Source organism: Amblyomma maculatum, chromosome 9 (assembly GCF_055883805.1).
Source record: "Amblyomma maculatum isolate TAMU_Amacu chromosome 9, ASM5588380v1, whole genome shotgun sequence".
NCBI classification, from domain to species: Eukaryota; Metazoa; Arthropoda; class Arachnida; order Ixodida; family Ixodidae; genus Amblyomma; species Amblyomma maculatum.
In genome coordinates, this window is record NC_139352.1 from 36,032,318 (window position 1) to 36,104,406 (window position 72,089).

At 44.1% G+C, this 72,089-nt stretch overlaps 1 protein-coding gene across 2 annotated transcripts; it reads right to left on the reverse strand.

Annotated features, from left to right (window-relative positions):
• Positions 1-21,586: 21,586 nt before the first annotated feature.
• On the reverse strand, positions 21,587-45,007 carry LOC146178846 (uncharacterized). Of its 2 annotated transcripts, none has more exons than XM_084578580.1 (2): positions 44,970-45,007; positions 21,587-23,939 (listed from the first exon to the last, which is right to left on the reverse strand). In XM_084578580.1, the coding sequence occupies exon 2, from the start codon at positions 23,816-23,818 to the stop codon at positions 22,766-22,768; it is 1,053 nt and encodes a 350-aa protein (XP_084434706.1). In that variant the 5' UTR covers positions 23,819-23,939; positions 44,970-45,007; the 3' UTR covers positions 21,587-22,765. The 2 variants fall into 2 exon arrangements, with proteins under 2 accessions (XP_084434706.1, XP_084434709.1); XM_084578583.1 differs by lacking the exon at positions 44,970-45,007 and adding an exon at positions 40,641-40,756.
• Positions 45,008-72,089: the final 27,082 nt, after the last annotated feature.

Sequence of the window (72,089 nt, forward strand, 5' to 3'; positions counted from 1 at the left end):
TAACCTATGCAAATATTACTGAAATATTTGACGCATTTTGCCCTCTAGCTGGTATCCTCTATAGGCCCTAATATAGCCCGTAAATTGAAATAAATTTACATCATTTACATTTTTTCATCTAGAACCTTCCTAAGAAACACAGTATGGTGCTAACCTATCATTTTGGTAACACCGTTTTCCGTGGTTCTTAAAAGTTGCACTGTCATGGTTGCCGGCACATCCAGTCACGTGCAAGGATTTGATGTGGTGAGCATCTTACGTGCAAGGACAGAGATGCACCTTATGGTAAGGAAGCGCGCCTTACGGTTTCGGTCTGCTGTTGTCCGCCGCAGGGACATTGTTGTCGAACTCTTGGTCCTCCTGGGGTGCACCTGGGACACGCGGACAGTCACCGACCTGTGGAGTGAAATTCTCATCTCAGCTTCATGCCTGTTTTGTAAGCGAGAAATATTTCGTTCACCAGCAGGTAATCAAATGTTCCTCCAACGAGAATAGAATGTCTTCAGACCATGTCACACAGTTGCTGTGGACTTTGTTTAAAGCGTTTCTTACTAGACATTCGCTGTTTTTGTTCTTTGTGGGAGTCATGATGTTTATTCTGCAGTGAATGACAAACTTGCTGCTCATAAAGTTTTGTTTAATATTAGTTCTTCCTTTCCTGACATACTATTCAAGCGCTTTACAGAAAGACCGAAAAATACTCCAGTGCGTTCTTAAGTCTGCTTAGGTTTAGTATGCGAAAGCATTTCTAGTACTTTCAACCCGTCTGTTTGATACGCCTGACACTAGGCTTGAGGACCTCGGCTGCACTCAGCCAGATGATGTTTCTGCATGGCACATTTACCTTTAAATGAAAGAAGTTTAAATGAAATGAAGTTTAAATGAAAGAGCAGCGCAGATGGCCCTTCATGGAGATGACGAAGTTCACAGCAAGCGCGATTGTGTGCTGCAATTCTACACTTCAAACGATCGGCTGCGACGATAGCATAGTGCTGTCGTGCTAGGACCAGGGAAGCCGATCTATTCGTTCTGGCGCGGCTTCAACACCCAGTGGCAGCAATTATTTTCTTTATTGACAGTTCATGCAAACACACTCTGTCCACAATTCGTGTCCGCGCCAGTCTTAAACCACGAAATGCTTTCATGTTATAATCATCGTTCGCCTTGATCACTGTTCGAAAGTGATTGGCGGTGTATTCTAGACTTAAGGATCCTTTATAACAAAACGTCGCCACTTCAAATATAAAGTGGCGAACGTGGGGACACTAGTAATTTTTTCTCAGTTCACACTTTCTAAGTGTTATTTTACGAGTAACTTAAGTATCCTCATTTTTTATAGGACAAGCTAACCTACCTTTACTTGTCAATTTTTTTGCCTTGTGAGTGGTGATTTATTTCAGCCCACCTGTAGAGGGTGTCTATCGATCCCGGCCTGGTCACAAGGCCCCATGGAAATAAATTTGGTTTTCAAACTTTTAATAAAAGTGAAATTCCAAGTTATCCGTTGAAAAGGTAATGCGACGGGCAGACTCCTATGAGTTATAATAGTGTAAGATAGCCAAAGAAGCACATATTATGTACGCTTCCGCCTATTAAAAGAGGATGAAGAAGGCTGGCTAAAAAGGCTGGTTGAAACGAAGTATCTATTCCTGACACTCAAGGGCTCCCATAAGTCTTCATTGCCTAGCATAATCCTCATCCTTCTCGGGCTGTAAAGTCTAAGCAAGATTTCATCAAATGAAACCACCTTCAATTTTCTAAGGCGAAATCGTTTTTCGCTCCATTGTTTGAAAATTCATCTGCCGGCGTTAACATCAAATGGCATTCATAATGACGGTGTTACAATAGCCGATTTCTAACCCCCAAGCAGCGAGTGAGACGGTGGCACGCAAAACACATATCACTGTGGGAAAGCCCTGCTCATGTTTCGTGTGACCAGAAAACGTCCTTCGCGTCGGCACGTAAGGACAAATTACCCCTACCGAATGATGAGCGAAGTGCAAGAGCGAGAGCTCATGGAGGTTGTTTTAATACAGCATTTGAGATAACATCATTTGAGCCATGACTATGTACGTTGACATTTCTTTATGGATCTTTTCGAAATCAAGTCTTAATCACAAGATTGCACCATTTTCTTGAAACACTACATTCATGACTTTCAAACCTGTGTTGTTCATCTTGAACACTTACACCTAAATCATCAAAGAACATTTCAAATAATGCAAACAGTTTCGGTGGCCACTGAAGGAGTTTGCGATGTAAAAAAAATTGGCTGTGGTTTATCTCTGGTTAATCTTGGAGGATTGCGAAAGCAACAGGGATATGCTTGCTGTTTTGCTATGGCTAAGCCTAATTATTTCGCTATGATTGAAACTTATGGTTTCATTGCAGGGTCTAGACATGGTGATTATAGAACCGTTTTATTCACATTTTATCTTGGTTGTCGCGCACGATCGATACAAACACAGCCCGATGGTCAGTGAAGTAGCATGACGCGGTTTGCATGCTTCCCATACAATGCTTTGAAGCAAGTGTTCGTCTCCGAAAGACGTGGTCGATCGTAGTCTCCACTGTGTTGTTTGTACATGCGGGTCATTTACTTGATCTAGACCTAATGCTTCTCTCATAGGCCCACACAGAGAGTCTGACACACGGCTGAAATCCCCGGCGACGCCTTTAGCTGTCGCTTTACTATTCTTCTCCATGGTAGAATACTTACTGGCTGCTGCGCACCTCTAGGCATACACGTACCCCAAAAACCACAGAGATGGCGATGCGCAATCGCTACTTTGCATCAGAGAGGGCGAGAGAGAGAAGGAGACTGTCGGCGAGGCTAGGGAGAGCGCGCGGCGGCGGCCCCGGCGCGCTAGCTGTGCGCATTGTGCCGTCAACCGCTGCTCGCGCATGCGCAGCTTGGCCTTTCCAGAGCTCCACAAAATAACTCAGCGACTAGCGTAGCTCTGCTTTAGCAACAAAAAATTAGAGGGTCTCTTAGATATCTCTTAAGAAAGGAATGGTGAAAGCCTACCTGTCTTCTCCTATCATATACTATATCGTGTGCCTCTTATCGGCGTTCGTTTAAGTGCTACTTATAGTTATGTTTGGTGTATAGAAAAAGAAATGTACTGTATCAGTCACACTTTCTGCGAAAAGTGTGAGTTTGGACGATACACTATCTGTCCTGTCGCGTGGCGTTCCTTGCCAAGCATTCAAGTGGGGGATTGCAGGTGACAGGAATGCTAGAAAGAAGAACACATCTCGCGGAATCTCATGCGCAGAACTCGGGTACAACTCTCGTGTACTTTTAAGCCTTGCCGACCGGTGTCTAGAAACATCCTGTATAGGACCAGCCTAGCTTCTGCCAATGACAGAGACATCTTCTATAATTCATCCTATTAACACTGCCACTGCCGTATGGCTGGCTCAGCAGCCTTCTACCAGCTAACTTCCTAACTTCCTCTAACCACCTGATTTTCTGTACCGCCACCTACTATGCTTGCCTTCTCTTTTAATACACTCTTTCCACTTTACCGACCCTTAAATATTTTGCCTCAGTATTAAATTTTCTAGCCATATCAACTTCTCAATTTCTGCTAGGAGGTCATCAACTTGTTCTTCTCGCTTGACCCACTGTACTTTATTATTTCGTTTTATTTTTGCACATATTCTTCTATCCACGGTTCCTTGAGGTGCCCTCAATTTAGAATCAGCACTTTGTTTAGACACACTAAAACTTGCGTGTGGGCTAGTTAGTAACACAGCCCTCTGAACCAGTAGTTGTTAGTTTGCGCTGCACCGATGTGGGCGTCCTTTTTGTGTTTTCTATTGTGCATGTGATTAACTATAGAGCACCGGCAGCTTTCGTTATTCTCCAATTTTTGGCCCCTTTTTGTGTACTGGAAAGCTGCAGCTATTATATGTGTTCCTCTTGAGGGTACTGACAATCTGCCACTCACCACGCAAGTATCTTATCCTCGTGATTTGACCAGTTTCGGTCACGACCTGCCATTAGGAGACATGTTCTTTTGCCCCTTCCTGCGCTTTGAAGCCTATTTTAAACAGCTGTTCTATTCCGAGGCTGACTTAGGGTCCACGGTTATGCGTTCTGATAATAGCTCACATGATCACGCTTTCCAATTCGACCATTGACTAAGAAAGCAAAGCTAAGTGACCTTATTGCTAGACGGCTTAGAACTTGTTATCAACCCAAAACTACTTTAACGGGAGGCCTATGAGTTTACTATCAATGCCCTACCCCACGACTCATTTTCTTGCCATTTTCTTTTCATGATCTTTTGGATCATTATCTGAAAGAGTGGCGTATGCCTTTTATCTCGTCTCTAGTGAGGTTTGAACACGTCAGCACCTCAAGTCGGTGTTTACCTGTGCAGCTGACTGTGCACGGGTGCCAGTAGCTACAGCTGCGGATGAGTCTGAGGGTGCAGCAATTGGAATTGGTGGCTCCTGTCTCTCACAAGCGGGAGGTTTTGGCTGCGAAAAAGACGGAACAGGTGCTGCTGTCTCTGTCAGTGGCTCAGAAGTAGGTGCTGAGGATAGCTCCTGATGGCCCCGCAGCGGCGGTGTCAAAACTAGAGGGCCGGTCTTGGATTTCGAATCTCGCTTTGTCTTCTTGTGCTTTGAAAGTGACGACTGGACACCTGCATCAGCGGACCTGCATATAATGCGATCCTTCATAAAGCGGCGGCTATAATACGTTAAATATGTTACGGGCCGCCTAGTTACCTGATTTGTTTTGTTTATTGGGTCTAGCGTACCAAAGCGACTCAGGCACGGGACGCCGTGTGGAGAGCTCCAAAAATTTTGACAATCTTGGATTCTTTAACGTGCACAGACATCGCACAGCACACAGGCGCCTAGCTTTTCGGCTCTATTTAAAAACGGCCGTCAGTGCTGGGGTTCGATTTAACCACAGCAGTCGAGCGCCGTAACAACTGAACCACTGCGACGGGCCCTAATTCTCATAATACAATGTCCTCGCTCTAGCATCACATCTATTTGTTTTTAATTGCTCTCCTAACTTTACTGACAATTTTTAATAGGTGTAGCGTGAACACGACACTGTTAAAGACCTCGTGTTGGAAGAAATTCCGCGTCGGTTTTGGCATTATCAGCAAAAAATCCATTTTGCATCTGATAGGCGACATGACCGGGTACTAATTTGTGCACGGGTGGCGGGATATCACAAAATCACAAGGCAGTGAAGAGCTGCCAGGATGGCAGGTGTCACCAGGAGATGAGTATCGAACCTAGTACCCTCGGATCCAGAGTAACACATGCCACCCTTATGCCACGCCGGCAAGACGGGCTCTGCTTAAAAGCAGGGCCTACGTAAGGTAGTCTTTTACTCGGATATCATTTCTCACGACTGTAACTACAATTATGCGTAACATAATAGACACACAAATTGCGGGATTTTATAACTATGACAGTAAAAAAAGGAGGATGTTTGCCAACACGCGTCCACAAGAGGTACAGGGTCATCCACATCTAGCTATATCATGGTCACTGCTTTCAGAGCAACATTGCGTCCGACGCAGGCGCATTTCGATGCAACGCGATGCGAGCACATAGGGAGCCGGGCGTGCTGATTCACATGGCCTTCCACTTAGCTTTATTGCATGGTCGGGTCGGATGCAATGGCGCTTTGAAAGCAGCGACCATGTTATAGCTAGAAGTGGACGCGGCTGCACAGCAGACAGGCGACTAACATCGCCGCATCATACCCTCAATGTTTAAACTTAAGTTTGCTCCTTTTCCAGTCGAACCTTTTCATTTTTGTGTTTTCATTTCGACAGCCACCATTGCCCTCCTCTTACTCACTTTTATTGCCACCTCCATATGCTTCGTAGCCGCCAAAATATACCTATGTGAAGAAACATCGAAAGGCATGGCGCCTTTTCATCACAATGAGACTTCTGAGCAACGCAAAAAACTTGGGGATGCTGAAGCTCCCTCTCTACTGGGACAGTGAAGCAAAACAAATGACTGTGGTTTAGCTCTGGGAAAACCGGGTGCATCGCGTTAGCAATACATCCATGGCTGCGCTTATGGTTCAGCATGCAGTGTACCTCCATCTCTAGTCATTTTTTTTTTAAGACCATGTCCGTGTTCTGGTCCCCTGGCAGGAGCTGCCAACTTGGGTCTCTCGTTTCACATGGAACGGTTATGTCAGAATCAGCCTGCCAGGCCCTGGCAATCGCGTTACTCCTATAGGCCACCAAGGCACGTTCATACGGCTTGGTGAAAGAGGCGCTTTATATGTGAGCTGGCAGGAGCTGCAACTTGGGTCTCTCAAGGTCAAACGTGGCCCTTCTAAAGGCACTGCAGGCCCCTTGCACCACCTATAGGAGCCCCTCTGAAAGCAGCCTAACAGTCGTTCTCAAAAGTCCTTCCCGGATACGAGTCGCCACTGCCTATGCTTCGCTGCGAGAATTGCCTACGTTCGCGGAAGCAAATTGTATTTTCAGCTCCTGCCGATTTTTTTTTTCTACGATGAGCCGAAGCATAATATTAGGGCACTTCGTTGTGTAGAAGCGAAAACATTGACGATGCTGCTGCCATCTGGGAGAAACTGATGCGTACACGCGCCGGGTGCCCCCTACAAAGAAACGTTAAAGTTTCAGCGGCAATGCTGAGCCTCGCTTTATTATGCGTATGCTGCATCGACTAACCATTTACTTAAAAAGAATATTCAATGTTTTCTTTTTAATTTACCCTGCCTTTATTTTTCAAGCTCTTTCTATATATGCCCGTAATGACACGTCTCAAGCCAATATACGGCACACTCTGCGCCACGTGCCTTTTACGTCGTGCCAGCACCGCTCCCTTATAAGTATATCGCTTCTTTTGCCAAATTTACAATATCTTAATGTGATGCCGCTAATGGTCCCGTGTCGCAGAAAATCCGGCGTAATCGTCGTTGTATTGTCTGTGAACGAACGATCTCGATGGAAAATTCTTCATTAGTTAGAAATGTTCAAATTGACGCGAAGTTTCTCAAGAATGTTCCGTAATGAAAAGCGATAATTGAGCAGAAATGAAAACAAGTCAACTTTGAGTGGGAGTGGATTTTTGAACCCAGGAATTTCGTGTTGCGAGAAAGGCACACTTATATGTGGCGACATCTCGCGGGTTAAAGCTGAATAAAAGTAAACGTACTGGATATTTCCCACGAACGGTTTTCGACAACGTAATCGCGTTTTGATCTTAATTGGCGATGCCTAAGTGCCCCACCTTTTGAAGAATCCCAACGTGATTAACCATGACAGTGGATTCAATAATGGTGACGTCACGTACAGTCTTTGTCAAAAGTATACGGCCCAAGGATTTTTGTTTTAAGCACAGTAACGAGGCTCGAAAAGCAAGTCTAGCGTTCGAAATCTCGTAGTTGATAAATCTCGCCTTCATTCTCCTCTAGCTTACGTCCATATTCTAGTATTGCTGCCAGCAGCCACATTACAGTGCTCAGAAGTGAACCTCTTGGGCCGTATAGTTTTGACAAAGACTGTACATTTTATAGCTTGTACTGTCGGAAATGGGCGAACCGCAGTGAAGACAACGAATACAGCATTCAATAAATTCTACGCTTGCTAAAGATTATGCGCTTAGGTGAAAGGAAAAATTATTTACACACGTGGCTCTTATAAAGCACCAGTTATAGGCCATTAAATGCACGAAATACGCGCAGGAGCACTGTACTTATTCAATAAATTTGTTACCTGACGCTAATCATATCCGTATTTACTTTATACCCAGGGCATATGAAATGATTTGAACAATTAGGCGCCACAAAAGTATGCAGCGCTACACTAAATAAACGATTAATTATAGCCTTACGCAGTAAGCAATATATTTTGTTTCCAGTATCAAGAAGCAAATGGTAACATCGTCACAAATTTCACAATGACGCACCAATATTTTTAAAGTGCTTTTATATGTAAATATAAGATAGGAATTACAATTGTCTTGTAACGCAAAATGAACTAAAACAGTACGCTTTCGGTTGTATTGCCTCCCGAGCTGGGACACGTAAATACAATCCACACACTTTTTTATATCTTACGAACATTTACTCAAAGTAGAATTATTGCAGGAGATGCACTGAAGTTTTTGGCTCAACGGTTTGGCAAAAGCACTGAAAAAAACTAGAAGGCATCTCCAGCAACAATCAGAGAAAGCTGATTATGTAGCGATAACAATGCCGTGGGAAGATAAATTCATGATGCGATGACTGCATAGAAACACGCGGTTAGCCGCCGACGCGGCCGACTCCGCTCTTGGATTCATTTATCAATTTTGCCACCAGAGGTGTGGCTGTCACTTTGCACGGCAGATATACCCTTCTGAAAATAATACTACGTTAGGTTCCACAAGCGCTGTAAAAGAAATAAATGTATTATCACCACAGCTCATCCTCAGAAGCATAAGTGTCATGACGCGCAAAAGATCCCGGAGGCTGACTAATGTGCACTCCAGTTACACGTCTGAATTGTTGAGTTTCTTTGTGAACTGCACGCGCGTTTTTATTAAGTTTGTTTAATTTGTTAGGTTTAATACCCCAAAGCGACTCAAGCTGTGAGACGCCGTAGTAGAAGTCTCTGGAAATTTTAACCCCCCGGATTCTTTATCGTGAACTTTTAACTCCCAGAAAGAGAGAGAGAGCAGAACCTTTAATTTATTCCAGCGGATGAAGAGGCTCCGGCACTCCCAGAACACTGGCGCCTTGCTTTTTACTGAAAAGCAGCAGCCAAGGCCGGGATTCAATCCCGCATCTTTGGGCACAGCAGTTGAGTGCCCTGACCACTGCGCCATCCCGGTGGGGTGCTTTTACTAAGCAAAGCTAGATGACGGAAAAAAGAAGCGGAATGTTGGAATCAAAGAAAGCCTGCGCTTGGTGACGCCGCAGGTAACGAACCTGTTTTCGTTATGTTTCAGTATCGGCACTTAGAATTTCAAATATGCAGTTTGCATGCCTAAGTGGTTTCGTATTTTGACGTGCCTCGGCGCACAAGTACGGGCCAGCATAGGAATCGCATGTTCTCCTCTCTCAAGCGCCACTAAGGCGACTCACTTGTTGCCGTCAGCGGCACTGGTAGTGGAAGCCTTGCTACGTTTCTTGGAGTGCCTCCTGCGCTTGCCAGGCCCCTGCGATGCGGCAGGCTCCAAGCCCGTCTCCTGCGCGGCAACGCTCGCCTCTGCCCCTGTCTCCTCCACAGCCTTATCGGTTGGTTGCTCCATTAGCTAATCCTATGCACAGCTCGATTCCGGTTACGTTTTCTTCTTCTCTCGTACCACGCGCGCAAGCACAAGAGAAAGGTGTTTAGTGTTCATCTTCCTTGAAAAATCTATCTTCGTTGCTGGTTTACCTGGTTTACATGTGTTTTCTTTCCCTTTCCTGCACGCTTAAATCAGTTTATTTATTTTTGATGATATATACCCCAACCATGGAGTCTTCCTTTCGCTATCTTGCTTATTGTTTCGCAAGGCCATTTGTAGCATTGTCTATCTCGCGCTCGGCTTTTCCTTTTTCTTTTTAATGCTGATGCTGCGCAATGTGGTGGAAAAGCTGTCGTAGGTATTTTTTCGTAACCTGATTTAGCTTCCTCTTTTTTTTTTGCGCCTGATTGAAGCCCCGTATATAATGCGAATGTCCTGATTTTGGCACCCGCCGTCCGAAGGCTGTGCTGTCAGTCTTGTAAAGACGTTGTTTTGACAATTATTTCTTTGGTTGGCACCATCTTTCCAATGTCTCTTGAGTTCAGCCTTCGGTGTCAGTTCATTGGCCTTGTGCCTTGTCATATTTGTGAAAATAAAATTAGGCGGGTTCCTAGTTACACTACAATGACGATAAGTGGAGCACAGCCTAGATACAACTGAGGTTGGCGCCTTTCACGCGAATGCAGTTTCCCTGGCAAGTCTTAGGTGCAGGATCCTCCTGTCTCTTTTTATCTCTGTATTCTTAGGTCTTGTACATTAGCCATACTGTGTATGAAGAAGTCCCCAATAAATAATTAACCCCGCCGGGGTGGCGCAGTGGCTACGGCGCTCGACTACTGTTCCCAAGGACGCGGGATCGAATCCCGGCCTCGGCGGCAGCTTTTCGATGGAGGCGAAAAGCGATGCGCCCGTGTGCTGTGCGATGTCAGCGCACGTTAATAAAGAACCCCAGGTGGTCGAAATTTCCGGAGTCCTCCACTACGGCGTCTCTCATAGCCTGAGTTGCTTCGGGACGTTAAACCCCACACACCAAACCAAACCAAACCAAACCAATAAATAATTACCCAGCTATTTTGCCAACAGCCAAGGAACAGTGAGGAATAGGCGTCTGTGAGCTAAGCTTATAAGGTGCCATGAACCGCGTTCTACATCGCATGAGCTACTCACGCTATTCGGTGGAAAGATGCAGACCTACAAAAAAGTAGCGATTGAACTGCTAGATGGTATGAATGGGCTGAGGAAGCCTACGTGAAAGGGTGCCATTAGACGAAGGATGGCGCTCACAGAAAGCGTCTTTTTCTGTTTCAGAGAACAGAAAGGGAGGTTTAGTTAAAGCCGACAAAGAAGATGACATCAAGGTGACATCGAAGGATAAGGATCGAAAAAAGCCGGCTGAAATAATTGCAAAGAGCTCTCGGACCCTTAAAGAGAGTATGACTTGAGGAAAAAGCAAGGCAGCACAAATCTCCAAGGACATGGAAATGAACAGGTTAACAGGTTTCATTGCTGACTGTGTATAACGATCTGTTACTCTCTTACAGCCGTGGCAACCAAGCTGACCGAGCCATAACGGCAGCGGTAACTGATAATGGTACCCGGCCGTTTATCCTTAGCATGTACGTAAACAGACATCTAAGTACACTCAACCTGCTTGTCCCATCGTCTATGGAAAATTCAAACCTGGTTGAGAGATTCATCGGGGGTGCTTCTATACCTTGCGTATTTTCGATTTTCGATTGATGTAGCAGAGTTTTTTCCTTTCTGTGTATGCCAAGTCTTGTTTACTCCTTTCAGCGTATAGATATGTGTGTCGAGTGTTTTTTTGTAGTAATTACGGTATTTGTAGTTCAAAAACTACGAACCATACTTCGGCGGGGTGAGCAAGTATTTGATTAGACGAAAAATAAACCAGAACATAGAAGTCAACTTGAACCCTTTTTCTTAAGCGACAATATAAAAGATAAGCCCAGTTTTGATAATTTCTAAATGCGCTGTGTGGTTCGGAATATCGAATAACAAAATCGCGCAGCCGAATTCTGCTTGAGTTGGCTTTCACTCACAGCACGTTTATAAAACTAGCATCGCTTGTATTTTTTTTATTTGTCTGATACAAACTCCGTTTGCCTATTTCACGATGGAGAAGTTGACAATTTCGTGGCGAGAGTTAAACCACGCGCGGCAACTCCACTTCAAAAGCGTGCTATCCGTGAATGAGCTCAGGGAGCTTTCAGATTAGTTTTTTTGACGGTCAATATATATATCCACATTTCTTATTGAGAAAACGCAAAGAAGATACTCATTTTTGGTGCTCCCGGCGTTCAGTTTCGCAACATATAATTAGCGTCTGAAATAAAACTAAACAAATTGGTCTGATATTTCAGTTTATGTTTGTATAATCAATAAGTTTGCGATGTACATCATGTCGGCCTTGCCGACCTGCCTTGCTGTCCTCCATCATCATATAGCTGAACTGTGCAGGAAAATACCATGAGATAAGAGCACTAATAAAGCCCGAAGCTATTTTCCAGCCCAAGTATTATCATCTCATTACTAGGCGTTCATCTACAGCCAATTAGGCTACGGTATCTCATCTTCGGTTAACGCCTATCAAGTTTGTCTCTGGCCTTCAATAAAAGTGTAAAAGTAAGTCAAGCGCTTTAAGAGCTGTACCCTTTGAATGCCTCGCTCAAGTATTTTCTTCATAGATTTAAAAATTTTAATTATCTCGGCCCTTTCCTTTTCCAATATTGGTACCCTGTTTTTAACTTTCTTCATCATCAGCTCAAGCTGAGCATGTTAAGCCGAAAGTCTTTAAGGCATCATACTGTCGTTCGCAAATGTGTCCTAGTTTCGGATGCATGCCTTATATGGGCATGCTTAATCAATTACAATTGGATGATCTCGGAACATGATTATAGTCATTTTCAGGAACATTTCATGACAATTTAAGACTACTGTAAAATTCTGAGCAAGCACTCCCTTCCCCCTTTCACACGTCGAAATTACCCGAAAGGTGGAGGGGCGCTTCACCGGAACTGGACCGATATTCAAGATGGCGGTGACATTTGTCTACCGGAAAGAAAAAAAAGTCCGCTATCATTGATTCAAAATTTTATTTATCTTAAGCGGTTTCAACTTTATTGAGCGAAATAATTATCACTGCTATGTCAATCAGTCTCAAAACCATCGAAAGACTCCTCCGAGTCAGACGCAAAAAAAAGTTCACAGCATTGCCTGAAGTCCCCCGGATCTTCTGGCGCTTCGGCTCCAATATCTACCAGTCCGCCATGCAGGTCGCCTTCCTCAGAGCCATCGAGTGCGTTAGTAATGTCGCTAACCTTGAAGGAGCCTGCCACTGTCTCCTCGGGTACAGCAGCACACGCCTCGGAAACGAAGTAAAGGACATGCTGCTGTGACGGCTTCTTCATGTTTCCTTTGGGTGTCCTCTCTTCTTCACGAATATATGCATATATGCGCATATATCCATATATATTGGGTGTCTTCGCTTCTTCACGCATATATAGCCAAATCTGAGCCATATAAGGGCGACATTTCTCTCATATATGACCTTATCTGGCCTGATTTTCGATTTGATTTGCCCAGATAAGGCCTTATTTGCTGACATATATTTGCAACTGGCAGCATATATTTCATATCTGGAGCAGAAATCCTTACGGGTATATTCCTCTCACAAGCGCCGTAGGGTGGACTTAAATGGCTTATTCCACAACACATCGGCCGGCTGCAGGATGCTCGTGCACCCCGAAGGCGCGTAGAGTGCGTCGGTATCGCGCTCCTCTTCTCAAAACAATTTTTGGCAGCTTGCGTTTTATGAATGGGCGCCTGGTCCAGTACAAGTAAACGTCGCACGTCATCGACATTTGCGCCCCAGATGCTTGTCAGCCACTGCTGCATTTTTTCTGAAGTCATCCAGCCATTTCTCGTGGTGGTGAGACGAACATTTGCTACGAGGGAAAGAAAAAAAATTCAGCATTTTGATAGAACGTACTCCGAGACACCGCAATTTCTCGCCCTACTGAAAAAAAAATTCAATTATCCTCACCTGGTATGCGAAGGCTTGTAAAGGCCCTGATTCTCCCGCTCTGTTCTTTGAAGATAACGAAGGCCGAGAGCTTGTGGCCGCTGGCGCGTGTGGCTAGGCAAGCCGTGAAGCCGCGCAGGGCACATCCAGTGTTTGCGATCCGGATGGTGCTTTCGCCGACCACGTTGTTCGTCCTGTTGGCTGGGTTGTCTATTCGGACCATCGTTTGATCTATATTGGCGATGTTCAACAAGATGTAGTAGCTGCACCGCCGCAGGGAGTTGGCGGCAGACCGAAAAGCATTTGCTGCCTCCGAAAATTCCTCAGGCGTCTTCTGGCTCTGGTTCGTAGAACGGCGCATTGACAGGCCGAACCGCTGCTTCCACCACCATATGTAGTGGCTGAAGCTACAAAGTTTCTCAACTGCATGCCTTGCTATTCTGACAGCCTCTTCAGACTCTGTTAGGGGAGGGCCCTTGCACGGGTGGGGGCGCTTGTTCGTAATTTTACGGTAATAATAAAATAGTTAAGCAGATGCTCATATGAACCCATGCATCTGGAGGCCATCGTATCTATCACTAAGCATGACTTACTAGTTAAGGTGTTTTTAATTAACACTAACCAGACTATAAGTAGCACTCGGAAAGTGCAGATAATGGTTAACTATCAGTAACAAATAGCAATAGATGTTTCGACACATTCGTTGTCATCACATGACGTCATCGGCCGTGACGTCATGGCGGGGTGTGACGTCATCATGACGTCACATCGGGTTATGTCTAATAACCAGAAGTTATAATGACGTCGCATCTAGTCATGGCGTCATGATTGACGTAACCAGGAGATTCACGCATATACGAAGCTGACCCCGCTGGTCGTTCCGTCTCGGCGACCCTGAGGCGCTTTTCATTTCGCGCTTCCTGGAGCGCCGCACCAAAGAGCATATATAGAAATGAATGAGTGAATGAATGAATGAATGAATGAAGCGTTTATTTGAATGAAAGAATGGCTCTTGGCCGCTGTTTAGGTAATCAGGGAGTTATGGGGGATGGGAGTGCAGCTTCGTCTTCACGGTTCTTCAAATCTGTTGCTCGTTGCTTGCCATGTTGCCGATCTGCGTGTTGTAAGTCGACCTCTCTCACACTACTCGAAGCAGGACGCTCTCACTGCCATATGTAGCAATGGATTGTATTGCAGTGCTTGAGAGAATCTGATCTCCTAGAGTGGGCATGTCGTCGAGTGCAATATGCGTAATTTCGTTTCTTCAGTGCTTGATAGAATCTGATCTCCTAGAGTGGGCATGTCGTCGAGTGCAATATGCGTAATTTTGTTTCTTCAGTGCTTGATAGAATCTGATCTCCTAGAGTGGGCATGTCGTCGAGTGCAATATGCGTAATTTTGTTTCTTCCTCGTGAAAACGATGAACATTGCCATCTTTATTTAGTAATACTGAGGAGTATTTCAAACTCAAAGCAGGGGGGAGCAAAGATAGATATAAAAAAAAGTACAATAAAGTTACACGAGGTTCATGTAAGGGCAAAGAGATGATGCATAAAAGAAACAAAGGTTTCACATACGAGAGGCTCTCAAATTATGAATAAATATTTCTACATTCGAGCTGTTCACTAAACAGATCGGGAGATCATTCCCTCTACAATTGTTTTGACAGAAAATGAATGCTTAATCGTATTGAAGTATGCTCGCAATTCTTCCAGCATTTTGTCGTGAATAAAAGGCGTACTTGCACGCGAAACAGGAGTAGTAAATTCATGGGAGTTAATTTTATTCAGATGGTTGTATATTAGGTACAAAAATTTCAACCTTGCTTCAGTGAGCCTTACCTGAAGGGATTCCAAACTTAGGGAGTCGATCATGTATGCAACACTGTCTGTGCGCTTGAATCTGTTACAGTTCGTTTTCGATTTCCGAGATTTCCGATAGTTTCGTATACTGTACGTATAACTAGAGTACGCTGGTTGTAAGCGGATGTAATAGGCAAGAAGTACCATCATGACTGCTAACACGATTTTCAAAGAAGTCGAGGGGGCTTGAATGGGGGTACCACCGTCTATTTCGCTCTAGTATCAGTTCTATTAACTCTATGCTCTGCCCAACTGGGCAAGTTGAGGAATTCCCGAATCTCGGCATACACTATAACCATCTCTACCGATTAATCCCAACTTCTACAGATCAAGTACCTTACCTCTGTATTTAAAAGATGCCAAGTTAAACTCCATATGAAAAACGCGGGAAAACGTTGCTCAATTATAATCACGGACTTCTTTCACTCACCTCTGCATTTTTCAAAACCATGGAGCGTGCCATCCAGGCGAAGGTCAGCAGGTGCCTATAAGGTAATGGCCTCATGGTCATTGTAGGCTGCGATTTCATTTTGGTCTTTCCAAACAGGGCCTATTTCTTCACCTAAAATAGAGCAATATTCACTCCCAATTCTAAGGGATCAGAGAGCTTTGCACCCAAGGGAGACAGACCCGGATTTTACAGCTACAGCCGATAAATCAATGGCCACCACACAGCCATACTTTCACTGTAAAAACAAGAACACCTTTTTGGGCACTCTTTTTATTCACATATACGCATACACTGTGAGTCATGGCTGTTCGTGTCATTTCAAGCCACTTCTTCTATGCCACAGGAGTGATAAGGTTGGAAAATACGCCTTTGGGTGGGGTGGTATGGTTGGGGATATGACATACGATAGGTGTAATGCTGCGTAACTTCGTAACCGTTTATAGATAAGCTGCACTTTGTTGATATAAACAAATGCGTAAATAAAGCACTAAAAGTAACGCTAAACTTAAAATATATAGTTAAGCGTTATTTAAATAAATATTTTAGCATTACTTCAAAAGAATACGTCTGATTTAACGCTAAAATAAATATTTCCGGTAAACGAACGCTAAAATATTATATTTTAGTGCTATTTAAATAAATAAATTAGCGTTATTTTAATTATTATGCCGCTATATCACAGTTTATTTTGCGTTATTTAAATAAGATATTTAATTTAGCATTTCAGCTTCTAAATTAGAAACAGGAAGAAGGCAACGTGTCGTTGTACACCGTGGCTGCTTTGTGCCCAGCAAGATGCAGAGTTTCTTCAGTAGTTCGCGCCCACCCACAGCGGCCATCTAACTCTTCTAGAAGAGCACAAAGGACCGAAAAACCTGTGCTTGGAAATAAAACCTCCAAGGACGCAGCCCTCCGTGTAGGAGCTGCCCAATGCCGACGCGGCTTGGCTGCTAGACTTACTCGGGTTGGGCTGAACCTTACTGCTGATGAGGTATCAAGTACGGGGACGCCAATGGACCCTCGCGTCATAGCTGAGACCTCTGCGAGCACAACGGCAAGTACCGGACCAGGCGTCGACTTGTTCACTGCAGGCTGAGGCAACGAGCCGACAGCTAAAGCGAGCACCTGGCCCAGAGGAACGTGAACGTCACGTCCAATATTAGAACAGCGCTCAGGTAACTATCTGACCCTAAAGATTTCTTGCAGGCTGTGGATTTGTAACAAGAAGACACCACTGATACTTCGCAGTGGACATTCTAAGCGTTGAAACCACGTCGGTCGCCAGTCAACGCACTACTGGCGAAGAAAATAAGGACCGTCCCTGATGAGCCGGTTACTACTTATCTAACCCCTCCCTTGCAGCACTCCTTCAGAGTGCATATAAGACCCACAGTGCAGTATGACATCACAACATATCCAGCAAATGTTGTACAGAGAGTGATAGACGCGGCACTTGGTACAACAGGCTACGAGTGATTTGTAACTTACAACCCTTCTAACAACAACAAATTTTACAGTTCATTAGGTTACTATTGTGGACGCACGCAAAATTTAGTAAACAGTGGCAAAGATTTCAGTCATATAAGAGGAGTATCTGCCAGCACAGACTTCCTTTGTGATGTGTCGTTTATGACCTAGACTTACATGATTCCCCGAAGATGGTAGCGAGAGACCTCATATCAGGAACACATACTGTGTTGGCCGCACATCTAATGAGGAACAGAGGTACATTTTTGATCACAATATAGGGACCAGATACTCTACCGTATAATTTTTACTACAATGGATGTATAGTGCGCCCCAAAATGTACAGACCTAAGCAGGTGCGCTGTTACAGTTGTTATAGAGGACATTGGCAGAAATTCTGCCCAAACGCAGTTAACGCACACTGCGTAACTCGAACGGGTGAGCAAAATTCAAGTGGGAATATGCAAATCTAATGATAAGGATATCACTTCCTCTCAGTGCCTGACAAAAAAGCTAAAGCTTCAGCTAGTAAGGGCAGGGCGATGGAAATAGTTTGCACCAGTAGTGGTTAAAAACAGATATTTTGCTCTGTCGCAAGAGCTGCTTGATGATGGGATTCAAGAAGAAGAGTCTCACATTGGATGAACAGAAACATCTTTTGCTTCCGCACTGAAGGGTATGCGGCGCCAAAAATGCTGGACACTGGCATTCACTAATGGTGAATGTCCAGAACTGCAGGATTGCACAAATCCTTTGGATTCAATACACAAAGAAATTGAGATGCTTGCCGTAAAATTGCACAGCGGCCTCAGAAGAAAGCACGTATAGTCGAAAGGCGAAAGGAAAGTGCACAAAAAGAAGGAGGCGTCTGCGCCTAGTACGAATGAAATGCGATGCAATGAATAACTCATAGAGTTAGATGTCTGAATTGCCGTAAAAAAATTGATTTTTTTTTTGACAGATGCCAAAACTTGTGAACAGTGAACAGGTGCATGTTCTCCTAAAAGCAGTGCTGGAAGAAATAGTGTTCGTTGACTGTAGAATAAGGAAAAATATTTTTTCTCAGATCTTCATGTTTTGCACACGCAATTACATGTAATTTACAGTGAGCTTGCCACCACAGATTGCACATAATGATCCATCTTTCTTTGTTAGTAAAATATTGTGCGTGAAATGTATGTGTTCTATTTGTAAGTGACATAATAATTAAGGTATGCGACGTGAATAGATTCAAGCAGGGTTGTGGTTTTGAAGGTTAGGAATATGTGTTTGATATTGATTTCTGCATTGTTTCTTCGGATGCTTTGTCGTCAATCTGCTATTACTACCTGCTAACTAGTTGTTATATTTCCCCACCAGTACATTGCAGTAGGTCGTATTCAGAAATGACATCCTTATTTTGTTTTAGGGTAGAGTGCTGAGTTACTTAGCCACTCATTTCGCCGATATTTTTCAAAAAGAGCGGATTGTTGCTTTGTTCCTGCGTGCCTATTTCTAGAAGATCTCCGGTTTCCTGCTTTTTGGCTTTGTAGTACTTTCCTACACTGTTCTTCAGTGTTTTATCAATGAAAAAAAAAAGACAAACTAATAGCCCCTTGTTCGCCTTTATTCTAGTGAATAAAAAAACTTCGGGAATGCTTCTGAGTTTTGTAACATTAATTTCTTCACATCATGCAACCCCTTTTCCGCGACCCCTTTTGTGTTTTTGTTTTGCAGAGTTATTCCTACGGCCTATAAAGACTGAGGGTTACTAATATTCGGTCGCTTCTGTTTCACTCTTATATGCAGATGAAGGTCCCGAAGCCCTTCGCTTCGGAAGCAGAGGAGGAGCCCGTCGGCTGAGGCTTGACCACAGCCTCAAAAGCCACCCTCAATGGTTTCGTCCCTCAACCTCTGAACCTATCTTCACGGTGCGGATGACGCCTTCGGCATGGGGGCTAAGGGTCCGTGGTGGCGATAAGCACGAATACCTCGTTACAAAAGGTGCCCCAGCGGAAAATTCACCGTATAGCTTTCTACAGATGTGAAAACACGCTTTGCCTCACCGACGTTCGTTACTGTATGAGCCACAGCATATATGACCGCCTACCTTTCCAAGATAACGAGCGAACTAGGAAACGCTCTTGTATGAAGTTTTATAAGACATGCTCAACCCCTCCTCTCTGTTCACATAAAACGACTTACTCCCCAACGCGTGCTTGCATAAATTTGAATTAGCTACAGTAGTTATGTTAGTAGCTCACCATGTATACTCCACATTACTCACTTCCTGTCGGCACTCTTTTCCAAATTAAGCTTAACCCTGATGCAAATAGCTGCCGATGGGTCCTTAATGATTCTTGGCTCTACCTTCTAAATATCCCTTCTCCTGAAGAACATGAACGCTGGGCAAGGCAGATATCACGTAACTGCAAGGGCTTTGGCTCCTAACTTCAAGCACAGCGAGGACTTCGAACTGGCCTAGATGGAAGAAGTTTGATACCGTCAGGCTGCCTTATTGCCTTGGCGATGGCTTGAAATAAACTAAATTTGTAGTGTGGTCATTATTAATTCCAGAGATGAGACCGATGGGGTAACACTCGCTCTGGCTCTTTTGTATGAACAGACAACTCTAATTAGCTCCGACTTCAATTCAGTTCTCAAATTGGTGCGGCTACAAGCGATTCAGGAGCCCCTTGAGTCGAATTCCACGCAAGAGGAGTCGAGCCTCGTCTCAATGACCTTGTAAAAACACATTGAAAGTTAGTTTAGGTTGCAGGGGTTAACGTTCCAAAGCGATTCAGAGACTCCAAGTAAAAGGCTCCGGAATTCCGACCACCCAGAAATTCAACCACCACTTGCGCTGATATCGCACAGCACAGGGTGCCTTGTTCATTGTCTCCATTAAAAAGCGGTGGCTGTGCCAGGGATTCGACCCCACAGCCTTGGACACAGTAGTCGAACGCCCTAACCACCGTTGTGGCGCTTATCAAAATTAATATAACTGGAGGCTTCGCTCGCTGAAGATAGGACGTTGACTCAGCGTGGGCAGCAGGAAGTTCGCCTTTTGGGTTGCGTATGCGCAGCTATTATTTATGATGCGGAAGTTTTCCTCGAGAAGTTGATTTGCTCTATTCCTGTGCGCCGTTGGTGTAGTCGTTTTGATCTCGGGCTGCTGACATCTGCTGCTATTACAGTGGTATCTAAATACCCCAAGTTTGCCATGAGATAAGTGAACCGTGTAAACACAGCGCAATAAAAGAGAAGTTTCTCTTGTAGATAAGAAGAGTACACGTTTTTCGTTGCACCCCAGACGCGCCATGAATGAAGAGCTCAAGGGCGATGTCAGTTCAGTTCAGTCGTCCAGTGGTGTTCGACTCTTCGTGACCTTATGGACCATGTGACGCCACGCTTTCCGGTCTCTCACTATCTTCCTAACATCACATAACTTCATCTGCCGTGCCTCGAGGATGCCATCTAACCATCGCGTTCGCTGCCTACCCCTTCTCCGGCGACCCTCAACATTTCCCAACATCAAATCTTTCTCCAGCGACTCCTCTCTTTTCTTCAGATGACCAAAATAGCTGAGCTTTAACTTTAGAATTTGACCCTCCAATGAGCAGTCAGGGTTTATGGTCGACAATATCGACTGATTTTATCTTCTGGCAGTCCGAGGAACTCTCAAGAGTCTTCGCCAGCACCGCAATTCAAACGCGTCAATTCTTCGGCGGTCAGCCTTCTTCACAGTCCAACTCTCGCATCCATACATCACAACTGGAAAGACGATAGCACGAGGTATACGGATCTTGGTTGGCAGACTAATGTCCCTGCTCTTTACTACGCGGTCAAAGCTAACCATGGCTCTCTTTCCCAGAAGCAGGCGTCTCCTAATTTCATGGCTGCAGTCTCCTTCCGGGGCAATCATCGAGCCCAAGAAGAGAAAATCTGTCACAGCTTCCACTTCGTGTCCCTTGATGCTCCAGGACATGAGCATCAAAGAGTATAAAATGAGGATAACATTAGTGCGCTGCTTTTCGGGTTGATATTCAAAATCCCCTACGTTGCGCTCCATCTCTGCTCTTGCCTTGTTCAAATCATCTCGCCTTGGCGGAGAGGGAAATGAATCTGAGGAGATTCGCGGTGTGAAGAGAGATTTTACAGTAGCGGAATGTGAGCAGCGCTTGCTTTTTTTAGATATTCGTGAAGTAAGGAATCCTGTGAAGTGAAGAGAAAATTAGCCCCGCTTTAGGCTGGCGCCGCAAATGCTTCTGCGTCACGCGCTTTATAAGTCTTTCATCCCATGCATCATATGGAATACCTAACAAGGACATCCAAGGTGTCGTTTGGGACCTCTGAAGACATTGTATAATTTGAAATATGATAATTCGTGCCTAAATCTTTTACAATGTCTAATTAAAGACACGCAGCCCCGTTACAACGCCACACGTAATAGGCCTAAGCAAACGTGCCGGCTTTGCTGCATCCAGATGGGCAAATTCTCACCCAAAATGCAGAATGACAATAGCTGGAAGAGAATGTGAGAGCGCTGAGCCGTCAATTCAGTCATGCCTTTATTCCTAAAGACATATTCTCATGTACTCATACAACAGGTTTTTCAGACAACAACGAAAGCACTAGTGCCGTGTCAAACTCTAAATTTAAAATCATTAGGAATAAAATGGAGCTCTAAGCAATTGTGAATAATGACTAAAAAAATAAACCATTAAAACAAGGTATTTTTATTATTTTTTTTTTTCGAAGCAAGAGAAGCGGCAGTCGATGTTCGTGGAAAGGCAGGAATAAGACATCCTTCGACTCTTCTAAGCCACATTCACAATTGCACCCAATTCATGACGTGCGGGTGTCAATCATTAGAATGTACAGCCTGTGGCAAAAGAAATGCTAACTTTAGGCTATGGTTTATGAACGCACGAATGAGAAAATGTTGCACCGATAGCCTTCGATGTTTCTATACATCATATGACGCGTTAAACCTCATGAAGTACAATACAATGGATGAGGTCATAAGTAGCACTTCAAGGGTAATATTGCAGTGTGTTCCGCTTTGTGCAGATACGCTGTCGCAGACTGTGTAGCTGCAAAATGACAGCTCACATCACTGAGATCGCTTGTTAGTGTACGTTCATTGTGCCGAGTTTGACGTGAAGCCTAGGTGCCTGTGCAAGCGACTGTGTTCAGGTAAATTGCAAAACGGGACATCTCAAAGGTGAATATCTGGTGTTGAGGCGCTTGGGTTGAGTTAATGCAGAGGCCGAGGAATGTAAAATGGATCTTGTCACAATTATAAGGTCTCTCTTTCCTTTGTGTGTCATTGTGCTGAGTTAAATGCAGACTGAGCTGTGCAAAAGCGCTAACGTCACATTTATACTGTCGCTAGCCTGTGCCGTGCACTGGTTCTGTGTGAAATATTAAGAATAAGGAGCTTCAAAAGGCAACAGGCCGAATTTTTAGGTCCCTCGCTAGAGCGAGTGCGCTTGTGCACAGTTCAAAGTGAAGCCTAGACAAAGAAAACGGACATATGCTGCACATGAAAAGTTTTAGCTGGTGCGGTGCGCTTATATGCTCAGCTAAATGTGAATAGCGATCTCCTGCATAAGGATACATACAGTGTTTTCAAGGTTTCTAGTCATACTACTTGCGCTCACGCAGAGCTAATAGGAAAGAGAAAACAGCTGCATAAGGATACATGTCAAAGTTATAAAGTTTCTAGCCAGTGTGCTTGCGCTTATGCCCAGCTAACAGTGAAGGGCGAGCAGCTGCATAAGAACACATATCGCATTTGTAAGGTTTCTCGCCAGTGTGTGTGCGCTTGTGTTTAGTTAAATGAGCCAGCCGACCAGCTGCATAAGGGCACATTTCGCATTTGTAAGGTTTCTCGCCAGTGTGTGTGCGCTTGTGTTTAGTTAAATGAGCCAGCCGACCAGCTGCATAAGGGCACATTTCACATTTGTAAGGCTTCTCGCCAGTATGAGTGCGCTTGTGTACAGTTAATTGCGAAGGGTGAGCAGATGCAAAAGAACACATGTCGCATTTGTAAGGCTTCTCACCGGTATGCGTGCGCTTGTGCATAGTTAAATGATCTTGACGAACAGCTGCATAAGGGCACATATCACATTTGTAAGGCTTCTCGCCTGTATGCGCTCGCATATGCTCGGATAAATGTCCTGAATAGTTAGTCGCATAAGGACAAATGTCACATTTGAAAGGTCGTTCGTCAGTGTGCGTACGCTTGTGTTTCTTTATATCGCTTTGCCGAGGAGCTGCATAGGAGCACAGGTCACATTTGTAAGGTTTCTCGCCTGTATGCGTACGCCTGTGCTCGATTAAATGTGTTAACCGAGCAGCTGCATAAGAGCATAGGTCACATTTGTAAGAACGTGCGCCGGTCTGCATGCGCTTGTGGTCAGCTAAATGCGATGACTGCGCAGATGCAGAAGGGCTCTTGTCATATCTGCGAAGACTACCGCTACCAGCCGTGCTCGTTTGCTGGTTTGGGGTGTTGGGCTCAGGAGAGTGAATTGGGCGCCCCTTAGCATTATATGTTTGTCCTGTTGTGTGGTTTTGCATATGACTGTCACAATTGAGCTTAATCTTAAACACCATTCGATCATCGGAGCCTATAACTGGGTTCTGTTCCGTGTGATCCCGCATGTGTCTGTTACCGCCTGCCAAATTCGCTGAAGTGTACGCACACAGGTCGCACTTGAACAGGTTTTCTTGCCATGGAGGTCTGCTGCCGGTGAAGGTGCACCTTGCCATGAAAAATTGCCAGGGCTAGGGGCTGTACTGGCAGTGTTGGTTACGCCTTGACCCAGGCGTTTGTGCGCAGATTAGCAGTGGAGAAATCTCCTGTGACCACAGCCAGGAACGCTGACCTATTCTGCAAATAAAGTCCAGGAAGTTTGGATGTTACTAAAGTATACGCTTGCTTGCATTTTGCACTCAGTCATGTGGTACAATTGTCATGAAATGTATTATGCAGGCCGGACCTGCTGACAAAAGAGTAGGCATATTGCTACACAGAAATTACTCGTCTAATGATCGTAAAAAACATACATATAGAGGAAGCAAATGACGTCAAACAGCCGCCCTGTAAAAACAATGCTTCAAGCAAGATTATATTTGTCATTATGTGAGCAGCCACATTGTGGTCTTTCAGACTATAAGCAGCTTTCATATACTAATCGTGTGAAAATATGTATCATGCAGCAACAAGCTACGACAACCTAGGTGGGATTATTTCGGCTAGACTCTGTTAAGTTTGGCAAATTGTTTCTTTTTATAAGAAATATATTTAAACGACTATGCAATGTCTACTGTTTGGAAGCACATTAAAATGTTTCCTATCACATACGCTTCTAAGCGAGAAATATTGATGCTTTTCATAAGCATATTCGTTCGAGCTTTCGAATATTACGGAGCTAACCAATACCAAGTATAATAATACCTAGAAAAACATTCACTCTGTGTCCGTGATTTCGGGTGTGACACGCCTGAAAAGTGCAGACTTGTTAAGCATATATAAGTATTATAAACATTGAGCAAAATCTCCACAAACGATCTGACTATGCTCTGAGCATATGCAAGCCAGTACGGTAGCAACATGAAGACCGCAATGAAGAAATAACTCTATGCTCTCTAATTGTTCAGTCGGCTGAAAGCGTGAGTACCTAGAGGCAGATGGAGAAAATAGCTCATTTATTTTTTTGACTAACCAATACCGACTATATCAATTACTAGCAAAAGATTCCCTGCCTGTCACATTTGGACTCTGTGCCATTGCTTTGAAAATCTTGGGAATCCTAATTGGTTTGTAAGCGTGAAACGTTGACGGCATTACATGGAGGTACTTGTGGTTAGTGGAATGGTTTCATAATTTCTAGATTTATAACCCATTAGCTTACATCATAGTTAAAAACTATATTCATCTATGTAAACTTCAATATAAATATGTTGCCAAACACTTGTAGATTTTAGCCCGCTATTGCAAGGTTTTACGAAACAAGCACCTCGCGTGTTTGATCATTCAAAAGCAGAAAACGCGCTTAAGGAGCCGCTTTGCCAATTTTGTTTTGAATCCCACAGACAAGAGATCCAGAACTCCTTCGCAACCACTTGGCAACCTGAGGCCTAAATGCCATATTTGTTTCCTAAATTGCACTCCAGCCAACACAGACGTTCCACAAACCTCGCCCTCTTTGTATTATCAGTTAAAATGTATCATCTAGAGGATATACAGAGCTTTTGAAAATATTGTTACGAGGCACGTCGAGATATTAGGAGGCGATGGTACGTCGTAGCCGCAACAGTTCACCGTCAGGGACACACTCACAGGAGAACTAGACGTAGCTGCAGCGTCGTCTTTCTGTACTAGCCCAGCACTTCGCCATCGTCTCTTTTATTGCGTACCGTAACAATACCCCCCCGCGGAAGAAGCACAGTCCCGGTGCGTAGACTACACAGGTGAGCGCGAGATATAAGGTTTGAGACGGGCGACATGCACGACTTCTGGATGATGGTTTGCCGGAGAGTGGCGGTTCACAGGGATAATCTCGTACGTCACGTCGGTAAGTTGCCGCAAGACCTGGTAAGGGCCCACGTAGCGGGGCAGAAGTTTCTCGCACATGTCTACACGTAGAGCAGGGAGCCAGAGGAGTACGAGGGAGCCAGGAGGGTAGTAGGCGTCACGGTGCTGGAGATCGTAATGGTGCTTTTGAGAACGCTGGGACGCACGAAGCCGGTCTCGAGCAATATGACGGGCGGCATCCGCGAGGGCGATGGCATCAGAAGCGTAACTGCAGGAGGAATCGTCAAGAGGCAGCAAGGTGTCGAAGGGAAGTAGAGGGTCGCGGCCGAAGAGTAGATAAAAGGGAGAGTATCCGGCGGTACCATGCCGTGAGGAGTTATAAGCGAATGTTATGAAGGGTAAAGAGACGTCCCAGTCACGGTGATGGTCATAAACATACATTGACATCATATCGGCCAGGGTACGATTAAGGCGCTCAGTAAGACCGTTCGTTTGTGGATGGTAGGCCGTTGTGAAGTTGTGGCGCGTAGCGCATGAGTGCAGAAGGTCATTAACAACTTTAGAAAGGAAGCAGCGACCGCGATCGGTGAGCAGTTGAGGAGGAGCACCATGAAGCAAGATGACGTCATGCAAAAGAAAGTCTGCAACGTCGGAGGCACAGCTGGTGGGGATAGCTCTGGTTATGGCATACCGGGTGGCGTAATCGGTCGCTACGGTAATCCATTTGTTCCCTGAAGTCGATGTGGGGAATGGCCCGAGCAGGTCGAGACCAACTCGAGAAAAGGGCTCAGTTGGAACTGCGAGTGGTTGCAGGGGCCCACTGGGGTGAAGAGACGGGGGTCTTCCTGCGCTGGCACAGCTCACAGGCGGCGACGTAGCGACGGACAGAGCGGTAGAGGCCAGGCCAGTAGAATCGCCGTCGAACATTGTCGTATGTGCGGGACACTCCTAAGTGCCCTGCTGTAGGAGCATCATGAAGGTGCGCAAGAACAGCAGATCGTAGATGTGTCGGGACAACAAGCAAAAGGTCTACACCATCTGGGCGCATATTGCGTCGGTATAATGTGTTATTAAGCAGCACAAACATACTGATGGGCGGATCGGTGTTGTCGTTGCGCAGGTGATTAATAATGGGGCGCAGGGAAGGATCACGACTCTGGTCGAGGCCGATGTGGAGAAAGTTCGAAACAGACAAATCGCAGTCGTCAGCAGTATTGTCAGGAAGTTCAGGAGGGTCAACGGGGTGGCGGGACAAGCAGTCGGCGTCTTGACGTAGGCGGCCTGACTTGTACACAACAGTAAACGTGTATTCTTGTAATCGCAAGGCCCAGCGACCTAAGCGGCCAGTAGGGTCCTTAAAGGGACACTAAAGACAGCCAAAGATGGTATGAAAATTTAATAAACCACATTTGGTGACACTGTCGCCGCATATCCGGCAGCAAAAAATCGAATTTGCTGAGATATTGCGATAAGAAGTTGAGGTTTTTTCTTGTTCCCGCCGGTCGAATTCAAACTGTGGCCTCTGACTACGTAGTCGGAGTTGGTGACGCACACTATGACGTAAGCGGAGACTCCGTGATAGCTAGCGAGCCGGCGCGGCCCGCGGTGTCGCATCCCTCAAGGGCCAACATGGCAACAGCATACTCGCATTGACGGCCTCAGCCGAAATAAATAAAACGATGAAGAGAGTAATTTACCGAGCGATGGGCCCATAAAGGAAGAAAAAAAAAACATAGAGCGCTTGTAATGCACAATACTTTACATGTTTCTCAAGCTTTTGCGCTCCTTCTTGCACTGTGTATAAACAAACCGAGCCCTCGGTCATCGCAACGCTTTCTGACATGTTTACATACAAATAAGATTTAGTTACCAGCAAAATAGTGTCCTCGCTGCTGCGCTTGTCAGTTCTGAAGCTTCGTCGCACTTTTTTCCTTCAAGGTTAGTGCTACAGCTCCGTGTTCAGCGAAAATTACGTCCACGGTAGCAGAACATGACCGAAGTGCCGGCGCCACTACATTTGCCAGCGCTGTGAAATTCCACATGTTAAAATGGATCCAGTGCACAATATAGTGCGCATAGGCATCCAGAACATTAGTTGCAAGACGTGAGAGCAGGCAGCATGCGCCGATGATCAAGAAGTTGTAATTTTTAGACCGGCAGCAGAAACACTTTAGCAGAAACACTTTATTGTAAATGGGGCCATGACATAAAAACTAGAAATATTTCCAAGGTTCTGCAGCGCGGCGTAGCCGATTGGTTAGCGCCGAACGTTACGGATCACGCAGTAGCGAGTTCGAGTCTCACTGCTTCTGTCAGTTTTTTTTTAAATTGATTTTTTTTTAACCTTTTGTAATGTATTTCTGGTGCTTTGTTATTTTTAGTTTTCACTTTTTACCCGAGGCCCTTTTTTTCGCCGGGCGACGAGCGCAATATATCGACGCTCTCCTTGGTATGAGCGGCAAGTATGCCCCTTTTGTTTACGACGCCTGCAAATAGCACGTTGAAGGTCTTGTTGACGCAGTATATGTTGGTCAGATGTGCCATGATTTAGTGAACAATTGAATGACAATGCGTTTTTCCTTCGGTACTTAGCATATGTATGCTTTTCGTGGCGTACGTAGCTGCAGTCAAGCGGTCAGGTCGCAGTCGAAGCGGCAACGGCGGCGATATGTTGGCGCAGAAGTGTGAACGAAGGAGCGTGTCGGCGGTAGCGGATTTCGCTCGCTCGTGCCTCCGAATGCTCAAATGGGAACCCTCAAGGCGCATCTGCTGCTCCAAGCTTGTAATTCAGGCGCTGCAGGTTCAAACAAACTATCCGAGTGCGCACGAAATGCCTGAGCCGAAACATAACCAAAACTGAAGTGGGCGCCTGTGGCGCCTCCAAGTATATTTTTGTATTTGCCTTGCAACGTTTACGTTGTCTTTTCGCCGTCGTTTACGTATGATAAAAACGTGTTATCATGTTTGAGAAAAAACGTACTACCGCATTCAAACATGCAACGTAATTCGCATTTGTCAGCCTCCGGGATCCCTAGCGCGTCACGTGATTTGTAGTTGCGAGCCTCGGCCGTTTGGCTGTGGTGGCGATACCTGTATTTCTGTTATTCTTCTTTACTACCTTATAACAGCTCTGTTTTCAGTAAGAGTGGTCTTTTTGTAATCAGGAACTGGCATTCTATTGATGCAAACCCACTTCCTTTCTCTCTTTAGTGTCCCTTTAAGTGATGACACCCAACACAAGGCATGATGGTCCGTCACTACGCTGAAGGGCCGCATAAACAAATAAGGGCTGAATTTGGTCAACGCCCAAACAAGTGCAAGACATTCGCGCTCCGTAATGGAATAATTGCGCTCGGACTGAGATAGAAGGCGGCTGGCATAGGCAATCACACGAGAGTGGCCGTGCTGGTACTGGGCAAGGATGGCGCCAATACCATGCCCGCTAGCGTCGGTGCGCAGTTCTGTAGGCGCAGACGGGTTGAAGTGCGCCAGTACACGAGGAGCGGTGAGCGCGGAAATGAGCGTTGTGAAGGCCTGAGCTTGTTCATGGCTCCACGAGAAATTCACGTTTTTCTGCAGAAGGGAGGTAAGGGGACGTGCTAGGTCAGCGAAGTTTCGAATGAAGCGACGGAAGTAGGAGCAGAGCCCGAGAAAACTTCGCACATCACTTGTATTACGTGGTGTAGGGAACTCGCGGACTGCACGAACTTTATCAGGGTCGGGCTGCACACCATTTTCGTCAACCAAATGTCCCAGGATTTTGATGTGGCGGCGGCCGAAGCTGCATTTTTTTGCGTTGAGTTGAAGACCGGCGCGGCGAAAGACTGCCAGTATCGTAGAAAGCCGTTCAAAGTGACTTGTGAACGTGGGAGAGAAAACGACAACGTCATCTAAGTAGCATAAGCACGTTGTCTACTTAAAGCCACGGAGAAGCGAGTCCATCATGCGCTCGAAGGTCGCAGGAGCGTTACAGAGGCCAAATGGCACGACCTTGAATTTGTATAGTCCGTCAGGGGTGACAAAAGGTACGCGGGCATGGCCATTGTCTAAACGTATGACACAAATCACCTTCCTACAAGAGCGCGCAAGGAGCGAAGCGCCGGGCAAATTTCTCTCTGCGTGTCACAGACCATCGCCAACAACCTTATTTTGGCGTTGTGCGCTGGTGCAACTCGAGACATACACGCTAGAGATACCATGAAGCCTGCAGGAATATTGCAGGGATCAGAGTCTTCACAACTTTTCGCCGTTCACCACCGCTGAATAACCGGAGCACGCTACACACTGTGTGCGTAGTATCATCCCTCAGTGTTTGAATGTCAGTATGAATTTTACTTTCCTTGTGTTATCTTGCTGCCTATAATTCATTATACCATTCCATTTTGCCTAATTGATTAATATTGTTTTTATGATAACATGCCATCCCATACAGCATTTGACATCCGACGCACGACCGTTGGTCCGGCCGCTTCGAATGTTCGGACATCCGTCTGTCATCCGGCTTTCGTCCTGATGTCGTCCCTGGGACACCAGACGGACCATTCGATGCAGGACCGCAGAACAAGCACAGTTCCTCCATCCGACGTCCCTAGCGCAGATATACGGACCCTTCTCGGACGCTACAAAGTAGCATGCATAACTAGGACCTCCGCTTGGTTTCATATGCATTTTTTCGTAAGTGCAAAAACTATTCGTAAGCGCAATGAAAGATTTATTTCACGAGATGTAGATACGTCAGGAAGAACATGCTTAATCACATGTACTCTTGCGGGTTGAGCTGATCGTTCCGATGAATGCATTAGCCATGATTTCGTGGCAGCCACAGCGGTGCCCCTTAAGTTCGGCAGTAGGCTTCTCACTGCTCTTGGAAAAAAAGCAGTTCAAAATACCAAACTGAAACTCCAAATTGTTTCATAGCGCAAAACATTTCCACAGCGAATGACAAGATAATCATGGGATGAGATTACTACTGGTGTCTTTAAGATACATGAAGTGCCGCTGGAAACACACAGTGGGAAGCCTGCGATTTTAACTAGAGCTGTGTTCTGACTCTTGCAACTTGTAACGCCAAACGCGAATCGTAACATGTTTCTATCGGCTAATTCGCGCGCTTATTAGCGCTAAAATCTGGCAGATGATACATAACTTTATCATTTTTATATCAGTTTTGAAAAATTACTTGCTTGATACGATCAGAATCAATCTGAAGTGCGTGTCTGCAGCATCGGCGCACGGCGACCCAGATAATGCGGCTGCTTATGAGCCGCCGCAGCAACAATGTTGCAGAAGACATGGATTTCGAACGAAATATGGTCTAATCAGGCAGAGACAGTATCTTAACAGTCATCAAGAATGTCAGATGGTTGTATGATTTACCTGTGCCGAGTTTCAGCGTCAATAAGCGAGCGGTTTAACAGTCAGGAGCATTATCCTGTTCTTGACCGTTGGAGCACTCGTACCAAATGAACCACTCTCAAAACCAAATTTTGTGCTGTTAATTACTAGATAGATTGAAGTGCGCCTAAATATCCCTGATAGGTGCATTGAAATGTGTTTACATACCACGACATGGCTAGATATTCTGGATTGTGAATCACGCAAGCCGACGAACACAGTTGCGCAGAGAAGCATGTGTAGCATGCATGTAGCATGTTAACGCATTCGTCATCATCATCAGCAGCAGCAGGCAGCAGCCTGACTATACCAACTGCAGAGCGAAGACCTCTCCCATATTCCTCTATTAACCCGGTCATGTGCTAGCTGCATCCACTTGACCCCTGCGAACTTGACCTCATCCGCCCATCTAACTTTCTGCCGCCCCCTGCTACGCTTTCCTTTCCTTGGAATCCAGTTTGTTACCGTGAGTGATCATCGCTTATCCTTGCTTTATACTACATGTCCTGCTCATGCCCATGTTTTCTTGATTTGCACTAGAATGTCAGTGACGAGTCATTTCTCTGACCCACTCGGCACGCTTCCGATCTCTTACTGCTAACCCTACCATTTTTCTTTCCATTGCTATCTGCGTGGTGCTCAACGTAAGTAGAACCCTCTTGGTTAGCCTCCCCGTTTCAGCCAGATAGGTAAGTAAAGGTAAGATGCAGCTGTTTATACTTTCCTTCCGAGCGTTAAGCTGCTAGTCATAATCTGCGAGTGCTTGACAAATACATTCCATCGCAATCTTATTTTCCTTGTTATTTCTGTTTCATGGTCCGGATATGCGGTTACTCGTCCTAAATAACCATATTTGGCTACTACTTCCAGAGCTTCGCAACCGAACCTAAACCGCTGTTACTTCCCTAGCTGTTGAACATTACCTTAGTCTTCTGCATATTGATTTTCAAGTCTACCTTTCTACGTTTTCTGTCTAGGTCAATCATTCTTTGCAGTTCATCCCCTAAGTTACTTACCGAAGCAATGTCATCAGCAAATCGCCAAATACTGATGTATTCTCAGTCCCCCCTATCTCAAACTGCTCCTATTCCAAGTCTTTGAATACGTTTTATAAACAAGATGTCAATAGCACTAGGGAGATCGTGTCTCTTTGCCTGACACCTTTCTTTATAGGAATTTTATTTCCTTATGCAGAACTCTGGTTACTGTGCAGCTCCTATATATCTATATATATCTTCCAGCACTTTCACGTGCGGCTCGTCTGCACCCTGATTTCGCAATGCCTGCATGACCGAGACTTTTACTGATTCGAATGCTTTTTTCGTAATCAATGAATGCTATGCATAAGGGCTAGCTATATTCCGAGCATTTTTCTATCCCCCGGTTGATGGTATGGATATGATCGATAGTAGAGTACCCTTTCCGAAAGCCTGCTTGATATTTTGCTTGATTGCAGTCTAAAGTTATCCTAATTCTATTAGTTATTACCTTGGCATATACTTCATACGTAACAGACAGTAAACTGATTGGTTTGTAATTTTTCAAGTCATTAGCGTTCCCTTTCTTATGAATCAAGATATTGTTTGCGTTCTTCCATGGTTCAGGTACGGTCGATGAGACCAGGCTCTGCGTGTACAGGTTGGCCAGTTTTTCTAGCACGATATCGTCTCCGTCCCTCAACAAATATATAGTTACCTGATCCTCTCCAGCTGCTTTCCCTCTGTTCATAGTTTCTAATGCGTTTTTAACTTCGTACTTCGTCACTGGCGGAACGACTTACTGCGTTCCCTTACCGCCAATCTCATTATTGTCCTGACTTCTTTGGTAATTGTAAAGATCAGTACAGAACTTTTCGGCTACTTTGACTCTCTCGTCCATATTCGGGATGACATTGGCCGCTTTGTCCCTTAGCGCATACACCTGATTTTTGCCTATGCTTAATTTCTTCTTCTCGGCTTTAAGGCTTCCCCCGTTCTTTACAGCATGCTCAATTTTCTCCATGTTATGCTTCCTTATATCGGCCACTTTGCGCTTATTGATTACATTCGATATCTCTGCCAATTCTATCTGGTCTGTTGGATTGAAATCTTTCATACTCTAGCGTTTCTTAATCAAACCTTTCGTCTCCTTAGACAGCTTACCGGTATCCTCTCTAACTAACCTACCATTTACTTCTACACCGCACTCTGTAGTGATCGATATCTCTGAAATTATTCATTGCTTCTAGGACATGTCGTCATCCTCGGTTAGAGCTAAATATCTATTCCGTAGCGACATTCTGAAGTCTTCAGCCCTCCCCCTCACAGCTAATTCATTGATGGAGTTCTTTCGTACTAAACGGTATCGCTCCCTCTTCATATTTAGTCTAATTCGAGGCCTTACCATCCTTTGGTCACTGCATCGCACCTTTCCGATTACCTCTGCATCCTGGATAACGGCGGGTTTAAAACACAATATGGAGCGTTTAATTTTAGTATCCCCGTTAGGACTTTTCCATGTCCACTTCCGGTTATTCAGTTTGCAGAAGATGGTATTCATGACTCTTAAGTTATTGCCCTCTGCAAACTCAACTAGCGACTCTCCCACTGCTATTCTTAGAACCAATGCCATAGTCACCCACTGCCTGATCTCCTGCCAGCTTTTTCCATATCTTGGCATTGAAGTCACCCATTAGTACTGTTTCCTGCGTCTTTCTTTGCTGCATTGCCAATTCTACATCTTCTAGAAGTTTTCAACTGCCTGGTCATCATGAACACATGTAGGTGTGTAGGCCTGTACAAACTTCAATTTATACCGCTTATTAAGCTTAATTATGAGGCATTGCCAATTCTACATATTCTAGAAATTTTCAACTGCCTGTCATCATAACTACATGTAGGTGTGTAGGCCTGTACAACCTTCAATTTTTACAACTTAATAAGCTTAATTATGAGGCATTGCCAATTCTACATCTTTTAGAAGTTTTCAACTGCCTGTCATCCTTACTACATGTAGGTGTGTAGGCCTGTACAACCTTCAATTTATACCGCTTATTAAGCTTAATTATGAGGCTTGCCCCCCTCTCATTAATACTATAGAATTCATCTATATTACCAGCAATATACTTGTTGACAAGGAAACCTACTTCTACTTGTCGCTTTTCCGTTAAACCTTGATAACACAGTGCTTGCCCGTCCTTCAGTACAGTATTTGCCTCATTCGGCCCGCTAACCTCGCTAATTCCCATGACATCCCATTTCATTCCCTCTAGTTCCTTTAAAATTATGCAAGAAATTAGAACTTCGAAATAAATGTTGATTGTGTCACAATGAATGTTAGGCAGCATTTTATTAAAAAAATTTTAGCATCACTTTGTTATTATTATTTGTACACTGAGTCCTGATAAGACCGAAGCCATCTACGATATGTAAACAAGCATGGCGGTTGAAACGTCGATTGTTCGTTCCTATCATTACCGTAGTTCGATGGAAGGATTCGAACATACATAGCATAGCACATCTTCCGCCATGCGTTCGCAGCGCTGGCTCAATACATTTGGGAGTGAGGTTCGTGGGTTGAGGACGTTTCTTTGCTCTTAGTGACATCACAAATGTAGTGAATAGGATCATAGAGCTGTGAGCGCGTCCAAGGAGCGGCGTGAAGAAGCCAACGCACTGTTGAATGCCCCAGAACTCCTTCGACACTTTACTAAATGGATAGCTTTTCGCGAGAAAGCACCATTGATAACTTGATATAAATTGCAGTGCCTGGCAGGGACTATTGATTTTTTAGTGGTGCGTGGACGTTATAATGAGTGACCTCAGGTCGAAAATTCCCTTGGTAGTCCATCCCACTCATGAGTGCCCACACAGGAACTCTTGAGGTCTGTATCGAGATACTTTTTCTGAAGCAACTTTGAATGTTGTTTTGAGAACGATGGACCACCGTAAACCCTACGGACATCCCAATTCGGATGCCCGTTTTCGGCTGTTTACAGGTTCATGTTCAAATTCGAATGACCGTTTTCGGAGGTGTTTCCTTCTACCAGAGGATGTCCCACTGCGGCTTCGGACGTGTGGACGTTAGCCGGATGTCTGACAGACATTATTGGCTGTGTCCGTTGTCGAGGTTTGTTTGCGTATGCATTGTATCTTACTCATGTTCCCCTTAGTTCTTGCCTTGTGTTCGGTTTGCTAGTAATTGTATCTTTTTTATCTTATCCGCACTCCTCGAATTTCTTCTAATTCATTAAGGCAGGGACAAATAGGAAATGCAAATGGGCAGACAAGTCAAAGAAATTCTTTGGTCTAACTCTGGCTCTGAGCTCATGTCCTTGAGTAAAGCGGCCCATATGCTTCCATTGTTTGCACTTCACAGCTGTTGGCCAGAGCGGTCAGTGTCATTTTTTTATTGTCCCAGTGTACACTTGTGTTTTGGAGGAGAAGGAAGGGTGGTGTTAAATATTGTGCCCTTAACAGCAGTCTTGAGAGCGTATCCCTCTTGAAATTTTAATAAAAAATAGCAGATTCTGACCTCAGGAAGTGTTTTATTGCTTGATTTATGTCGAATGCAGGCACTGCAAAAAAGAGCTGCCATATTTATTTGAACTTTTACCCTATTCTTATGCTCATGTCGAAGGCACTTTGGTCTCAAAATTACGTTTACTGGACCAGATAACTTTATCTTTATGATCCACTTTGCATTGTTAGTTGCCTTCCTTTTATAAGAGTTGAAGGATCGAGTGGTAATAAACGTAAGAGAGTGCAGGTTCCTGTAGAAGTAGGAGATGGTAATCTAAATTTATGAATCAGCAATATGCAGGTGCTATTCTACAAGAATGCTGTTTTAGAGCATTCGCTCCATCCCTATTCCGAACTGAGGCTAGTAACTATCGCAAGATTTGTAAAAGTTGAAGGTACTCTTTATGTTGAAGGTTTGCCTCATTATTCTGTGTAATATGGCGAGGCTTTATGGGGTTTGGCTGCAAAAATTACATTTTTTCGTATTGGTCATAACGTAGACATGTTGGATCTATTTCGAGGTATTGAAATTCGAGTGGAGCCGTTGTATGAATGAGTAATGTGTTCACGCAGGCTCGAAGTGCGTATTTTGATTTTGTTTTGTACTTCAAACCTGACTGATGATTAAGAAAATTTAAAAATTGCTCACACCATTGATGTTGCGGCTTTCAAATTTGCAACATAATTTCCACAGAAATAATTCTACAAAAAAAAAAATAAACAGTCACAGTGTTTATTTGAAGGCATAATTACATTACAGACAGTGCACATACGATTCCCCTTCACAAACAGTACCTAACGTATCTCACGTTTTAAAATGTACAAGTTGTGAATCGCGTCTTCAATAAACGGAAAAATCAAAAGTGTACAAGAGCCTAACTTGGTATGAAAAAGATAGTTTTCATTATTTTCGCTCACTGTCACGCTCTGAATGATATGCGATTTCTTCGTAAAGTGTGATGTAGTGTTTTCATCCAGGTAAGGCTTGGAATTAGTGTGAGCGTAAAAATGGACCAGAGGTAGCTTTGACGATCAGCAAATTGAATATGATCGGCGTAATACTGTCGATTATACGGAGATACCATCTAAGGTAAAACGCCGGACTTAAAAAGATGTTAAAGCCCACGAGCACAATCTCACGAGTTTAGGGAAACTATAGCCCGATTCATTAGGAATATTACAAAAAGACGTTGTAAAGCAAGCTGGACCTAAGGATTCTCACTTATCTTTAATACCTGGAACACACTCGCGCGACTACGGGGCGGCCACCACGTTCGATGGTATGGCCTGAGAAAAGCCGACTGTACGCTCTCCGACGCGTTGGCAATAATACACAATGATCGATGCTGTGACGAAGGGCACTGTAAATGTGATTGCCGGCACTGGTCATTTAGTGGTGGATTCATGTTGCACTAAAAAGCGTAACAATTACTGCTGGCCTGTGCATAGCTGCGGCCGAACTTTTGCGGAGCAGTTGAACTGTGAAGTATCACCAAAACAATTCACGGATGGCAACCTCAAGAACTGTGATTTCCGCAAAGAGACTTGCTATGAAGAAGGTAGATTGGTTCATGAGGTTTATAGTATCAATGCAACTCAAGCTGTGAGAGATGTCCCTGTCGAGGGCTCCAGAAATTTCGAGCCTCTGGGGTTATCTAACGCATAGCATACGGACGCCTCGCTTTTTGCCTTCATCAAAAAGTGGCAGCCGCGGCCGATGTTCTATCGCGCATCCTTTTGTACAGATATTGGGCGCCCTGAAACCCTTCGCCACCGCTAAAATGTGTGAAGAATAAGATGGTTTCTATTAAATAGAGCTAACCATAACTGGACGTGCGCATATCCATCATGTAGGCTGCAACTCTCTTCCGGCGCTGTGCGGCGTGCATTCTTCCTATAAGGAATGGCTATACGGGGCTCCGACACATACAATACGTTTGGACACACATGTCCCAACTATACAGCGAAAAAATATAATCTGCGACACATTTGAACGTATGCGAACTCGCAAGCACGGCCAAGCACGCGATTCTTCCCCCTTACCCTCCGGCCCCGTAGCTGAGGGGAGGCGACACAAGCGCATTTAGGATTCGTGATTAATAAGTGGGGCCATGTGGAGTTGGCTGCGCCGCCTCGCATTCACAATGGTGTCTACACTCTCAAAAGGTTCGGTTAAGCGCTGGAAATTTTGTGTCAGTGTAATGAGAAGCATGTAGCGTTGCTTTCTGACAAACCTCGGTTTCTTGGAAAGCCATGATGTGTACGCAGTTTGCTCAGAGGCTACGCAATTTGAGCTTTTTGAAGCTGTCTTATTTATTCAGTTAGCTTTGGTATCCGCAGGTAAAGACTCTAGCACAAGAAGGTTTAATTAAGGGCCCCGTACTACAAAAACTCCGACAAGTGTTGGCGAGGCCGGAGCATGCAAAACGTTGAAAAACCGCTTCTGGAACATGTTATTGTAGCGGGTGGGATGATGGCTGGATCCCTATTGGGCGGCGGATAGCGGGACTTTATGAAAGCACATGATATAGGCTCAGGTTGCATGCGCTGCCCCATCCCGCGGTTCTCATTCTATATGGGGGCAAGATAGGAATCAACCTATCCAGGATATGCGGATCCAGAGTAGTAAACGCTACGCCTGGGCAGTGTAGACGTGTTCGTATAATGCTTTAATATATCCGGCGTTTGTATATGTATCGCGACGTCTTAGCTGCCTCTGTCTAAATTATCTTTTTAAAAGGTAACTTACCGCGCGGCATTTGACATCCGACGGGCGACCGTCGGCTCGGCCATTTCAGACGCTCAGAAATCTGTTGGCCATCCACTTTTGCCTCCGAAGTAGCCTCTCGGACGTCCGAAGAACCACCCGAAACAAAACCGCAGGACATATACAGATATTCCGCGGACGTCTGAGCGCGGTACGGACAATTCTCTGATCTTTCTCAGTACATTGCATACCTAGCCAATCCGCGTGAGTTTTGCATGCATTCCTTTGTTAAGCCGTGGCAGGCCACTGTTTTTATTTAAAGAACTAGTCGTGAGTGGAATGAATACTATTTCACGAGATGTACATATATCAAATACAATGTGCTTAGTAAGGTATGCTTTTGCAGGTCTGAGCTGATCGCTCCGGTGAATTCCTCAGCCACGAATTGGGGGCAGCCTCAGCAGTGCCCCTTAAGGCCGACAGTAGGCTCCTCACATCTGCTAGGAGAAAAGCAGTTCTAAATACCACACTGAGAAATCCAAATTGTTTCGTCGCGAAAAACATTGGCACCACGAATGGCAACAAAATAACGGGATTATGTTACTACTAGTGTCTACAAAGCTAATAACAGCATTGCCGCTCCAAGAAAACAGTGTAACCAGAGCTGTGTTCTGACTGTCGCAACTGGCAACCCTAAACCTGCATAGTAACATACTTATATCGATTAATCCGCCCGCTTATTGCGCTGAAAATTGTCAGATGGTACAAAACTGTTATCGTTTTCAATACAAGTTTCGATAACTCACTTGCCTGATACGACCAGGACGGATTGAAATACTCTGCAGCATCGGTGGACGACGACTCAAATACCGAGGCTGCATATGGTTTGCTGCGGCAACGATGCTGCAGAAGACATGGCTTTCGAACTAATTGTGGTCTAATCAGGCAAGTACATAATCTAAACTGTTATTAATACTGATAAACGGTTGTATGCTATACGTGTGAAAAATGTTAGCACCAATAAGCGAGCAGTTTTACTCATAGAAGCATTTTACGTTTGATGACGGTGTTTGTACGTTAGACGCATTTTACCAAAAGAACCATGCTGAAAATCAAATATGCGCTGTTAATTACTAGACAGTATGAAAACTACTTAAATAAATGTTAGGTACATTATGAGATGTGCACTTACCAGAACACGGCTAGATGTTGCGGATTGTTAATAACGTATATCGATGCGCGAAGCTGCGTTAAGAACACGGGCACTCCCGCCGAGTGGCTAGCATCTATGGCGGGCGTAGGCTTAGGCAGGCTTAGCCGAGGCATCGTCCTAGCCGCCACAGGAAAAAATGTTTTTCTAAGCAGGTGCCAGTAACTTAACTAACATATTACCGCATTACACCGAATAAAACTTCAAATTAATTTTTCTTTGTGTGACAACGAACAATATGTAGCCGTTTTTATCCAAAATGTTTTAATATAATTTTCTCACTATTAATTGCACTCTTTGAGTCAAGAAAAGATCAAAACCATCTAAACATTTGATATATGTTATCAAGCATGGCAGATGAAACGTCAATGATGGTTGTTTTGTGTAAGCATGCGAACATATATAACATAGTTCATATTCCGCCATGCGCTCGAAGAGCTGATTGAATGCATCTGCGATTGAACTTCATGAATGGAGGATGTTTGTTGGCCAGTAGTAACATCAGGAATGTAGTAAATAGGACCAGAGCGCAGTGATCGCGTCCAAGCAGCTTCGCGAAAACCCGGCGCAGTTCTGTACGACTTGGAACTGCTTCGATGGCTTCGAAAATAGATAACTTCTCACGAAAAAAGGAGACCATTGATAACTTGATATAAATCTAAACGATTGGAGGTGCCTTTTACTGGTACATTATATAAGTGCGCTCATGAGTGCCCACACACGATCGTAACTCATTGGTTCTGGATCGAGAGAATATATTTCTGAAGTTATTGTTTCAATATTATTCCAAGAAAGATGATCTCGCGTAAACCTGACGGACATCACAATTCAGATGACCGTTTCCGGGGTGTTTTTTTCGTTCCGGCGGATGTCCCGATCCGGCTTCGGACGTACGGACTTTAATTGAACTTTCGTCGGACATTATTGGCTTTGTGGGTTGATGTAGACAAATGTGAACTCTGAGTAATATTCTTGTCTACGGAAAAAGCATGCATGAAGCAGTGCTTGTTAATTAGTTGAATGCTTTAAATATTTTTCGTGTCAGATGTATTGCCCGGTTTGGAGCTCATCCTGAAAATGGTAATGCAGAGAAAAAGAGTTTCGTAAATGCATGTAGCGCGCATTTATGGGGTATAATATCGCATTGTGGAGAGAAGCTGCATGACAGGTAGACTCTCACCACAGCAGAAGCTATAGCGTCTAGCATAGAGCCCACCTGCTGACCCTATAGTAGTGAGACTCACCTGAAGATCGAATGGGCGAAAAGACCGATGCAATAGGTCCCGTAACGAGCAAAGAAATGCGTGCAGAATCCTACTATCTACATTAACGGGATGATGACGAACGATGCGAATAGCCCCGGCAAGGTATGATTTCATAAATTAGACCCCGAAACTAACACCAAACACTAATAAAAAAATTTGACAGGCGCGCATAACTATAGGTCCGAAAGAGGAATTGCTTCAGGATCTCACATTATTCCGCAAAAAAAATCTAGGTTTTCGAAATCAGATTCGCGAGTGAAAAGAGGGAACTTACGGTGAGACTGGGTAACGGCCACACTACGACTGATGAATTGAAAGAAAATATAGACGCTGAGATTGAGAAGAACACTTTCTTGAAACGGAAAACAATGTGTTGGATGAGAGATGTCAGTGAGTAGGAAGCAAGCTTCATGATGTTGACAGCAGTCTGTTGCAGTCAGAACAGTACTCTAGGCAATGCGATTTTGTCATCCAAGGTGTCACACGTGAATAAAGTCAGAGCACTCCAGGCATTCTTTCTCGTATTGGCACTGCCATTAGAGAGCACATTTAAGCGTCTGACATTGAAATTGAGCATTGTTTACAAACAATGAAGACTAAGAAAAGCGACATCACCGTCCAGTTTAAATGCAGAACCAAACGTGATGCAGGGCTAAAGAACGTAAAGAAATAGCGTATGACTAGCGAGGACCTTGGTTTCACAGATTCCGAACCCATGTATGTAAATGAGCACCTGTGCCCATCATTGAAAAACGCATCTTTAAACGGTCGTCAAAAGAACATAACTGGAGATACTTGTGAGCAAAAAATCTAAACATTTTTGCCAAACCCGCCGATGATTATCCTGTGGTTTTGATAACAAGCGATCGCTGTCTTCAGAAAGTTTTAGCTCAGCGCACCTAGCGTGTTCGCTTCATTTCCTCTTAGACCTGACAATTTCTTTTCCCATGGACTATCAGCAGTTTATCTTACCTTAATCTATCAGTCTTCATGAATCCGCGTGCATATCTGTTCCTCACATAAATACAGTTCAGCCAGAAATAAGGTGATACTGATCACTTAAAACGTTTTCGTTTAGATTTACCATTCTAATAGCTACCGGAATTAGTATTTTCATGGCTGTAATATGTTCGGATTAAAAGGTTAGAGAAACTTTTTTTCATAAGCGCCCAGACAGGCAGTGGGGGAGACGTTGCTGTACATGTAATATAAAATTAAAACTTGAGTGCTGATACCACATTTCAGTGACTAACGAATTATTATGAAATAATAAAATCTAGACATGAAATAGTAGCGGCGGTATATCTTCCGTCAAATGGAAATATTACATCGATATGATTTTTTTCAGCCACTCTTGGACTTTTTTTCTGAAAAGAACTTTCTCTCTTGCAGTCGGGGTTTCAACTTTAACATTTCAAAGGCAACAAACTATATCAATCTGGTCAGAATGGTAAACTTGTCTGGTTTGGTCAATTTATTTACATCCCCGACAAGAATACCAACTACTACATTGTGCGCACTTACCCTGACTATTACAAATGCTGAAACCGTCATTTTCCGCCATTGCTCGTTTGACCAAGGCCTATTGGGCTTTAACGACGGCTCCGACCTGAAAGTCCAAAAGGCCTTGGTCAAACGAGCAATGGCGGCAGCGGAAGCCACCGGGGTCCCGTACTAGGGACTCCACCTAGTGTTTGTGAGGGGAAGGGCACTAAGCCTGACCCCAGAGCAACCTTCCCGTAACTCTCCATTTTTATTAAACGTTTTCACCACCACCACCGCCGCGCAGGCACAGTAGCTTCAGACACAACTCAACGTTGTCCTGTTTATATCACATAGCCATATGCTTCGAAAACAAAAATTCATGTCAAAAACGTACTCTTTCGCGGAGAATTACTGAAGCCAATTTTCCGCCCTTTTGTGAGGAAATAATGCACAGAACTTGTTGTCAGCCCTTGAAATAAAAATTGAAGACCATGAATACAATCCATTCATAACATAGTTTGTATCTATTTACTTAAATCACTTTTCATTTATAAAATCAAACCTATGAATACATCTAAGAAAGCCCTGGGTAAACTACGACCATAAAAAATGACAAAAACTAAAATTTATAATTATCAGAATTTCGTGGGCTCGTGTGGTAATTTAAACAATTCAAAATATCATTTATTCGCTCTGTTAATAATTGTCAACGTTTTTTAACATAAACACCTTTTCGATGAAATCACAAAACAGTATCCAAATATAGCCATTAAATATCTCAAGAACGTTTTTGGACGAGGTGGAAATAGCCCAGTTTCGCTAATCATGGTGAATGGACATGAGCTTTTAAGCACAATACTCGAAAATCCTTTAGTAATCACTTTGCTACTGTTACTACTCCTGAAAATTATTCTATAGGAACGGAAGACCAACAAGCAAACACTCTTCGCCGTATTTTTATGGAGCCACCATGTTGAAAAAAAAAAAAAAAACGTATGAGAAATGTATGAAAATGTGTGATAGCTGATTGATGTGTATCATCTCAACAATGCATGCATGATAAAGATTTTTTTACGATCACATACAAAGGTCAAATGATTTCTGTTTCAGATCATATGAGTAGTGTGATATCGTCAGTCATACAACATCCTATGTCACCCGTCTCATTCAGCTCTCATACAACTGGCATTGATATCATATACCCTGTATAATACTGAACGTCCATCTTATCTGATTAGCTGGCTGATCAGCAGATAACGACTTCTGAAGTGAGCGCGGTTTGGACCCCGCTTAATCCTATGTATCGGTAAGTGTGAAGAATTAATGTACCTTCAGGATGATTCCAGTGCTGCGACGTCGTCTAGTATTGTAGCAGATAGGAATAACAGTGTGGCTGCCTTGCTGATGTGTGCTGTGAAGCACTTTCGCGATAGTATTCATGTGATGGTCACGATATCCGACCAGAAAGATTTCATAACATGGATTGGGAGACTGCAGAGAAAGATCGATAAAGGCACCTGGAGAGAAAACGAAGCCAGGAGGCTGAGGTGCGAGTTTTACAAGCTGAAGTGGAGCGCCGTAATTTTGAGCACAAAGCCAAGCTGGAACACCTGTTAGAGTTTGCAGATCGCCAACGCAGGACAAACGTTGTCCGCTAAGCGAAATACGCCGTTCCTAAATGTCTGCGACGCCAGGAAGCTACTGAGAATAGTAAATGACGTCTGAAGCTACGTCTGAAACGACGAAGTCATTTACAAATACGCAAAGAATGAGATATTATCAAAGTTTTGTCCTATAAGCAAAAAGTGGGACAATGCGTGCGCGCAGTGTCATGTCTACTCCTAATGCCTTGCTGTTAATTATATCGTATGCCTTATCGCTGTGGACGGTTGCTGAATAGATGACCAGTTTATTATTGAACATTGCTTCGAACTGTTGGATTATGGCATTCTCTCATACATCATACCCTGATAAACAGTTCCACAAGGTCATTGAACAAGCACTTCCACTAAGAATTTCACTATACTTATCTGTGTGCCTATCAGGATGAGTTGCTGCCTTTTCGCGCTACCTTCTTTGCAAGCAACTTCCACTTGGATGGCAAGTGCATCACACTGAATGACAAAGGTTGAGCGTGCTGATAGGTAACACCCCTTACGATTATCGGGTTTGTGAATACGGCGATCAACAGAAAGACTAGAGCAAGTAACTGCGACAAAAGCGTGCATAGGAGAGAACGCATTGAATGCGTATATCTTAATGGCACCCCTACCTTCTAGTGAAATTCCGTATGCAGTGAAAGTTCGCTACCAGTTAGCATCTACTGTCAAATAATAGACCTGCCACTCTTTTCGCCAGCGCAGTTGGAACCCGACAACTTCTGAGATACGACACATAAAAAGCGAATGCGTTCATTATATACACAAGAACTTGAAAGTGTCTGCAGTATTTAGAGATAAACATGCTCGAATATCGCTCAGGAAATTGTTAACACCACATGCTGACTGTGTCTTAATGCAAACAATTCTGTGCCTGTCTAACTGTGGTCAAGGATTCAACAACCCGTAGCTAAAAATTCTACTTGCAGTGCACAAATGAAGACGCAGAAGACCTATCGAAACACTGGGCATTTTTAGTAACTATTTTATTCTGTATAATGGCGTGCTTGAGAAAGCTTGTTTATAAAAGTTTTATTGTAAGCGAAGGCTCTCACACGGCAATCATCAAGTTCGTAGTGGAGTCCCAATAGGAGCATGTGGCAGTTCAGTATATGTGCACGCCAAACGCGAGCGATGCGCAGAAAAAAAACATAATTCTACTCACGTAGTGTGCCTCCGAAATAAATCGCCGGTGTCCCAGTCCTTTGGTACACTGTGTTGGCTATACAGCGGGTTTCAAATGCGCGAGTGCGAAGCCGCTATCGTGGGTAGACGCCGTCACAAGCAGGGAAAAATAGTGGCTGAATAGCCTACTAGCGGTACCCGCACACAGCCTGCAAGGTCAACTGACATAATGCTGCGAAGAAGGGCTTCATATCGGTCTGTAACAAAAAGCCATCGGCATCAACAAAAACGATGGAACTGAAGCGGCAAGGTTGCCGAGGGTGACAATAAAAAATACATTAGTCGGCTAAATAATAATTGGTTCCTCCATTTTTGACGCATCACTAGTCGCGGGTTGAATATAGTTTTAGTTGCGCACATTTTACATTGCGTGGTTCAGATTTATCCACGAACACGCAAGCGTCAACGCCAAGGCAATACGCACTGAGATAACAAGGAAGCCGCAAAATATTCGATATGATGCTGTCACATGCCACCACCAACATCTTTATTTTGGCGCCGTCCGCTCAGCGGGAGGCAGTCGTGCTTGATATATGACGAAGCCGGAGGAAGGCTTCCAGGGATCAGCGTCCCGTCCGCTTAGGGCCATTCATCGCTGCTCTGTGCGCGGGCGAAGTCCACGTGAGCCCCGACCAAGAGCGCCGTGCCTCTGAATAACGGGAGCACACCAGACACAGTCGTTCTGAGGCACGCAGAGAAAGAAGGTGTGTGGTACATTTGCGGCGGGCTAATGGCCGAAGTGCAGGCGTCGTGGTAGCCCTTCTCGTTTCGAGGCAGAAGCCATCGAGCCAAGCGACCCGTTGACGATCATTTTTCACCGTGTCTGACTGTCTGTATAACCTAAGCCCGTTATACTATGTGGCACGGGCAGAGGCTCTTTATTTTTCTTTCCTTTTCATGCCTCAACATAATATATATGTCTGTATAACCTAGCCCGTTATACTTTGTCGCACGGGCAGAGGCTCTTTATTTTTCTTTCCTTTTGCATGCCTCAACATAATATATATGTCTGTATAACCTAGCCCGTTATACTTTGTGGCACAGGCAGAGGCTCTTTATTTTTCTCTCCTTTTGCATGCCTCAGCATAATATATGTCTGTATAACTTTTCCTTTTCTTTTTCTATCTTGCTGCCATCATAGAATGTACTCATTGTTTATTTGCCTAATTGCTGAAGATAGTTTTTGTGTTTGCACTCTTTGTCGCTTTTTAAGTTTGCCTAGTTTTGTATCCTGCCCTTGTTCTTTTAATTCCTACCTTTGTCCTCCCTGGTCATAATTAAATGTTTTGTACATTCTCCGTACTCTTCGAAATTATTCTTATTCCCTAACGTACTAACACATGCGCACTCGGAGGTAAGGTGCTGGCGTAAAGTAGACCCCATGCCTCCACGGTTCGTGCACGGTAGCCGCTGGCCAGAGTAGTCTGTGACAGACGCCTGTGCGCATTAGGAGCCATCTTGGGAAAGTGTCATTTGCGAATTTTTTGAAGCGGCCTGTGACGAATCCTTCTTTATTACATGAAGTGTTTGATGATATCACGATGAAAAAAAAATGGCTGCGGCTTAGCTTGGTTAAGCCTGGTCAGATGCGTAGCATATTGATTGCTAAACTCGGCTTTCCATGGTTACACTTGGCTAAACTTTTCTTTCCTTGGTTAAACGTGGTCCGCACGGCGTGCAACCGCAGCCGACGGCGCGAGCCGGTCCCCCGTCTCTCCTCTGTAATGACGTCAGCGTATCACGTGGTGTGACGTCACCATACCACGTGGTCCGCACGGCGTGCAACCGCAGCCGACGGCGCGAGCCGGTCCCCCGTCTCTCCTCTGTCGTGACGTCAGCGTATCACGTGGTGTGACGTAGCATTCCACATTCTTTGCACGGCGCGTAACCATCACGAAGGGCTGTGGTTTACCTCTAGCAATATGCTTCGCATAAAAACATAAAAACCGAAACGGCAGGTGTTGCCATAACCGGCAGGTATCGGTAATAAACGTCTTGCGTACGCATCAATTTTTAAGCCGTGAAAGCAGCAAGTCTGCGCTACAATGTCATTCAGTAAAAAGCAAGCAAACCATTTTTAATAAGGATATCTGAAGTTTAGAGAGACTTTCACGAGTGTTTTGAATCCATTTTGTCTGCTTGATAGAAGAGCCCTTAGGCGCTGGCCAGGAATCATTAACGTGGCTATAAAGCGTGTTGCTAGGGTTGTTTAATCGAGTGTAATTTGACATATACTGAAATGGCACAAGGAAGAGGTTTATTGAGGGGGGGGGGGTGGACACCTAATTACACGGTTTTGCAAAGCCCTTCGCTCACTTTTTTTGTTTGGGGAGGCGATCACAGTTAAGTATTAAACTCAAGGGAGGTGTAGAATATTGTTACCGGTGAACGCGTGGTCGGCGAAGTAGTGTGATAGCAGACGACGACGACCGAGGAGGGTGTGAACGATGAAGGGTTGTTCCAGAAGACGACGACGCAGTCAGTGTGGTTGCTCTACGGCCCTTGAAGTCTGTGCGTCGAATTCTGCCTCTCGAAGCGCACGTTAAACTAATACATCCCCATAATATCTTTGGTGGAGGTCGCGGATAGGAGCCGACTCCAAGCTGAATTTCCGCAGCTGTCGTCACCTCGGAACCGTTACAATGACTACCAACGCGGCTCCATCTACCTCTGCAACGTCCACTGTCGTTGTGGCCCACCCCTGAGACCCTGGTTCATACTGCAGTACAGATGAGGTGGATGTCGAGGACTCCCTATCGAAACATGCAGTGCCATTGAGACACTGGGCAGTGTCTCCCAATGTAAAGCAGTATATTTTTTTACACTGGCAATACTGAGCAACACTGGCGTCGCACTTGGATCTGCTGGGCCACATTTGGATTGTATTCATGCTCGCAGTTAAGCACTGGGTCGCAGTGGCACCTAATGGACATTCACTGCAAGCTCACTGATCCCAGCGTTTTACAGCGCAAATCTGTGCCTTTCACGCTGCGTCACAGTGTGTCAAGCTGCACCTAATGGAAGTTAAGTGCAAACTCACTGGTCCCACCGCTATGCACCGCCAAGCTGTGCCGGTGTCAGTGATTGTAGTGCACGCAGTTTGCAAACTGGGACAGTGTCCGTGTCACAACCCCTGGGCAATTTAGGACCGCTTACTAACGCCAAACTGCTGAAGAACTCATACCGTGCATTGTATTGTACGTATGTGTTTTTTAAAACGGCTCTATATACGCATCTGGCGCAACCATTCAGCCAATACTCAGTGAATTGACGCGAAGGTCGGACGTCGATGTGAACCACGTCCCAGTCATGCATGCGTATATTTTGCTACACGCTGTCCAGAATGACATTCAATTCAGGACCTCCAAATTAAGGTTTAATCGTTTTTACATCTCTGCACACTCACGTGATGCTGACCGGCGTTTTCATGCCCGTTTGTGCGCAGCGATCGGCGCTGCCGCTCGCACCACATTGCATGGAAGCGTCGCGGCGGGAAAGCGACGCGGCGTACACCAGCCAGTAGAGATACACGATAGTTTGCACATCTTTCGCGCTTAGTAAACGGTCTCGAAATCCGCCATACCTCGATTTTTTCATACTTTGCAAGATGGCAAGAGCATATCAACTGCCGGCGCCTTCAGTGTTTTTTGAAGTACTTACGTACTGCGCCCCGAATCTGTAGAGTGCCTTGGACATTGAAAGCTCGCATCTTAAAGCGCAGCTTTTCTTTTCAGTGCAAACAGTGCACGTACGGTGCTCACTAGTTTTATTTTTATATTCACTGCACAGCTACCGCAAATGTATGTTGAATCTATTCGAGGTCTGAGTTGGTATATACATTCCCCGCCCGTCGCACCTGTCGAGGCAAACGTGTGCTCCGCTATAACAGGAATGTTTGAGGAAGACTAGATAACCACACAGTCCGAATTTCTCCTTACGTGATTAAGTTCGTGAGTTCTAGATTAGCGGCAAGAGAGCGGGCACTTTTAGGCGGCCACCAAGTGCGAACAGATGCGAACCAGAAATGAACCTGAACAAATTCTGTCATTTCACAGTCAGTGTCAATATATGGTTCACAGGGTGTGCATAATGAAATAATACTTATTCTTTAAGTGTCACCATAAATCTACCTAGTACCATATACTTGTATATCATCACAAATGCGGCCTTTGTTTCGTAGCACGTTTGGCTCACAGCTGTGCACCAGTACAAAGCACAATGCATATCCGCAATGGCACTGCTGCTTCCAAAGTGCAGGCCGTGATAATAAAACAGCAAATAATTATTCCACGCCCACTATTCTCAGTTTCACAAATATACATGAAATAATTAGAATGGTTTTGCTTGGCATTTGTTCAAAAGAGAAGTTTGAGCCAGGAAACCTTTGACAGATTTCATTGAAAATATCACAAAATCAATGCTTTCAGATGTAGATAATTGCTGCATTCAACATTCAAGTTCACCAATGCTCTCTTGGGCAGCATCTACAGTTATAATTATTCCATTAGCTTTTTGGAGTAAAGCAAGCATTCATGATCATTCATAGATTTGACTTCTGAAGACAAAGAAAAAAAATCCTTTTGGCAACACCCAACCATGTTGACTTTGTTATTCAAGATGGTTCGATTTGTAACACTGCATCTGCTAACTTATGGAAATATTATACAATGCAGAAATACTTCCTCCCTCTAGCAATGCACCACATCGCTAAAGCAGAAACATAGGAACAGCAACAGAAGAGCCATTACCAAGACAAACAATAAAACTACTGTCAATTGTAGATGCAGTTTCGGCTTGAATTGGCTACGTACTGCATAAAGACCTATACTATTAATAATTTCACAATTAAGAAATGCACTCCGCAGTTGTTTCAAACCAAAACCAGAAAAAAAAATTCCGGGCGGAGCTCAGTTGGTTAAAGCTCTCTGCTGGGGTTTTGAGAGTTGGAGCTTCGATCCTTTATACAGACATTTTTTTTAGGAGACCATGACTCCTCTGGATACGTGCTTAAAATCAAATAAAATGTGTTCGATACTCTACTGTGTGCCTAGTAGGATTCATTACTAACTGTAAAGGCAGTACATAAGTCTAAACATTTCTGAGATTGTAAGGAAGCAGGTTTCCCTAGGGGAAAAGGGCAAGACCAGTAAATATTAGAAACATTAGTCTCCTAACAAACGTGTTGGGCAGGAAGAATAGCGACAGGCAACGCAATCCTGATTGTCATACAAGTTCTCCACAAAATGAGGTGCAGCGCTTGGTGGCCGGTAGCATATACCAAGTATGATTTTTATTGTTTCATAGTAGCGCATACCCAAACAACTTCCAGGTCAGTTTCAAATCTAGTTGTAATGATGGAAAGCTCTGAGATACAGCTGTAAGCGACACTCCGCCGTGTCGACCTTTTCTGTCATAACAATACACATCACAGTTTTTTGGCACATTGAAATATTTCGGAATTGTGAACGCTCTCAATGAGCTATGTTTCTGTTAGTAATATAACATCTGCATTAGCTGAGGAAACAATAGAGTCAAGTTGATCCCGTTTATCACACTCTGGAGTCACAAAAAAATTACAGGAACAAATGAAGATGGAATATTTCCCCAACTACCCTTCGCTAATTGTTAGGCTGCGAAGGCGCAGTGGGCAATGAGGAGTAAACTACATTATGTTGGTTGCTACACACCGACCCGGAGACGCTGTTTTCAAACTGTGAAGCAGAACTGAAGTCACGTTCGCTCTCACTTGCTGGGTCATAGACATGACAGATGTCCTTAGGGTATAATTTGTCATGACGTAAGCTCAGCTTAGGCGATCCTGTTTGATATTTTCCTAATTCAACTTACTTTTACATGCATGGCGGGTAGCAAGTGAATAATATTCGACGACTCATGTATTGATAATTTAGTTTTGAGACTTGCAAAACTTTTGTCTGTCGCATATTTGCAAATGATTTAGCTTGACTACGACAGGTCGGAAACCACCAAGACGACGAGCAGCACTCGTGGGAAAAATTTGGATCGATATGTTGTGTCAACGGTGCCATGATCGTATCTTCAGTTTCACAATAAGTTTCCTTGTCATTTGGAATGCCGTTAAAAATGTAATGGTTTCCCCTTGTTCCGACTTTCATATCGTCAAGGCGGAAGCGCAAAGCTGCAGTTTGCTGTGCAAGAATACTAAAAGCTTGTTGCGCATTATGTACGACTTGTTCTACGCGGGCTAAATCGTTATTCTTTCCCTCAACTTTCGACAATCGTTCATTTATGCTGGCAAACATTGCCTCAAGTAATCGATGCGGTTCTTTAATCCCATCAATGAAGTTGACAAATCAGCCCAATTTTGAGTTTGACCTTTTCACCCCTATTTAGGGTCTCGCATATATGTTAGCATTTCCTCACGCCAGTCTGCTTCTTACGTAGCCGCAGTGCTTGTTAGCGAACCAGAATTGCTTTCAATGTCGCCAAAACATAACAATAATTTTCTTAACACATCCGTACATTCGCCGACAGTATCACATAGCGTAAGCGGGCATGGGAGTAGCAGTAACGAGAGGTTGCTCGAGCGCTTGGCAAAAAGCGAATAGGTGCTCTATACCTGTACAAATCGAAAGGACGATACTTTAGGCATGTTGATCAATGCACCGCAAACATGCCCCCCGCAGGCGACCGAAAGCACGAAGATGTTTAAATCCTGCGCTGGCAATGATGTCTTCGGCGATGTGGCTGTCACTGTGTGTACAAGGAAGGAAGCCGCGCTGAAACATTTCAAGCCAGCGAAGCAGTCGCACCAGATAGTATGGCAAAATGGATCTACTGGTGTAGACCTGTGGCAGTTCAATCTTGTTCCAGAACTCAGACACGAATGAGCCAGACCGAGACCAGTACAAATCGAAGGTGCGATGCTTTAGGCATATTGATCAGTGCGCGACACCCATGTCCATCATGCTGCGGCACATACCTCGGTTGCGCTACCACCAGAACCACAAGTCAATTCACCAGCGCCAATTGAGCATTATTGTACAATGACATAAAACAATAGTAAAACCTAAAAAGTCGCTCGAGAGCCGCAAGACTTCCGCCGCAAGTTCATAACAGTATGACTGAGAAGTTAACCTTATGGATCAGAGATAAATATAATTTATGGCTCCTGATTCTCAGCATGTTAGCTAACTTTCCATATTTGTACCTTGTAGACATTTCAATCGAGGGAATAAAATGGTGCATACTTGAAGACGCAAATTTAGGCAATACTGTACACAACAAAGTCAAGCCTATGATCATTGTGCCTTGAATAATTCACTCAAAAAGGGCAGAAACTAAAACATACAAAATAAAACATACAATATCTCACACGTACTCCCCCTCCACCCACCTTGACCTACTGTTTTCTCACCCACTTACCCCATCCCCCCCCCCCCCCCAGCTTTTCATCTTCAGAAGCAAAAGCGTATTTAAACCCCTGCCAGTGATGATCGCTTTGCCCAGACGAAGACAAGTTCACTTGTCGAAACGTTAACTCGACCTGCGAACTGAGGCCTACCCCCTTTTTCCTTGTTCAGTGCGCCTTCATACTGCAAGGCAGAAGCAACATATGTCGTGTTTTTTTCAATAAATGAAAATCTCATGGCTAAAACCGAACCAAATGATGTGAGTAAAAAAATATGCAGAGAGCAATTAGATGACAAGGCTGACGATGACCACAGAATGATAGAGCGTTCACATTTGTTTTTCTAAGAAGCAGACATGCAAATGCAGCCCCGGTTAAATCGAGAAACGCGGAAAATTCACCACGAACGCGGGCCGTGCGTCCTCACTACCACACTGCTGTCTAGGGGACGACAGGAGGAAGCCATTCACATACAGTCGTTTAGACTACACAACATTCTGAGAATTTTGTGGTAGCGATATTCGTGTGAATATAATCGCGCTTCTCAAAGAAATTTAATAATCAAGGACTGTTACGGGGTTGGATATTGAGAAGGAAACACCGTTCGAATCTACAGATGATTCATAGTGAACAAATGTTTGTGCCGGTGTTGTGAGCTGAGCACACGTCTGCACAAACTTGGAGGCGAAAACGTCGGATTAGACACTCGGCCTTAGGCGCTCTGGAGGAAATTCATGTAGTATGGTGAGCGCATCCAAAATTAATAAAAAATAATGTGATTAGGACAACTAGCTCAAATAGGAGAAAATGTTCCCGACACCCCATTTGCAAAACCACAATCGTCGACATTAACGCGGGGCTCTCAGCCATAGACATTGAAGGTGGTTAGCTGAAGGCGAAATGAATTCCTATGTATCAACTATAAATTCGGATAAGAAAGGAGAAAATGGATACATCTTATATCACAAAATGATGGTGTAGATAAAAGAAGAGCTAGAATTTAGACCGAAGAAGGGAAGTCGCAGCTGCTTACCGCCGCCGCTGTGTGGTGAAATTAGTAACGAAGAAAACAGAATGGACTTAGGAAGCGCGAAACTTGGAAAAAATAGATAACATCAAGACTCATATTAAAGGACACGGACCCCCTCAACTTGATGAAGACATTATTATTAGAACAAATAATGGAATGTGCGGAAAATGTTTACAAATACTGAAATTATGTTCAGGCAGAAATAAAAATAAAAAAATTACAATATTAAGGATAATTGCAGAAAATTCATGCTTACATAAATATTTCAAGCTCGAAACATGGTGCCAGCAGGGAAATAGACGATAAGAGAGCCGTTGTGATATAGGGCCAGCCTTTCACTCTTCGTCACGCCGCGATTGGTCAACACGGTGCCACGCTTTCTGGTCCTCCTTTCTTATCTTTTCGGAAAGGGAAAAACCGGACTGCGGGACAGGCTCTAACCTGAGCAGCTTCATTTCCGTGTCTGTTCCTTGCGTGTGCTGTCATGGATGAAGACACTGCTGAAAAATGCCGTCGCGCTGTTGCTGCGATGTTGAGCCTTACCACAAAGAAGCTCGACAACCTCAGAAAAAAGGGACGCATCGAAAACCTGCACCAGTTCGTGCTTCTGGCGAAAGCGAAGGCGAGTCTACAGCCGCTCGTACTGGAGCTCGGGGTCAAGGTTCCTGCTAACAATAGGAAGAGGCGCCGTGCCCTCAAAGAGGGCCCAGGTCCGGCGAAGAGGTTCCGCCGAGATTCATCGACGTCCCGGCTTGATCCTCTCCGTTGAATGAATTCGGCGCAAGACAAAGGCCCTTTTCAGGGCCACCCATGTGTGCATTGGCAGGGCTGCGCAGTCCGAACCAACCCACTTTCCCTCCTAAAATCCATGCGTATTTTTATGAATTGTAGGTCTGAATACTGCTTTCTATTGTTATACTATGTAGGGAGGTATAACCTCTCCATTCATATTATTGCAGTGCTCTTTTCTGTTTTCTGCCTGACATTCGCCCCGCAGCCAGGCATTATGAGTACTGGAAGCGTTTGTCTTCAACCGGCACTGGGCATATCTCCAGCATTGCGGCCTATCGCCTGCTGTAATTCCTCAATGTTCCTTTCATTCACTTTTTTGGCATTTTTCTTTTATACTTAAATATTTGCTCCATTGCACGCTCGACCAATCAGAAAATACATTTTGGGTCTTAGGGGACTTTTTTGAAAGATATTTTCCTTATTCCTTCTCGCGATCTCAACCAGGAAATTTTGATGACCAACACAGCTCTCATTTATATCAAGATAGTGTCGAATAACCTGAATCAGGTAACAACGCAGAGTATATATAGGCCGAAGCTGGTTCCGACAAACTGGTGCGTTTTTTTTTCATAGTATTTTGCTTGCTGTCAACGCTTTGTGCTCATGCTTGTTATGAGCGCACACGAGAGCCGTTTCTCTTAAGGCGGAACCATTTGGTCATGTGCCCCAGGACAGATGGACGCTGGTCTTCATAGGCACGGCGCAGCAACTGTGGGTTGCGGTTTTGAGAGCCGTTCTGGGAGCAAATCAACCTTTGCTAAACGCGGTCACAAGTTCGAGTTTATATGTGCCTGTTCGCCTAAGTTTCTTTATGCTAATCATAAGGCTGACTCATAGAGCTATTCATCCTACTGAGGACCAAGAAACACAACAAAAGCCATGCGGTAAACACCAAACTGTTATTGGTAATAAGGTATGAAGAATTAAGGACAGATTATTAATATGGTAGGAAAATAATTTAAGAGCTCTTGAATAATTGAATCTATTTGTACAAGAAACTCACGAATAAACAACATTGCCAAAATACACAGGTCGTCCTCCTCGACATTGTAAACAAGCGTATTTGTAGGAAAGTTGGCGCGGCACAAATGAATTTGTCGCTCGGATAATGAGTTAAAACCAACTGCAGTCCATAAAGGGAAGGCTTATTAGAAGAAACACCTTTTCACGCCGTCAATATGGCTGATTCGCTAAGATGTACTGAAAAACAATCAAAAGGCAACATTGAACGCCCGTCCTCTTTTAGCGAAACAGGCCAACGCCCCCCCCCCCCCCCTCCATAAATTATGTTCTCCTGGATACCACCATAATTTGAACATTGATACCGGCATGAATTATATATCCCGATTTAAACGTGCAAACGTAAAACAAAGCTCACAGACATTCTAGTGCACTTTAATATCAATAGTAAACTTCTAACTCTACCACACTTTTGCGTGCAAGCAAGGTACGCAAACCTATAAAAATTGGTGCTGCGTTCAAAAGGCAGTGAGCAATTTTGCATCGCAAATCGAAGATTGCTTTCTACCCTCTCCTCAACTGTTATCAACCGTCTAGGTAATCTTTCTTCCAGAAAGTTGCGTTCGGGAGACAGGGAAGGTGGTGGTTAGAAATATGAAATAGCATACTTGAAGCACAGCCAAAACACCAAAAGAAACATTTCACTAGCATTTTATTAGGCTGGCCATAAATTTGATGGAATGTTTTTATCCAAGCTGACATGAAATCTTCAACACACAAAAAATTCTAGGCTTCATGCCTAATCCGAGAAATTAAAACTTTTCCAACTGGAGGAATAAGCATGTAGAAGGCGCAACTAGTATATACGTGACACATGAGCCTGTCTATGCACTGAACAATGTCTTGGAGTGAAATTCTCTCCTCGCAGAACAGTCAACGTTCGACAAGCGGACTTGTCTTCGTCTCGACAGCGCGATCAATAATGTCGTGGGTTTTAAATGGTTTTTGCTTCCGAAGAAGAAATGCCAAGGCGGTGGAGAAGGACAGAAGGCAAGGAGTGAAATAATATTTCTCTTCAAAAATGTCTGACACTGGAGCTCGTGATCCCTTTTAGGAAAAGAGAACAAAAATCGCCAGCGGCCGGGAAAGCTACAAGTGGGGAAGGGGGCACGTGAGTCAGCGCCTAAAGCAGGTTCGATGCTCTCACACCTTTTTTAAAGGGGACAGGCATTCATATTTCCTGATAAAAATACATCTGTTAGGGAATAGTTATTGAAAACGTTCTCTAAAGAAGAAAGAAGCCAAAGAAAGAGAATAATGACAAACCTACTGAGCCCTTCCTGATAAGCATGACATTATCTGAAGAAGAGGATTCGAGGGGGAATAAAAGTAAGAAGTGATAGGAAGAAAACATCATTGGGAAAACAGGTGCAGCTTATTCTATCCCAAAGAGGGGATGGAGTGTACACGTGCTGCGAACAAAAGTGTAAAATTAACGCTATATGCCATTGTTTTCTCTTGTGCTTGTGGTCCAAAGGGAATATATTTAGGCGATGCTAATGTTCATTTCGAGGTATTTATTCCTGTGTGTTCCAATGTCTTATATTTACGGATAAGATATGCCTCGCTATATTTTCTCTCCCTAGATTTAAAACTTGAATGGAGTATAACTAATTTATTTCTCTGAAAAGTGATACTTTTTGATTAAGATGATGGGAATATTCTTTGCGGAGGTTTCTGCTACATGTTTAATGATCCAACTGTCTCTCAGATGTACTGTTATGGAGTGTATGTACAAACGTCCCCTGAAGGTACGGCCCCGGCAAAAACGTCCCCAAAATAAAAGGCGCTCCAAACATAACTCCCTAAGAAATAAAACCAGACCCAAGGCAGAAAGTAACTTCAAGAGTAGATCCTTCAGGAACTAACTTCAGACCAAAGTACATATTTTATTGGATTTTTTTGTTTCGTTTTGAGAACAGGTGAAACCATTGCTTAGGACCTGGGTCCTCTCGTTTTGTGGCTTATTTAGAGGAACTGGAGAAGCGTTGGCGAGAAAGCATGATGAAAAAACACAGCACAACGTGAGCTCCGGCTAGTATTATGCCATGGATGTTGCCCATCGTTTTCTCTTGCGAACGTAGCGTACGCAAGGCCGATGTTAACGGGGCCGCTGTTGGACTACCACACCAGAACACTATAATTGAGCGCAGATCATTCCGAGAAAAAACACTTACCTCAAAGCTTCGACCAGGGATACCTTTGATGTGCAGAACGCTTGTCCTCGGCAACATTTCTTTCGTTGCCACCATTTCTTTTTGCTACAAGCGCGCTGCATCAGTTCCATATTTTGTAATTTCAGGCCAACGAAAAAAAGCGCTATAGCAGACATCATTGTGGCTTGCCATTGGGAAACTCAGTCTGCCCCGTGTAATACACAGAACTGCAGGACGTGGCAAAAAAAGACAGGATCCAAAAATTCATAAGTTCAATCTAAATCAGGTAAAAAAGAGTAAGATAAAAACATTAAACGAAAAAGCAGTATTGACTCCGGGTGAGGGAACCTGGCATGGTGAAATCTTGGGGTGACTGCAACCTTTCAGGGACATTATCTCCTACGTCCCAAATAGGACTTTTTTTGCTGGGGCGTTTCTTCCGGGCCCGATCCTTCCGGGGACATATACTCCGCGGACGTTTTTTAACAGAACCCACTGTTTATGACAGAAGAAGCATTCTTCAAGGTAGATAATCTTTAAATACTTGCAATTAAAGCCTGATTTTATGTCAAATGTGAAAAAGCATGGACTTCCCTTACCCGTGGTGTGTTTTTGTAAATGATTGCACGTCTTACGTCTTGTCGAGAGCAAGGATGTGGTTTTGTTTTACGCTTATTATCGAGTTTCGAATATCTCGAATGTTTGGTTTACAATTTTATGTTGGCTTTGGTGCCCCTTGGATTGTATTCTTCAGGCGATAGACGTTAGCACGGATTTTGGTGTTGCCGCAGTATACTGTTTATGTTTGGAATTAAAGTGGAGTATTTCGTTGCAAATTGAGACTTGCGCTCAGTTTTGGCTTTTTGTTGTTTCGTGAGCTCATGGTCGCTGTTTAAAGTGGTTGATTTCTCGGGGGCCATACTGAGGGTGTTAGAGGTATAGTTTTTTTTAATTATTGTTGCTTTCAGTGAATATAGTTTCTTCAAGTAATCATTATCTCCCTACATATTCTTCTGGGCCCTGTTGCCTGACCTACAAACGGATGTAACTAAAATGTAACTGGAAAAAATTTCCCCGTGAGAGAAGGTCCCTGAGCAAGGGTTTCTTGAAAAAACGTCCCCAAGCAAAATATTTGCCACAAGATTGACTTGTTTTGTAACTGAGCTCGCAAAAAAAAAAAAAAAAAAAAAAAAAAGAGAGAAATTGTCTAGTCCCCGCTTCTCAAGCATCTTAAGAACTTAATAAAATAGGCCTTATGTGCTAGGCATTATCGCTTATTCAGAAACGTACAATTGGCTCGTCGATGCCCTGCCTTGGTGGTGCAATGGTTAGGTCGCTCGACTACAGCGCTCAAGGATGCGGGGCCGAATCCAGGCGTCGGCGGCCGCTTTTCTATGGAGGCGAAAAGCAAGGCTCCCGCGGGCTGTGCGATGCCAGTGCACCTTAAGGAACCCCAGGTGGTCGAAATTTCCGCAGTCCTCTACTACGGCGTCTCTCATAGTCTGAGTTGCTTTGGGACGTAAAGAGCCAAACCAAGCCATTCGGCTCGTCGAACTGGTAGGAGGGGTCACTGGAAGACCACCGCAGGTGGTCTAGTGATGGACGCAAACACTTTCAATGCCGACATTATCGAGTTTTCGCCACACTTCCGGTGGTGGTGGATATGCTATAGACAAGATTTTTTGCCAATCTCAGGTGCGGCCATTTTCTGCGAGTGCAGCGTCGCTGCGCGGGTACTTCCTCGGGGCCGCGGTATCGCCGCGGCCCCACTTGCCCGATAGCCACGCTTAGCTAGCGCTCGGGTGCTAGAGAGAATATTGGCAAAAATATTTTCACCGCACGGTTGTGATGGAGCAAGTTTATTCGCATCGTCCTAGAGTTAAAATTGGCTTGTTATTCGTGGAATTTAGTTTGACGTTCGTGTTAGGTGCGTTGGGACTCAGCAAGCACGCGCGTTATAATGTGGCCGTTTCGCTGCCTTATACTGACGAAACAACGTATGCGAAGAACCACAGGCATTACTTTTGCGTATGACTTGCCTATAATTCCACTTGAAATGAGCTCTTAGGCTGGGCTTTCCTTTGCGTGGTGGAGTCAACAAGCTAACAGCAGGCAAATTTTGTTGCGCTCTATTTATAAACACTGCGCCATTAGGATCTTTTCTATTTGTTACTAGAAAATCTAGCGGCCATGAAACCATACGCTAGGAGGTCAAGCATGATAGATTTTTTTTTATTCCTGCACGTATCGTCTTTGCCAAAATAACCAGGCTCCACGTTTTTGCTTCTAGCTCGTATTCTAAAACGAACAAGAATTCCCAGAGGATCGCAACTTGTTGGGAAGTGAGGGCTTGCACAGATTTACAACTTCGGAAGTGGTATGAATTCTCTGCTACTCCGAGCCTTGCAATCGTATCGATAACGAAACTGAAATCATGGCCTTAATAAAATCGCTTTTATGTCACGACCCTTGCGAGAAAAAGGTCAACCAAAATGCGCTCAAACCCGAGCATAGCATAGCCACATGCAAACGCTTTTTAAAGAGGCAGGAGTCAACAAGGTTAAAAAAAACTAATGAACCATGGCACTTACTTCACAAAGCCATGCATTTTGTTGAAATTGACTTGAAGTAGGCCCACCTGATTCTGTACAGTCAAACCTTTTTTCTTTTTGCGTTGCACTGGCCGGATGGGAAACAAAGAAAAAACCTTTGCCTTGTCGGTTACGGAAACAGAACGCGCAGAAGCACGGCATCGCGATGAAACTATCACGTGCAGCAGTTTCATCGCGCTGTTGCAAAAATGGCGACCACCGTGCGCAGGAAAAAAATATACAAAAGCGCAACACGCGATTACACGTGACACGCACTGGCCAATGGGAGAAAGGAGAATGCTGGGGAGGAAGGAAGCAGCGAGGAGAAAACTCCGGAGAGAGCATGGTGGCGGAAAGATCAAATAATGGTAGTACTTTTTGCAGGATACAGGGGTTTTAGGGTAAAGGGGTACACCTCACTTCGCAAGTAGAGCCAACCTTTCGAAAAGTGGACTTGTTTTTGTTGGAGGGCAAAATCATACCAAAAAGCGATAAGGAGGAAATGTGTTTCTCCAAACACATTTCCTCCTTATCACTTGTTGCTTGATTTTGAATTCCAACAATTTTTATTGAAGCTGTGGTTCACTGTGTGGTTACTATTGTTTCTTGGTCCTTCTACCCCCCCCCCCCCCCCCCCTTCCCTTTGCAGCAAGTTTTAAGAATTGCCCCCCTTGATATTCTCTTTATCAGGGCCCTTCGCAAAGCCTGTTCTTTTTAAGTTGTACCTGCACCAAACCTGCTTAAGTAGTGACTAATCACCTACCCGGTATTGTATTTTTTTCCTGGTACTGCCGCTTTTATTTCTTTTGCAGGCAACTGCAGGATCCCTGGTTTCAGTTGAGAAATACATACTGAAGAAACATTTTCTTATTTATATTTTTTTCACACCATGACCCACTTTCTTCTCACTGATCCTCCCCCTCCTCCCACATTGAGCTGCTTTTTTTCTCACCCAGTTACCCCCCCCCCCCCCCCCCCCCTCAGATTTTCATCTTCAGAAGCAAAAGCGTATTTAAACCCCTGCCAGTGATGATCGCTTTGCCCAGACGAAGAAAAGGCCACTTGTCGAAACGTTGGCTCGACCTGCGAACTGAGGCGTACCCCATTTACTCTTGTTCAGTGCGCCTTCATACTGGAAGGCAGAAGCAAAATATGACGTGTTTTTTCAGTGAATGAAAATGTCGTGGCTAAAACCGAACAGTATTTGAGTAAAAAAGGTTGAACAAACTTTATACGGTAAGCCTTCAGCCTAAAAATAATCGACGAGGAAAAGTAATATTCCGTTAAGGTTCAACAAGCGCAACAGAAAAAAGCGAGAATATTCAAAACACAGTGAACAGTTACATAACAAGCCTCACGATGAGCATATAATGAAAGAGTGTTCAGATTTTTTTTTCTGAGAGGCAGACATGTAAATGTAGCCCCGGCTAAATCGAGAAACGCGGAAAATTCCCCACGAACGCGGGCCATACGTCCTCATTACAACTCTGCTGTCTAGGGGACGACAGCAGAAAGCCATTCACATTCAGTCGTTTAGACTACACAACATTCTGAGAATTTTGTGGTAGCGAAATTCGTGTGAATATAATCGCGCTTCTCAAAGAAATTTAATAATCAAGGACTGTTATGGGGTTGGATATTGAGAAGGAAACGCTGTTCGAATCTGTCGATAATTCATAGTGGACAGATTTTTTTGCCGGTGTTGCGAGCCGAGTGCACGCCTGCACAAACATGGAGGCCAAAACGTCTGATTAGACTCAGCCTTGGCGCTCTGGAGGAAATGCATATAGTATGGTTAGGGCACCAAAAAACTAATTAAAAATAATGTGATTAGGACAACAATCTCAAATAAGAGGAAAGGTTACCGACACCACCATTACAAAACCACAATCGTCGACATTAATGCGGGGGCCTCAGCCATGGACATTGAAGATGGAGGTTTGCTGAAGGTGGAAGGAATTCCGATGTATAAACTATAAATTGGGATACGAAAAGAAAAAATGAAAACCTACTAAATCACAAAATGTTGGTACAGATAAAAGGAAGAGCTAGAATTTGTAACGAAGAAGGAAAGACGCAGCTGCTTACCGGTGCCCCTGTGTGGTGAAGTTAGTAACGAAGAAAACAGAAAGAAGTTAGGAAGCGCGAAACTTGTAAAAAACAGATAAACATCAAGACTTATATTATAGGACACAACTTGATGAAGACATTATTATTAGAACGAATCAATAGAATGTGCGCAAAATATTTACAAATGCTGAAATTATGTTCAGGCAGAAATAAAAATGACAAAATTACAATATTAGGAATATTTGCAGAAAATTCATGCTTACATGAATATTTCAAGCTCGAAACATGGTGCCAGCAAGGAAATAGATGATAAGAGAGCCGCTGTGATATCGGGCCAGCCTTTCACTGTTCGTCACGCCGCGATTGGTCAACACTGTGCCACGCCTTCCGGATCCCTTTCTTATCTTTCCGGAAAGGGAAAAAACCGTACTGCAGGAAAGGCTGTAACCTGAGCAGCTTCATTTCCGTGTCTGTTCCTTGAGTGTGCTGTCATGGATCAAGACACTGCTGAAAAATGCCGTCGCGCTGTTGCTGCGATGTTGAGCCTAACCACAAAGAAGCTCGACAACCTCAGAAAAAATGGACGCATCGAAAACCTTCACCAGTTCGTGCTTCTGGCGAAAGCGAAGGCGAGTCTACAGCCGCTCGTACTGGAGCTCGGTGTCAAGGTTCCTGCTAACAATAGAAAGAGGCGCCGTGCCCTCGGAGAGGGCCCAGGTCCGGCGAAGAGGTTCCGACGAGATTCATCGACGTCCCGGCCTGATCCTCTCCGTTGAATGAATTCGGCGCAAGACAAAGGCCCTTTTCAGGGCCACCCATGTGTGCATTGGCAGGGCTGCGCAGTCCGAACCGACCCTCTTTCCCTCCTAAAATCCATGCGTATTTTTGGAATTGTAGGTCTGTATAGTGCTTTTTAATGTTATGCTATGTAGGGTGGTATAACCTCTCCAATCATATTATTGCAGTGCTCTGTTCTGTTTTTTTTTCTTTTTGCCTGAAATTCGTCCCTCAGCCAGGCATTATGAGTACTGGAAGGTTTTGTTTCCAACCAGCGCTAGGCATATCTCCAGCATTACGGCCTATCGCCTGCTTTAATTCCTCAATGTTCCTTTCATTCGCTTTTCTTGCATTTTTTTTTAATACTTAAGACTTTGCTCCTTTGCACGCTCAATCAATCCGACAATACATTTTGGGTCTTACGGGATTTATTTGAAAGATATCTTCACTCATTCTCGCGATCTCAACCAGGCAGTTTGTATGATCAACACAGTTCTCGTTTATATCAAGAGAGTGTCAAGTAACATGAATCAGGTGACAACCCAGAGTATTTATTGGCCGTGGCTGGTTCCGACAAACTTGTGCGTTTATTTTTTTCATAGTCTTTTGCTTGCTGCCTACGCTTTGGGCTCATGCTTGTTATGAGCGCACTCGAGAGCCGTTTCTCTTAAGGCGGAACCATTTGGTCACGTGCCCCAGGCAAGAGGGACGCTGGCCTTCATACGCACGGCGCCGCAACTGCGCGTTGCGGTTTTGAGTTCGTCCCAAATCAACTTTGACTAAAAGCGATCACAAGTTGAAGTTTATCTGTGGCTGTTCGCCTCAGTTTCTTTATGCTAATCATGAGGCTCACTCGAAGGGCGATTCATCCTGCTGAGGACCAAGGAACACAACAAAAGGCATACGGTGAACACCAAATTGTTCTTGTTAATGAGGTATGAAGAATAAAAGACAGAACAATAATATGGTAAGAAAATAATTTAAGAGCTCTTGAATAATTGGATATTTTTGTATAAGAAACTCACCAACAGACAACATTGCCAAAATATCACAAGCCATTCTCCGCGACATTGTAAACAAGCGTATTTGCAGGAAAGTTGGCGCGCGGCTCAGATTAATTTGTCACTCGGATAATGACTTAAGACCAACTGCAGTCAATAAAAGGAATGCTTATTAAAAGAAACTCTTTTTCACTCCGTCAGTATGGCTGAATCACTAAGATGTGCTAAAAAACAAACTCCTGTCCTTTTTTAGCGAAACAGGCCAACACCCCTCCCTGCCCATAAACTATGGTCTGCTAGATACCACCCCAATTTGAATCTTGATGACTGTCTTAATTATTTATCCCGATTTGAACGTATAAACGTAAAACAAAGCTCACAGACATTCTAGTGCACTTTAATATCGATAGTAAACTTCTAACACTACCACGCTCTTGCGTCCGAGCCAGGCACGTCAACCTATAAAAATTGGCGCTACGTTCAAAAGGCAGTGGGCAATTTTGCATCGCAAATAGAAGCTGGCTTTATACCCCCTCCTCAACTTTTATCAACCGTCTAGGTAATCTTCCTTCCAAAAAGTTTGCGTTCGGGAGACAGGGAAGTTGGTGGATACAAATATAAAATAGCATACTTGAAGCACAGCCAAAACACCAAAAGAAACATTTCCTAGCATTTTATTATGCCGGCATAAATTTGATGGAATGCTTTTATCCAGTCTGACTTGAAATCTTCAATGCACTAAAAAGTCTACGCTTCATGCCTAATTCGTAAATTTGAAACTTTGCCAACTGGAGGAATAAGGATGCAGAAAGCGCAACTAATATATACGTGACACATGAGCCTCTCTAGCATAGAACAGGTCTTGGAGTGGAATTCTCTGTTCGCAGAACAGGCAACGTTCAACAAGCGAACTTGTCTTCGTCTCGACAGCGCGATTAATAATGTCGTGGGTTTTAAATGGCTTTTGCTACGGAAGAAGAAATGCCGAGGCTGGGGAGAAAGACATAAGGCAAGGAGAGAAAGAATATTTCTCTTGAAACGTATCTAACCATGGAACCGGTGATTCCTTTTATGAAAAAGAAAACAAAAATCGCCAGCGACTGAGAAAGTTATAAGGGAGGAAGGGGCGCATGAGTCAGAATCTAAAGCAGGTGGGATCCTCTCACGCCTTCCTAAAGGGGAAGGCATTTCAAATGTCCTGATAACAATGCATCTATAAGGGAATAGTTATCGAAAACGTTGTCTAAAGAAGGCTGAAGTCAAAGAAACAGAATAATGACTGACCAGTTGATATCTCCCTGCTAAGCCTGACATTATCTGTGGAAAAGGATTTGAGGGGAATAAAAGTAAGAAGTGATAGGAAGAAAACATGTTAGGGAAAACATGTGCAGCTTATTTTATCGCAAAGAGGGGATGGAGTGTACACGTACAGTGAATAAAACTGTAAAATTAACGCTATATGTCATTGTTGTCGCGTACGCTTATGGCCCAAAGGGAATATATTTAGGTGGTGCTAATGTTAGAACGGAAAGCGTGGCGTGATATGGTCTATAGGGTCACGAAGAGTTGGAAACGACTGAAGTGAATGTTCCTTTCAAGGTAGTTATTCCTGTGTTTCCAATGTCTTACATTTACGAATAAGATATGCCTCCTTATATTTTCTCTTCCTAGATTTAAAGCTTAAGTGGAGTATAACTAATTTTGTTCTCTGAGAAGTGATACTTTTTTTTATTAAGATGTTGAGAATATTCTTTCCGGAGCTTTCTGCCCTAAGTTTAAAGATTCGACTGTCTCTCCGAGGTACTGTTATGAGGTGTATGAATAAACGTCCCCGAAAAAAAAAAAAAAAAACGTTACCTAAATAAAATGCGCTTCAGAAATCGCTTTTTAGAAAAAAAAAAACAAAAAAAAAAACGCCACGGTAGAAAGTACCTCCAAGAATAAATCTTACAGGAAGTATCTTCGCCATAAAGTATATATTTTATTGATTTTTTTTATTTTGAAAACAGGTCAAACCATTGCTTGGGAATTGGACCCTCTGGTTTTGTGGCATATTTACAGGAACTGGAGAAGGGTTGGCGAGAAAGCATGATGAAAAAACCCAGCACAGCGTGAAATCCGGCGAGTATTTTACCATGGATGTTCCCCAGTTGCTTTCTCGCGCGACCGAAGGGGAAGCAATGCTGATCTTAAAGGGGCCGCTGAGAGCACTATAATTGAGCGCAGATCGTGCCGAGAAAAATCACTTACCTCAACGCTTCGACCAGGCAGACCTTAAGTGTGCAGAACACTTGTCCTTGGCAGCATTTCTTTCGTTGCCACCACTTCTTCTTGCTACAAGCGCACAGCATCAGATCCATATTTTGTAATATCAGGCCTGCGGGAAGAAGCGCTATGGCACACATCAGTGTGGCTTGCCATTGGGAAACTCAGTCTGCCCTTTGTAATACACAGAACTGCAGAACATGGCAAAAAACGACGGGATATAAAAATGCATAGGTTCAATCTAAATCGGTAAAAAAGAGTAAGATAAAAACATAAAAGAAGAAGAAGCAGTATTGACCCCGGATGAGGCAACGAGGCATGGCGAAATCTTCACTTTGCAGTACGGGCGACTGCAACCTTTCAGGGACATTTTTTTCTACGTGTCAAATGGGGAGTTTTCTTGCGGGGGCGTTTCTTCCGGGGACATAAGCTCGATGGACGTTTTGTAACAGAACCCACTGTTTACGACAGAAAAAGCATTCTACAAGTGAGATAACCTTAAATACTTGCAATTAAAGCCTGATTTTATGTGAAATAGCGTTGAGTTCCTTTACCCGTGGTGATATTTTGTAAATGAATGCACGTCTTACGTCTTGTCGAGAAGGAGCATGTGGTTATCTTTTACGCTTATTGTCGAGTTTAGAAAGTCTCGAAGGTTTGGTTTACGTTTGTATGTTGGCTTTGGTGCCCCTTGGATCATATTCTTCAGGCGATAGACGTTTCCTAGGATTTTGTATTTCCGCCGAATACTGTTTATGTTTGCAACTAAACTGGACTTTTTCGTTGGAAATTGAGACTTGCGTTCAGTTTTCGCTTTTGTTGTTTCGTGAGCTCATCGTTGCTGTTTAATGTGGGTGCTTTCACGGGGGCCGTCCTGAGGGTGTTACAGGAATAGTTTTATTTAATTAGTGTTGCTTTCAGTGAATATAGTTTGTTCAAGTAATCATTATCTTCACATACATTTTCAGAGCCTTGTTGCCTGACCTAAAAACGGATGTAAATAAAACGTACCCGGAAAAAGAAAATGTCACCCCTGATAAAAGGCCCCTGAACAAGGGGTTTCTTGAAAAAACGTCCCCAATCTAAATATTCGCCACAAGAATAAATTGTTTTGCAAGTGAGTTCGAAACAAAAAAAAAAAAGAAATTGTCTAGTGCCCGTTTCTCAAGCACCTTAAGAAACTAATAAAACACGTTTCATGTGCTAGGCTTTATTGCTTATTAGGAAACGTACAACCGGCTCGACTACTGCGCTCAAGGATGCGGGGAAGAATCAAGGCGTCGGCGGCCGCTTTCTTATGTAGGCGAAAAGCAAGGCGCCCGTGTGCTGTGCGATGTCAGTGCACGTTAAAGAACCCTAAGTGCTAGAGAGAATATTGGCAAAAATATTTTCACCGCACATTAGTGATGGAGCAAGTTTATTCGCATCGTCGTAGAGTTAAGAATGGCTTCTTATTGGTGGGATTTAGTTTGATGTTCGTGTTTAGTGCGCTGGGGCTCAGCACGCATCCGTGTTATAATGTGGCCGTTTCGGTGCCTTATACTGGCGAAAAAACGTATGCGAAGAACCACAATCATTACTTTTGCGTATGACTTGCCTATAATTCCACTTGAAATGAGCTCTTAGGCTGGGCTTTCGTTTGCGTGGTGGAGTCAACAAGCTAATAGCAGGCAACTTTTGTTGCGCTCTATTTATAAACACTGCGCCATTAGGATCTTTTCTATTTGTTACTGGAAAATCTAGCGCCCATGAAACCGTGCGCTTGCAGATCAAGCATGATATATATTTTTTTAAATCCTGCACGTATCCTCTTTGCCAAAATAACCGTGCTCCATGTTTTTGCTTCTAGCTCGTATTCTAAAACGAACATGAATTCCCAGAGGGTCGCAACTTGTTGGCAAGTGAGGACCGGTGCTCCCCTTCTCTTTGGACAGATTTACAACTTCGAAAGTGGTATGAATTCTCTGATACTCAATTGAGAAGCGGAACACGCAGCCTGGTTACTTTTGCTAAGACGGATATTACGGTACATGCCAAAGGAAGAAACAGCAGCGAAGAAATGCAGGCTGGGGTATGGCAATACGCGTGAGCGTACTAGGGAGTTAGCCGTGTGTATTCACAAGCCGAGCCTTGCAATCTTATCGATAATGGAACTGAAATCATGGCAGATCGCTTTTATGTCACGGCCCTTGCGAGAAAAAGGTCAACTAAAATGCAATAAAACCCGAGCACAGCATAGGCACATGCAAACGCTTTTGTAAAGAGGCAGGAGTCAACAAGGTTAAAAAAAACTAATGAACCATGGCACTTACTTCACAAAGCCATGCATTTTGTAGAAATTTACTTGAAGTAGGCCCACCTGATTCTGTACAGTCAAACCTTTTTTCTTTTTGCGTTGCACTGGTCGGATTGGAAACAACGAAAAAACCATTTGTCTTCGCTTTGTCGGTTGCGGCAACCGAACGCGCAGAAGCACGCGATGAAGCTAACACGTGCAGCAGTTTCGTAGCGATAGTTCCAAAATGGCGACCATCGTGCGCCGGAAAATAAAAATATACGAAAGCGCAACACGCGATTACACGTGACACGCACTGGCCAATGGGAGGGAGGAGAATGCTGGGGAGGAAGGAAGCGGCGCGGAGAAAACTCCGGGCAGAGCACGGTGGCGGAAAGATCAAATAATGGTAGTACTTTTTGCAGGATACAGGGGTTTTAGGGTAAAGGGGGTACACCTCACTTCGCAAGTAGAGCCAACCTTTCGAAATGTGGACTTGTTTTTGTTGGAGGGCAAAATCATATCAAAAAGCGATAAGGAGGAAATGTGTTTCTCCAAACACATTTCCTCCTGATCACTTGTTGCTTGATTTTGCACTCCAACATTTTTTTATGTCAGCTGTGGTTCACTGTATGGTTATTATTTTTTATTCGTCCTTCTCCCCCCCCCCCCTTTGCAGAAAGTTTTAAGAATTGCCCCCCATTGATATACTCCTTATCAGAGCCCTTTGCAAAGCCTGTTCCTTTTCAGGTGTACCTGCACCAAACCTTCTTAAGTGGTGACTAATCACCTTCCCGATGCTGTAGTTTGTCTCGCTACTGAGGCATTTATTTTTTCTTTTTTTTGCATGCCACAGGTTCCCTGGTTCCAGGCTGAGGAATACATACTGAAGAAACATTTTCTTATTTTTATTTTTTTCACACCATGACCCACTTTCTTCTCACCGATCCTCCCCCTCCTCCCACCTAGAGCTACTTTTTTCTCAACCACTTTCCCCCACCCCAGCTTTTCATCTTCAGAAGCAAAAGCGTATTTAAACCTCTGCCAGTGATGATCGCTTTGCCCAGACGAAGACAAGTCCACTTGTCAAAACGTTGACTCGACATTCGAACTGAGGCGTACCCCTAGCAACATATGACGTGTTTTTTCAGTAAATGAAAATCTCGTGCCTAAAACCGAACAGTATTTGAGTAAAAAAAGGTTAAACTAACTTTAAACGGTAAGCCTTCAGCCTAAAAATAATCGAAATAGAAAAGTAATATACCGTTAATCTTCAACAAGCGCAACAGAAAAAAGGAGAATGTTAAAATGCAGTGAACAATTACATAACGAGGCTCACGATGAGCATATATTGATAGAGTGTTCACATTTGTTTTTGTGAGAGGCAGACATGTAAGTCCAGCCCCGGCTAAATCGAGAAACGCGGAAAATTCACCACGAACGCGGGCCATACGTCCTCACTACAACTCTGCTGTCTAGGGGACGACAGCAGAAAGCCATTCACACTCAGTCGCTTAGACTACACAACATTCTAAGAATTTTGTGGTAGCAATATTCGTGTTAATATAATCACGCTTCTCAAAGAAATTTAATAATCAAGGATTGTTATGGGGCTGGATATTGAAAACAAAGCGCTGTTCGAATCTGTCGATAATTCATAGTGGACAGATTTTTTTTTGCCGGTGTTGCGAGCCGAGTGCACGCCTGCACAAACTTGGAGGCCAAAACGTCGGATTAGACTCGGCCTTGGCGCTCTGGAGGAAATGCATATAGTATGGTAAGGGCACCAAAAAGCAAATTAAAAACAATGTAATCAGGACAACTAGCTCAAATAAGAGGAGAGGTTACCGACACCACCATTACAAAACCACAATCGTCGACATTAATGCGGGGGCCTCAGCCATGGACATTGAAGATGAAGGTTTGCTGAAAGTGGAAGGAATTCCGATCTATAAACTATAATTTCGGATAAGAAAGGAGAAAATGAAAACCTACTGAATCACAAGATAGTACAGATAAAAGGAAGAGCTGGAATTTGTAACGAAGAAGAAAAGTCGCAGCTGATTACCGGTGCCACAGTGTGGTGAACTTAGTAACGAAGAAAACAGAAAGAAGTTAGGAAGCGCGAAACTTTGAAAAAACAGAGAAACATCAAGACTCATATTAAAGGACACGGACCCCTCAAATTGATGAAGACATTATTATTAGAACGAGTCGATGGAAAGTGCGGAAAATATTTACAAATGCTGAAATTATGTTCAGGCACAAATAAAAATTACAAAATTACAATATTAGGAATATTTGCAGAAAATTCATGTTTACATAAATATTTCAAGCTCGAAACATGGTGCCAGCAGGGAAATACAAGATAAGAGAGCCGCTGTGATGGCGGGCCAACCTTTCACTGTTCGTCACGCCGCGATTGGTCAACAGTGTGCCACGCCCTCCGGACCCCTTTCTTATCTTTTCGGAAAGGGAAAAAATCGTACTGCGAGAAAGGCCGTAACCTGAGCAGCTTCATTTTCGTGTCTGTTCCTTGGGTGTGCTGTCATGGATCAAGACACAGCTGAAAAATGCCGTCGCGCTGTTGCTGCGATGTTGAGCCTAACCACAAAGAAGCTCGACAACCTCAGAAAAAATGGACGCATCGAAAACCTTCACCAGTTCGTGCTTCTGGCGAAAGCGAAGGCGAGTCTACAGCCGCTCGTACTGGAGCTCGGTGTCAAGGTTCCTGCTAACAATAGGAAGAGGCGCCGTGCCCTCGGAGAGGGCCCAGGTCCGGCGAAGAGGTTCCGCCGAGATTCATCGACGTCCCGGCCTGATCCTCTCCGTTGAATGAATTCGGCGCAAGACAAAGGCCCTTTTCAGGGCCACCCATATGTGCATTGGCAGAGCTACGCAGTCCGAACCGACCCTCTTTCCCTGCTAAAATCCATGCGTATTTTTGGAATTGTAGGTCTGTATAGTGTCTTTTAATGTTATGCTATGTAGGGTGGTATAACCTCTCCAATCATATTATTGCAGTGCTCTGTTCTGTTTTTTTTTCTTTTTTTTGCCTGAAATTCGTCCCTCAGGCAGGCATTATGAGTACTAAAAGGTTTTGTTTCCAACCAGCGCTAGGCATATCTCCAGCATTGCGGCCTATCGCCTGCTGTAATTCCTCAATGTTCCTTTCATTTACTTTTCTTGCATTTTTTTTAATACTTAAGACTTTGCTCCTTTGCACGCTCAATCAATCAGACAATACATTTTGGGTCTTACGGGATTTATTTGAAATATATCTTCACTCATTCTCGCGATCTCAACCAGGCAGTTTGTATGATCAACACAGTTCTCGTTTATATCAAGAGAGTGTCAAGTAACCTGAATCAGGTGACAACGCAGAGTATATATTGAACGTTGCTGGTTCCGACAAGCTGGTGCGTTTTTTTTTTTTTTCATAGTCTTTTGCTTGCTGGCTACGCTTCGTGCTCATGCGTGTTATGAGCGCACTCGAGATCCGTTTCTCTTAAGGCGGAACCATTTGGTCATGTGCCCCAGGCAAGAGGGACGCTGGCCTTCATACGCACGGCGCCGAAACTGCGCGTTGCGGTTTTAAGAGCCTCGCAAATCAACTTTGACTAAAAGCGATCACAAGTTCGAGCTTATTTGTGCCTGTTCGCCTCAGTTTCTTTATGCTAATCATGAGGCTCACTCGAAGGGCGATTCATCCTTCTGAGGACCGAGGAACACA

Bases quoted from the DNA above. Each gene is read 5' to 3' on its own strand.
- LOC146178846 (XM_084578580.1), bottom strand. From the start codon at position 23,818: ATGGCAAGGTGCACCTTCACCGGCAGCAGACCTCCATGGCAAGAAAAC.